This window comes from Phyllobates terribilis, unplaced genomic scaffold (assembly GCF_046119375.1).
Source record: "Phyllobates terribilis strain yellow unplaced genomic scaffold, ASM4611937v1 Scaffold_126__1_contigs__length_5098115, whole genome shotgun sequence".
Lineage (NCBI taxonomy): Eukaryota > Metazoa > Chordata > Amphibia > Anura > Dendrobatidae > Phyllobates > Phyllobates terribilis.
In genome coordinates this window covers 3,540,119-3,612,207 of record NW_027362886.1, presented here as the reverse complement: position 1 = coordinate 3,612,207, position 72,089 = coordinate 3,540,119, and positions in this window count along the sequence as shown.

The following is a 72,089-nucleotide window of genomic DNA, read 5'->3' as shown; positions in this document are numbered from 1 at the left end:
TCACACACACACACTCGCGCACACACTCATGCACACTAGCACACACTCGCAAGCACACAATCACACTCACACTCACACTCACTCACATGCACACACTCGCGCACACTCGCACACACTCACACACACTCGCACACACTCGCACGCACTCGCACACACACACTCGCACACACTCGCACACACTCACACAGACTCGCACACACTCATACACAATCGCACACACACACTCGCACACACGAACTCGCACACATTCACACACACTCGCACACACTCGAACACACATTCACACACACTCGCACAAACTTGCACACACTCGCACCCACACACTCGCACACACTTGCACACACTCGCACACACACTCATACAACCTCGCACACACTTGCACACAATCGCACACACACTCATACACACTCGCACACACACGCACAAACACTCGCACACGCATACACTCGCACACACTCGCACGCACACACTTGCATGCACACACTCGCACACACTCGCACACACTCGCACACACTCACTCGCACACACTTGCACACACTCGCACACACACACTCGCACACACTGGCACACACTCACACATACACTCATACACACTCGCTCACACTCACACGCACACACATTCGCACACACACTCACACACTCGCACAAACTCGCGTGCACACACACACTCGCACGCACACACTCGCACACACTCGCACACACACACTGGCGCACACACTCGCACACACACTCGCACACACACACTCACTCAAACACACTTGCACACACACTCGCACACACTCGCACACACTCGCACACACTCACTCATACACAATCACACACACTCGCACACACACACTCGCACGCACACACTTGCACACACTCACACATGGTCACACACTCGCACACACACACTCGAACACAGTCGCACACACTCGCACATACAGTCCTACACACTCACACACACAATCGCACACACACCTACACACACTCGCACACACTCACACACACTCGCACACACTTGCACATACAGTCCTAAACACTCACACACACAATCGCACACACTCGCACACACTCCTACACACACGCATACACACTCACAGACACTCGCACACACACTCGCACACACTCGCACACACACTCACTCACTCACACGCACACTAGCGCACACTCGCACACACTCACACACTCATGCACACTAGCACACACTCACACTCACACACACACTCACTCACACGCACACACTCGCGCACACTCGCGCACACTCTCGCACACATTTGCACACACTCGCACTCACTCGCACGAACACACTCGCACACACTCGCACACACTCACACATACTCGCACACACTCATACACAATCGCACACACACACTCGCACACACTCACACTCACTCACACGCACTCGCATACACACACGCACACACTCACACAAACGCACACACAAACGCACACACTCATACACAATTACACACACACTCGCACACACTCATTCGCACACACTTGCACACACTCGCACACACACACTCGCACACACTCTCACACACTTGCACACACTTGCACATACACTCACACACACTCGCACACATTCACACACACACTCTCTCACTCACACACACACACTCGTGCACACACTCATGCACACTAGCACACACTCGCAAGCACACAATCACACTCACACACACACTCACTCACATGCACACACTCGCGCACACTCGCACACACTCACACACGCTCGCACACACTCGCACGCACTCGCACACACACACTCGCACACACTCGCACACACTCACACAGACTCGCACACAACCATACACAATAGCACACACACACTCGCACACACGAACTCGCACACATTCACACACACTCGCACACACTCGAACACACATTCACACACACTCGCACAAACTTGCACACACTCGCACCCACACACTCGCACACACTTGCACACACTCGCACACACACTCATACAACCTCGCACACACTTGCACACAATCGCACACACACTCATACACACTCGCACACACACGCACAAACACTCGCACACGCATACACTCGCACACACTCGCACACACTCGCACGCACACACTTGCATGCACACACTCGCACACACTCGCACACACTCACTCGCACACACTTGCACACACTCGCACACACACACTCGCACACACTGGCACACACTCGCACATACACTCATACACACTCGCTCACACTCACACGCACACACATTCGCACACACACTCACACACTCGCACAAACTCGCGTGCACACACACACTCGCACGCACACACTCGCACACACTCGCACACACACACACTGGCGCACACACTCGCACACACACTCGCACACACTCGCACACACACACTCACTCAAACACACTTGCACACACACTCGCACACACTCGCACACACTCACTCATACACAATCACACACACTCGCACACACACACTCGCACGCACACACTTGCACACACTCACACATGCTCACACACTCGCACACACACACTCGAACACAGTCGCACACACTCGCACATACAGTCCTACACACTCACACACACAATCGCACACACACCTACACACACTCGCACACACTCACACACACTCGCACACACTTGCACATACAGTCCTAAACACTCACACACACAATCGCACACACTCGCACACACTCCTACACACACTCATACACACTCACACACACTCGCACACACACTCGCACACACACTCACTCACTCACACGCACACTCGCGCACACTCGCACACACTCACACACTCATGCACACTAGCACACACTCACACTCACACACACACTCACTCACACGCACACACTCGCGCACACTCGCGCACACTCTCGCACACATTTGCACACACTCGCACTCACTCGCACGAACACACTCGCACACACTCGCACACACTCACACATACTCGCACACACTCATACACAATCGCACACACACACTCGCACACACTCACACTCACTCACACGCACTCGCATACACACACGCACACACTCACACAAACGCACACACACTCGCACACACTCATACACAATTACACACACACTCGCACACACTCACTAGCACACACTTGCACACACTCGCACACACACACTCGCACACACTCTCACACACTTGCACACACTTGCACATACACTCACACACACTCGCACGCATTCACACACACACTCTCTCACTCACACACACACACTTGCGCACACACTCATGCACACTAGCACACACTCGCAAGCACACAATCACACTCACACACACACTCACTCACATGCACACACTCGCGCACACTCGCACACACTCACACACGCTCGCACACACTCGCACGCACTCGCACACACACAATCGCACACACTCGCACACACTCACACAGACTCGCACACAACCATACACAATCGCACACACACACTCGCACACACGAACTCGCACACATTCACACACACTCGCACACACTCGAACACACATTCACACACACTCGCACAAACTTGCACACACTCGCACCCACACACTCGCACACACTTGCACACACTCGCACACACACTCATACAACCTCGCACACACTTGCACACAATCGCACACACACTCATACACACTCGCACACACACGCACAAACACTCGCACACGCATACACTCGCACACACTCGCACACACTCACACGCACACACTTGCATGCACACACTCGCACACACTCGCACACACTCGCACACACTCACTCGCACACACTTGCACACACTCGCACACACACACTCGCACACACTGGCACACACTCGCACATACACTCATACACACTCGCTCACACTCACACGCACACACATTCGCACACACACTCACACACTCGCACAAACTCGCGTGCACACACACACTCACACGCACACACTCGCACACACTCGCACACACACACTGGCGCACACACTCGCACACACACTCGCACACACTCGCACACACACACTCACTCAAACACACTTGCACACACACTCGCACACACTCGCACACACTCACTCATACACAATCACACACACTCGCACACACACACTCGCACACACACACTTGCACACACTCACACATGCTCAAACACTCGCACACACACACTCGAACACAGTCGCACACACTCGCACATACAGTCCTACACACTCACACACACAATCGCACACACACCTACACACACTCGCACACACTCACACACACTCGCACACACTTGCACATACAGTCCTAAACACTCACACACACAATCGCACACACTCGCACACACTCCTACACACACTCATACACACTCACACACACTCGCACACACACTCGCACACACTCGCACACACACTCACTCACTCACACGCACACTCGCGCACACTCGCACACACTCACACACTCATGCACACTAGCACACACTCACACTCACACACACACTCACTCACACGCACACACTCGCGCACACTCGCGCACACTCTCGCACACATTTGCACACACTCGCACTCACTCGCACGAACACACTCGCACACACTCGCACACACTCACACATACTCGCACACACTCATACACAATCGAACACACACACTCGCACACACTCACACTCACTCACACGCACTCGCATACACACACGCACACACTCAAACAAACGCACACACACTCGCACACACTCATACACAATTACACACACACTTGCACACACACACTCGCACACACTCACACTCACTCACACGCACTCGCATACACACACGCACACACTCACACAAACGCACACACACTCGCACACACTCATACACAATTACACACACACTCGCACACACACACTCGCACACACTCTCACACACTTGCACACACTTGCACATACACTCACACACACTCGCACACACTCACTCGCACACACACTCGCACACACTCAAACACACTCGCACACACTCGCACACACTCGCACACACTCGCACACAAACTCACACACACGCACACACTCACACACACTCACTGATACACACTCACACACACTCACTCGCACACACTCACACACACTCGCACACACTCACACCCATTCACTCGAGCACACTCGCACAAACTTGCACGCATACACTTACACGCACACACTCGTGCACACTCGTGCACACTCGCACGCACACACTCACACACATTCGCACACACTCGCACTCACACACTCGCACACACTCGCACACAGTCGCACACACTTGCTCACACTCGCACACACTCGCACGCACACACTCGCACGCACACACTCACATGCACACACTCGCACACACACTCACACACACTCACTCGCACACACTTGCACACACTCACACACACACACTCATACACACTCGTACACACTCGCACATACAGTCCTACACACTCTCACACAAAATCGCACACACTCGCACACACTCACACACACACTCGCACACACACTCACTCACACACACTTGCACACACTCACACACACACTCATACACACTCGCACACACTGGCACATACAGTCCTACACACTCACACACACAATCGCACACACTAGCACACACTCGCACACATTTGTACACACTCACTCACACTCACACACACACTCGCACACAATCGAACACACTCGCACACACACACTTGCACACACACTTGCACACACTCACACACACACTCGCACACACTTATAAACAATCGAACACACACTCATACACACACTCGCACACACTCGCACACACACACTCGCACACACTCACACACACTTGCACACACTCGCACACACTCACTCGTGCACACTCGTGCACACTCGGGCACATTTGCACACACTCGCACACACTCGCACACACACTTGCACACACTCACACACACTTGCACACACTCACACACACTCGCACGCACACACTCGCACACACACTCACAAACACACTTGCACACATTCGCACACACTCACTCGCACACAAACTCGCACACTCGCACACTCATACACACTCGCACACACACACTCGAACACACTTGCACCCACTCACACACACACTCACACACACTCGCACACACTCACACACACACTCGCACACACTTGCACATACAGTCCTACACACTCACACACACAATCGCACACACTCGCACATACTCGCACACACACTCGCATATACACTCATACACATTCGCACACACTCGCACACACACTCGCACACACAGTCCTACACACTCACACACACTCGCAAACACTCGCACATACTCACACACACACTCTCTCACTCACACACACACACTCGCGCACACAATCATGCACACTAGCACACACTCGCAAGTACACAATCACACTCACACACACACTCACTCACATGCACACACTCGCGCACACTCGCACACACTCACACACACTCGCACGCACTCGCACTCACTCGCACACACACACTCGCACACACTCGCACACACTCACATAGACTCGCACACACTCATACACAATCGCACACACACACTCGCACACACGAACTCGCACACATTCACACACACTCGCACACACTCGAACACACATTCACACACACTCGCACAAACTTGCACACACTTGCACCCACACACTCGCACACACTTGCACACACTCGCACACACACTCATACACACTCGCACACACTTGCACACAATCGCACACACACTCATACACACTCGCACCCACACGCACAAACACTCGCACATGCACACACTCGCACACACTCGCACACAGTCGCACGCACACACTTGCATGCACACACTCGCACACACTCGCACACATTCGCACACACTCACTCATACGCACTCGCACACACACACTCGCACACACTTGCACACACTCGAACACACTCGAACACACACACTTGCACACACAGTCCTACACACTCACACACACTCGCAAACACTCGCACACTCTCCCACACACTCACTCACACACACACTCGCGCACACTCGCACATACTCACACACTCGCGCACACTAGCACACACACGCACGCCCACACTCGCACACTCTCGCACACATTTGCACGCACTCGCACTCACTCGCACGCACACACTCACACACACTCACACACACACTCAAACACACTCGCACACACTCGCACATACAGTCCTACACACTCACACACACAATCGCACACACTAGCACACACTCGCACACATTTGTACACACTCACTCACACACACACTCACACACAATCGAACACACTCGCACACACACACTTGCACACACACTCGCACACACTCACACACACACTCACACACACTTATAAACAATCGAACACACACTCATACACACACTCGCACACACTCGCACACACACACTCGCACACACTCACACACACTTGCACACACTCGCACACACTCACTCGTGCACACTAGTGCACACTCGGGCACATTTGCACACACTCGCACACACTCGCACACACACTTGCACACACTCACACACACTTGCACACACTCACACACACTCGCACGCACACACTCGCACACACACTCACAAACACACTCGCACACATTCGCACACACTCACTCGCACACAAACTCGCACACACGCACACTCATACACACTCGCACACACACACTCGAACACACTTGCACCCACTCACACACACACTCACACACACTCGCACACACTCACACACACACTCACACACACTCGCACACACTTGCACATACAGTCCTACACACTCACACACACAATCGCACACACTCGCACATACTCGCACACACACTCGCATATACACTCATACACATTCGCACACACTCGCACACACACTCGCACACACAGTCCTACACACTCACACACACACTCGCAAACACTCGCACACACTCACACACACACTCTCTCACTCACACACACACACTCGCGCACACAATCATGCACACTAGCACACACTCGCAAGCACACAATCACACTCACACACACACTCACTCACATGCACACACTCGCGCACACTCACACACACTCGCACGCACTCGCACTCACTCGCACACACACACTCGCACACACTCGCACACACTCACACAGACTCGCACACACTCATACACAATCGCACACACACACTCGCACACACGAACTCGCACACATTCACACACACTCGCACACACTCGAACACACATTGACACACACTCGCACAAACTTGCACACACTCGCACCCACACACTCGCACACACTTGCACACACTCGCACACACACTCATACACACTCGCACACACTTGCACACAATCGCACACACACTCATACACACTCGCACCCACACGCACAAACACTCGCACACGCACACACTCGCACACACTCGCACACAGTCGCACGCACACACTTGCATGCACACACTCGCACACACTCGCACACATTCGCACACACTCACTCATACGCACTCGCACACACACACTCGCACACACTTGCACACACTCGAACACACTCGAACACACACACTTGCACACACAGTCCTACACACTCACACACACTCGCAAACACTCGCACACACTCCCACACACTCACTCACACACACACTCGCGCACACTCGCACATACTCACACACTCGCGCACACTAGCACACACACGCACGCCCACACTCGCACACTCTCGCACACATTTGCACGCACTCGCACTCACTCGCACGCACACACTCACACACACTCACACACACACTCGAACACACTTTCACACACACTCGTACACACTCACTCATACACAATCGCACACACACACGCACACACTCGCACACACTCATTTGCACACACTCGCACACACTCATACACACACTCGCACGCACTCGCACACACTTGCACACACACACACACTCATACACACCCGTACACACTCGCACGCACACACACTTGCACACACACTCGAACACACTCGCACGCACACACTCGCACACACACACTCGCACACACACTCGCACACACACACACTCTCACAGGCTCGCACACACTCACTCATGCACACACACACTCGCACACACACACTCAAACACACTCGCACACACACACTCAAACATGCTTGCACACACTCACACACACACTCGCACACACTCACTCATACACAATCACACACACTCGCACACACAAACTCGCACACACACACTTGCACACACTCACACACGCACACACTCACACACAAACACACACTCGAACACACTTGCACACACTCGCACATACAGTCCTACACACTCACACACACAATCGCACACACTCACACACACTCCTACACACACTCGCACACACTCCCACACACACTCGCACACACTCACACACACTCGCACACACACTCGCACATACACTCATACACATTCGCACACACTCGGACACACTCGCACACACAGTCCTAAACACTCACACACACTCGCAAACCCCACTTGCGCACACTCACACACACACTCGCACACACTCACACACTCATGCACACTAGCACACACTCGCGCACACTCGCACACACTGACACACACTCGCGCACACTAGCACACACTCACTCGCACACACTCACACACACTCGCACACACTCGCACCCACTCACTCGAGCACACTCGCACACACTCGCTCACACTCACACGCACACACATTCGCACACACACTCACACACTCGCACAAACTCGCGTGCACACACACACTCGCACGCACACACTCGCACACACACACTGGCGCACACACTCGCACACACACTCGCACACACTCGCACACACACACTCACTCAAACACACTTGCACACACACTCGCACACACTCGCACACACTCACTCATACACAATCACACACACTCGCACACACACACTCGCACGCACACACTTGCACACACTCACACATGCTCACACACTCGCACACACACACTCGAACACAGTCGCACACACTCGCACATACAGTCCTACACACTCACACACACAATCGCACACACACCTACACACACTCGCACACACTCACACACACTCGCACACACTTGCACATACAGTCCTAAACACTCACACACACAATCGCACACACTCGCACACACTCCTACACACACTCATACACACTCACACACACTCGCACACACACTCGCACACACTCGCACACACACTCACTCACTCACACGCACACTCGCGCACACTCGCACACACTCACACACTCATGCACACTAGCACACACTCACACACACACTCACTCACACGCACACACTCGCGCACACTCGCGCACACTCTCGCACACATTTGCACACACTCGCACTCACTCGCACGAACACACTCGCACACACTTGCACACACTCACACATACTCGCACACACTCATACACAATCGCACACACACACTCGCACACACTCACACACACTCGCACACACTCGCATACACACACGCACACACTCACACAAACGCACACACACTCGCACACACTCATACACAATTACACACACACTCGCACACACTCACTCGCACACACTTGCACACACTCGCACACACTCTCACACACTTGCACACACTTGCACATACACTCACACACACTCGCACACATTCACACACACACTCTCTCACTCACACACACACACTCGCGCACACACTCATGCACACTAGCACACACTCGCAAGCACACAATCACACTCACACACACACTCACTCACATGCACACACTCGCGCACACTCGCACACACTCACACACGCTCGCACACACTCGCACGCACTCGCACACACACACTCGCACACACTCGCACACACTCACACAGACTCGCACACAATCGCACACACACACTCGCACACACGAACTCGCACACATTCACACACACTCGCACACACTCGAACACACATTCACACACACTCGCACAAACTTGCACACACTCGCACCCACACACTCGCACACACTTGCACACACTCGCACACACACTCATACAACCTCGCACACACTTGCACACAATCGCACACACACTCATACACACTCGCACACACACGCACAAACACTCGCACACGCATACACTCGCACACACTCGCACACACTCACACGCACACACTTGCATGCACACACTCGCACACACTCGCACACACTCGCACACACTCACTCGCACACACTTGCACACACTCGCACAAACACACTCGCACACACTGGCACACACTCGCACATACACTCATACACACTCGCTCACACTCACACGCACACACATTCGCACACACACTCACACACTCGCACAAACTCGCGTGCACACACAGACTCACACGCACACACTCGCACACACTCGCACACACACACTGGCGCACACACTCACACACACACTCGCACACACTCGCACACACACACTCACTCAAGCACACTTGCACACACACTCGCACACACTCGCACACACTCACACATGCTCACACACTCGCACATACACTCGAACACAGTCGCACACACTCGCATATACAGTCCTACACACTCACACACACAATCGCAAACACACCTACACACACTCGCACACACTCACACACACTCGCACACACTTGCACATACAGTCCTAAACACTCACACACACAATCGCACACACTCGCACACACTCCTACACACACTCATACACACTCACACACACTCGCACACACACTCGCACACACTCGCACACACACTCACTCACTCACACGCACACTCGCGCACACTCGCACACACTCACACACTCATGCACACTAGCACACACTCACACTCACACACACACTCACTCACAAGCACACACTCGCGCACACTCGCGCACACTCTCGCACACATTTGCACACACTCGCACTCACTCGCACGAACACACTCGCACACACTCGCACACACTCACACATACTCGCACACACTCATACACAATCGCACACACACACTCGCACACACTCACACTCACTCACACGCACTCGCATACACACACGCACACACTCACACAAACGCACACACACTCGCACACACTCATACACAATTACACACACACACGCACACACTCCTGCACACTCGTGCACACTCGCACGCACACACTCGCACACATTCGCACATACTCGCACTCACACACTCGCACACACTCGCACACAGTCGCACACACTCGCACACACTCGCACGCACACACTCGCACGCACACACTCACATGCACACACTCGCACACACACTCACACACACTCACTCGCACACACTTGCACACACACACACACACACACTCATACACACTCGTACACACTCGCACATACAGTCCTACACACTCTCACACAAAATCGCACACACTCGCACACAGTCACACACACACTCGCACACACACTCACTCACACACACTTGCACACACTTAAACACACACTCATACACACTCGCACACACTCGCACATACAGTCCTACACACTCACACACACAATCGCACACACTAGCACACACTCGCACACATTTGTACACACTCACTCACACTCACACACACACTCACACACAATCGAACACACTCGCACACACACACTTGCACACACACTCGCACACACTCACACACACACTCGCACACACTTATAAACAATCGAACACACACTCATACACACACTCGCACACACTCGCACACACACACTCGCACACACTCACACACACTTGCACACACTCGCACACACTCACTCGTGCACACTCGTGCACACTCGGGCACATTTGCACACACTCGCACACACTCGCACACACACTTGCACACACTCACACACACTTGCACACACTCACACACACTCGCACGCACACACTCGCACACACACTCACAAACACACTCGCACACATTCGCACACACTCACTCACACACAAACTCGCACACACGCACACTCATACACACTCGCACACACACACTCGAACACACTTGCACCCACTCACACACACACTCACACACACTCGCACACACTCGCACACACTCACACAGACTCGCACACACTCATACACAATCGCACACACACACTCGCACACACGAACTCGCACACATTCACACACACTCGCACACACTCGAACACACATTCACACACACTCGCACAAACTTGCACACACTCGCACCCACACACTCGCACACACTTGCACACACTCGCACACACACTCATACAACCTCGCACACACTTGCACACAATCGCACACACACTCATACACACTCGCACACACACGCACAAACACTCGCACACGCATACACTCGCACACACTCGCACACACTCGCACGCACACACTTGCATGCACACACTCGCACACACTCGCACACACTCGCACACACTCACACACACTCACTCGCACACACTTGCACACACTCGCACACACACACTCGCACACACTGGCACACACTCGCACATACACTCATACACACTCGCTCACACTCACACGCACACAGATTCGCACACACACTCACACACTCGCACAAACTCGCTTGCACACACACACTCGCACGCACACACTCGCACACACACACTGGCGCACACACTCGCACACACACTCACACACACTCGCACACACACACTCACTCAAACACACTTGCACACACACTCGCACACATTCGCACACACTCACTCATACACAATCACACACACTCGCACACACACACTCGCTCGCACACACTTGCACACACTCACACATGCTCACACACTCGCACACACACACTCGAACACAGTCGCACACACTCGCACATACAGTCCTACACACTCACACACACAATCGCACACACACCTACACACACTCGCACACACTCACACACACTCGCACACACTTGCACATACAGTCCTAAACACTCACACACACAATCGCACACACTCGCACACACTCCTACACACACTCATACACACTCGCACACACACTCGCACACACTCGCACACACACTCACTCACTCACATGCACACTCGCGCAACACTCGCACACACTCACACACTCATGCACACTAGCACACACTCACACTCACACACACACTCACTCTCACGCACACACTCGCGCACACTCGCGCACACTCTCGCACACATTTGCACACACTCGCACTCACTCGCACGCACACACTCGCACACACTCGCACACACTCACACATACTCGCAAACACTCATACACAATCGCACACACACACTCGCACACACTCACACTCACTTACACGCACTCGCATACACACACGCACACACTCACACAAACGCACACACACTCGCACACACTCATACACAATTACACACACACTCGCACACACTCGCACACACTCACTCGCACACACTTGCACACACTCGCACACACACACTCGCACACACTCTCACACACTTGCACACACTTGCACATACACTCACACACACTCGCACACACACTCGCACACACTCAAACACACTCGCACACACTCGCACAAACTCGCACACACTCGCACACAAACTCACACACATGCACACACTCACACACACTCACTCATACACACTCACACACACTCACTCGCACACACTCACACACACTCGCACACACTCACACCCATTCACTCGAGCACACTCGCACACACTCGCACGCATACACTTACACGCACACACTCGTGCACACTCGTGCACACTCGCACGCAAACACTCGCACACATTTGCACACACTCGCACTCACACACTCGCACACACTCGCACACAGTCGCACACACTCGCACACACTCGCACGCACACACTCGCACGCACACACTCACATGCACACACTCGCACACATACTCACACACACTCACTCACACACACTTGCACACACTCACACACACACACTCATACACACTCGTACACACTCGCACATACAGTCCTACACACTCTCACACAAAATTGCACACACTCACACACACTCACACACACACTCGCACACACACTCACTCACACACACTTGCACACACTCACACACACACTCATACAAACTCGCACACACTCGCACATACAGTCCTACACACTCACACACACAATCGCACACACTAGCACACACTCACACACATTTGTACACACTCACTCACACTCACACACACACTCGCACACAATCGAACACACTCGCACACACACACTTGCACACACACTCGCACACACTCACACACACACTCGCACACACTTATAAACAATCGAACACACACTCATACACACACTCGCACACACTCGCACACACACACTCGCACACACTCACACACACTTGCACACACTCGCACACACTCACTCGTGCACACTCGTGCACACTCGGGCACATTTGCACACACTCGCACACACTCGCACACACACTTGCACACACTCACACACACTTGCACACACTCACACACACTCGCACGCACACACTCACACACACACTCACAAACACACTCACACACACTCACTCGCACACAAACTCACACACACACACTCATACACACTCGCACACACACACTCAAACACACTTGCACACACTCACACACACACTCACACACACTCGCACACACTCACACACACACTCGCACACACTCGCACACACTTGCACATACAGTCCTACACACTCACACACACAATCGCACACACTCGCACATACTCGCACACACACTCGCATATACACTCATACACATTCGCACACACTCGCACACACAGTCCTACACACTCACACACACACTCGCAAACACTCGCACACACTCACACACACACTCTCTCACTCACACACACACACTCGCGCACACACTCATGCACACTAGCACACACTCGCAAGCACACAATCACACTCACACACACACTCACTCACATGCACACACTCGCGCACACTCACACACACTCACACACACTCGCACGCACTCGCACTCACTCGCACACACACACTCGCACACACTCGCACACACTCACACAGACTCGCACACACTCATACACAATCGCACACACACACTCGCACACACGAACTCGCACACATTCACACACACTCGCACACACTCGAACACACATTCACACACACTCGCACAAACTTGCACACACTCGCACCCACACACTCGCACACACTTGCACACACTTGCACACACACTCATACACACTCGCACACACTTGCACACAATCGCACACACACTCATACACACTCGCACCCACACGCACAAACACTCGCACACGCACACACTCGCACACACTCGCACACATTCACACACACTCACTCATATGCACTCGCACACACACACTCGCACACACTTGCACACACTCGAACAAACTCGAACACACACACTTGCCCACACAGTCCTACACACTCACACACACTCGCAAACACTCGCACACACTCCCACACACTCACTCACACACACACTCGCGCACACTCGCACATACTCACACACTCGCGCACACTAGCACACACACGCACGCCCACACTCGCACACTCTCGCACACATTTGCACGCACTCGCACTCACTCGCACGCACACACTCACACACACTCACACACACACTCGAACACACTTTCACACACACTCGCACACACTCACTCATACACAATCGCACACACACGCACACACTCGCACACACTCATTTGCACACACTCGCACACACTCATACACACACTCGCACGCACTCGCACACACTTGCACACACACACACTCATACACACCCGTACACACTCGCACGCACACACACTTGCACACACACTCGAACACACTTGCACGCACACACTCGCACACACACACTCGCACACACACTCGCACACACTCACACACACACACTCTCACAGGCTCGCACACACTCACTCATGCACACACACACTCGCACACACACACTCAAACACACTCACACACACACACTCCAACATGCTTGCACAAACTCACACACACACTCGCACACACTCGCACACACTCACTCATACACAATCACACACACTCGCACACACACACTCGCACACACACACTTGCACACACTCACACATTCGCACACAAACACACACTCGAACACAATTGCACACACTCGCACATACAGTCCTACACACTCACACACACAATCGCACACACTCACACACACTCCTACACACACTCGCACACACTCCTACATACACTCGCACACACTCACACACACTCGCACACACACTCGCACATACACTCATACACATTCGCACACACTCGGACACACTCGCACACACAGTCCTACACACTCACACACACTCGCAAACCCCACTTGCGCACACTCACAAACACACTCGCACAAACTCACACACTCATGCACACTAGCACACACTCGCAAGCACACACTCACAATCACACACACACTCACTCACACGCACACACTCACGCACACTCGCACACACTGACACACACTCGCGCACACTAGCAAACACTCACTCGCACACACTCAGACACACTCGCACACACTCGCACCCACTCACTCGAGCACACTCGCACACACTCGCACACACGCACACACTCGTACGCACTCGTACACCCACTCGCACACACTCAAACACACACACTCGCACCCACACTTGCACACACTCGCACACACACTCGCACATACACTCATACACACTCGCACACACGCACACACACGTGCACACACAGTCGCACATACACTCATACACACTCGCACACACGCACACACACGTGCACACACAGTCGCACATACACTCACACACACTCGCACACACACACTTGCACACACTCACACACACTCACACACTCGCACACACACACACACTGGAACATACTCGCACACACTCGCACATACAGTCCTACACACTGACACACACAATCGCACACACTCACACACACTCCTACACACACTCGCACACACTCACACACACTCGCACACACACACTCGCACACACTGTCCTACACACTCACACTCGTACACACTTATGCACAATCGCACACACACACTCGCACACACTCGCACACACTCACTCGCACACACTCGCACACACTCACTCACTCACACGCACACACTCACGCACACTCGCACACATTCACTAATACACAATCGCACACACACACTTGAACACACACACTCGCACACACTGTCCTACACACTCACACTCGTACACACTTATGCACAATCGCACACACACACTCGCACACACTCACTCACACGCACTCGCACACACACACGCACACACTCGCACAAACGCACACACACTCGCACACACTCATACACAATTACACACACACTCGCACACACTCACTCGCACACACTTGCACACACTCGCACACACACACTCGCACACACTCTCACACACTTGCACACACTCGCACATACACTCACACACACTCGCACACACTCACTCGCACACACACTCGCACACACTCAAACACACTCGCACACACTCACACACACTCACTCATACACACTCACACACACTCACTCGCACACACTCACACACACTCGCACACACTCACACACACTCGCACACACTCACACCCATTCACTCGAGCACACTCGCACACACTCGCACGCACACACTTACACGCACACACTCGTGCACACTCGTGCACACTCGCACGCACACACTCGCACCCATTCGCACACACTCGCACTCACACACTCGCGCACACTCGCACACAGTCGCACACACTCGCACACACTCGCACTCACTCACACGCACAAACCCAAACACACTCGCACGCACACACTCACATGCACACACTCGCACACACACTCACACACACTCACTCGCACACACTTGCACATACTCACACACAAACTCATACACACTCGCACACACTCGCACATACAGTCCTACACACTCTCACACAAAATCGCACACACACACTCGCACACACTCACACACACTTGCACACACTCGCACACACTCACTCGTGCACACTCGTGCACACTCGGGCACATTTGCACACACTTGCACACACTCGCACACACACTTGCACACACTCACACACAATCGCACACACTCGCACATACTCGCACACACACTCGCATATACACTCATACACATTTGCACACACTCGCACACACAGTCCTACACACTCACACACACACTCGCAAACACTCGCACACACTCACACACACACTCTCTCACTCACACACACACACACTCGCGCACACACTCATGCACACTAGCACACATTCGCAAGCACACAATCACACACACACTCACTCACATGCACACACTCGTGCACACTTGCACACACTCGCACACACTCACTCGTGCACACTCGTGCACACTCGGGCACATTTGCACACACTTGCACACACTCGCACACACACTTGCACACACTCACACACACTCGCACACACTCACACACACTCGCATGCACACACTCGCATACACACTCACAAACACACTCGCACACATTCGCACACACTCACTCACACACAAACTCGCACACACGCACACTCATACACACTCGCACACACACTCGAACACACTTGCACACACTCACACACACACTCACACACACTCGCACACACTCACACACACACACTCGCACACACTTGCACACACTTGCACATACAGTCCTACACACTCACACACACAATCGCACACACTCGCACATACTCGCACACACACTCGCATATACACTCATACATATTCGCACACACTCGCACACACAGTCCTACACACTCACACACACACTCGCAAACACTCACACATACACTCTCTCACTCACACACACACACTCGCGCACACACTCATGCACACTAGCACACACTCGCAAGCACACAATCACACTCACACTCACACTCACTCACATGCACACACTCGCGCACACTCGCACACACTCACACACACTCGCACACACTCGCACGCACTCGCACACACACACTCGCACACACTCGCACACACTCACACAGACTCGCACACACTCATACACAATCGCACACACACACTCGCACACACGAACTCGCACACATTCACACACACTCGCACACACTCGAACACACATTCACACACACTCGCACAAACTTGCACACACTCGCACCCACACACTCGCACACACTTGCACACACTCGCACACACACTCATACAACCTCGCACACACTTGCACACAATCGCACACACACTCATACACACTCGCACACACACGCATAAACACTCGCACACGCATACACTCGCACACACTCGCACACACTCGCACGCACACACTTGCATGCACACACTCGCACACACTCGCACACACTCGCACACACTCACTCGCACACACTTGCACACACTCGCACACACACACTCGCACACACTGGCACACACTCACACATACACTCATACACACTCGCTCACACTCACACGCACACACATTCGCACACACACTCACACACTCGCACAAACTCGCGTGCACACACACACTCGCACGCACACACTCGCACACACTCGCACACACACACTGGCGCACACACTCGCACACACACTCGCACACACACACTCACTCAAACACACTTGCACACACACTCGCACACACTCGCACACACTCACTCATACACAATCACACACACTCGCACACACACACTCGCACGCACACACTTGCACACACTCACACATGGTCACACACTCGCACACACACACTCGAACACAGTCGCACACACTCGCACATACAGTCCTACACACTCACACACACAATCGCACACACACCTACACACACTCGCACACACTCACACACACTCGCACACACTTGCACATACAGTCCTAAACACTCACACACACAATCGCACACACTCGCACACACTCCTACACACACTCATACACACTCACAGACACTCGCACACACACTCGCACACACTCGCACACACTCACACACTCATGCACACTAGCACACACTCACACTCACACACACACTCACTCACACGCACACACTCGCGCACACTCTCGCACACATTTGCACACACTCGAACTCACTGGCACGAACACACTCGCACACACTCGCACACACTCACACATACTCGCACACACTCATACACAATCGCACACACACACTCGCACACACTCACACTCACTCACACGCACTCGCATACACACACGCACACACTCACACAAACGCACACACACTCGCACACACTCATACACAATTACACACACACTCGCACACACTCATTCGCACACACTTGCACACACTCGCACACACACACTCGCACACACTCTCACACACTTGCACACACTTGCACATACACTCACACACACTCGCACACATTCACACACACACTCTCTCACTCACACACACACACTCGCGCACACACTCATGCACACTAGCACACACTCGCAAGCACACAATCACACTCACACACACACTCACTCACATGCACACACTCGCGCACACTCGCACACACTCACACACGCTCGCACACACTCGCACGCACTCGCACACACACACTCGCACACACTCGCACACACTCACACAGACTCGCACACAACCATACACAATCGCACACACACACTCGCACACACGAACTCGCACACATTCACACACACTCGCACACACTCGAACACACATTCACACACACTCGCACAAACTTGCACACACTCGCACCCACACACTCGCACACACTTGCACACACTCGCACACACACTCATACAACCTCGCACACACTTGCACACAATCGCACACACACTCATACACACTCGCACACACACGCACAAACACTCGCACACGCATACACTCGCACACACTCGCACACACTCGCACGCACACACTTGCATGCACACACTCGCACACACTCGCACACACTCACTCGCACACACTTGCACACACTCGCACACACACACTCGCACACACTGGCACACACTCGCACATACACTCATACACACTCGCTCACACTCACACGCACACACATTCGCACACACACTCACACACTCGCACAAACTCGCGTGCACACACACACTCGCACGCACACACTCGCACACACTTGCACACACACACACTGGCGCACACACTCGCACACACACTCGCACACACTCGCACACACACACTCACTCAAACACACTTGCACACACACTCGCACACACTCGCACACACTCACTCATACACAATCACACACACTCGCACACACACACTCGCACGCACACACTTGCACACACTCACACATGCTCACACACTCGCACACACACACTCGAACACAGTCGCACACACTCGCACATACAGTCCTACACACTCACACACACAATCGCACACACACCTACACACACTCGCACACACTCACACACACTCGCACACACTTGCACATACAGTCCTAAACACTCACACACACAATCGCACACACTCGCACACACTCCTACACACACTCATACACACTCACACACACTCGCACACACACTCGCACACACACTCACTCACTCACACGCACACTCGCGCACACTCGCACACACTCACACACTCATGCACACTAGCACACACTCACACTCACACACACACTCACTCACACGCACACACTCGCGCACACTCGCGCACACTCTCGCACACATTTGCACACACTCGCACTCACTCGCACGAACACACTCGCACACACTCGCACACACTCACACATACTCGCACACACTCATACACAATCGCACACACACACTCGCACACACTCACACTCACTCACACGCACTCGCATACACACACGCACACACTCACACAAACGCACACACACTCGCACACACTCATACACAATTACACACACACTCGCACACACTCACTAGCACACACTTGCACACACTCGCACACACACACTCGCACACACTCTCACACACTTGCACACACTTGCACATACACTCACACACACTCGCACGCATTCACACACACACTCTCTCACTCACACACACACACTTGCGCACACACTCATGCACACTAGCACACACTCGCAAGCACACAATCACACTCACACACACACTCACTCACATGCACACACTCGCGCACACTCGCACACACTCACACACGCTCGCACACACTCGCACGCACTCGCACACACACACTCGCACATACTCGCACACACACTCGCATATACACTCATACATATTCGCACACACTCGCACACACAGTCCTACACACTCACACACACACTCGCAAACACTCACACATACACTCTCTCACTCACACACACACACTCGCGCACACACTCATGCACACTAGCACACACTCGCAAGCACACAATCACACTCACACTCACACTCACTCACATGCACACACTCGCGCACACTCGCACACACTCACACACACTCGCACACACTCGCACGCACTCGCACACACACACTCGCACACACTCGCACACACTCACACAGACTCGCACACAACCATACACAATCGCACACACACACTCGCACACACGAACTCGCACACATTCACACACACTCGCACACACTCGAACACACATTCACACACACTCGCACAAACTTGCACACACTCGCACCCACACACTCGCACACACTTGCACACACTCGCACACACACTCATACAACCTCGCACACACTTGCACACAATCGCACACACACTCATACACACTCGCACACACACGCACAAACACTCGCACACGCATACACTCGCACACACTCGCACACACTCACACGCACACACTTGCATGCACACACTCGCACACACTCGCACACACTCGCACACACTCACTCGCACACACTTGCACACACTCGCACACACACACTCGCACACACTGGCACACACTCGCACATACACTCATACACACTCGCTCACACTCACACGCACACACATTCGCACACACACTCACACACTCGCACAACCTCACGTGCACACACACACTCACACGCACACACTCGCACACACTCGCACACACACTCGCACACACTCGCACACACACACTCACTCAAACACACTTGCACACACACTCGCACACACTCGCACACACTCACTCATACAAAATCACACACACTCGCACACACACACTCGCACGCACACACTTGCACACACTCACACATGCTCAAACACTCGCACACACACACTCGAACACAGTCGCACACACTCGCACATACAGTCCTACACACTCACACACACAATCGCACACACACCTACACACACTCGCACACACTCACACACACTCGCACACACTTGCACATACAGTCCTAAACACTCACACACACAATCGCACACACTCGCACACACTCCTACACACACTCATACACACTCACACACACTCGCACACACACTCGCACACACTCGCACACACACTCACTTACTCACACGCACACTCGCGCACACTCGCACACACTCACACACTCATGCACACTAGCACACACTCACACTCACACACACACTCACTCACACGCACACACTCGCGCACACTCGCGCACACTCTCGCACACATTTGCACACACTCGCACTCACTCGCACGAACACACTCGCACACACTCACACATACTCGCACACACTCATACACAATCGAACACACACACTCGCACTCACTCACACGCACTCGCATACACACACGCACACACTCACACAAACGCACACACACTCGCACACACTCATACACAATTACACACACACTTGCACACACACACTCGCACACACTCACACTCACTCACACGCACTCGCATACACACACGCACACACTCACACAAACGCACACACACTCGCACACACTCATACACAATTACACACACACTCGCACACACACACTCGCACACACTCTCACACACTTGCACACACTTGCACATACACTCACACACACTCGCACACACTCACTCGCACACACACTCGCACACACTCAAACACACTCGCACACACTCGCACACACTCGCACACACTCGCACACAAACTCACACACACGCACACACTCACACACACTCACTGATACACACTCACACACACTCACTCGCACACACTCACACACACTCGCACACACTCACACCCATTCACTCGAGCACACTCGCACAAACTCGCACGCATACACTTACACGCACACACTCGTGCACACTCGTGCACACTCGCACGCACACACTAGCACACACTCGCACACATTTGTACACACTCACTCACACTCACACACACACTCGCACACAATCGAACACACTCGCACACACACACTTGCACACACACTTGCACACACTCACACACACACTCGCACACACTTATAAACAATCGAACACACACTCATACACACACTCGCACACACTCGCACACACACACTCGCACACACTCACACACGCTTGCACACACTCGCACACACTCACTCGTGCACACTCGTGCACACTCGGGCACATTTGCACACACTCGCACACACTCGCACACACACTTGCACACACTCACACACACTTGCACACACTCACACACACTCGCACGCACACACTCGCACACACACTCACAAACACACTTGCACACATTCGCACACACTCACTCGCACACAAACTCGCACACACGCACACTCATACACACTCGCACACACACACTCGAACACACTTGCACCCACTCACACACACACTCACACACACTCGCACACACTCACACACACACTCGCACACACTTGCACATACAGTCCTACACACTCACACACACAATCGCACACACTCGCACATACTCGCACACACACTCGCATATACACTCATACACATTCGCACACACTCGCACACACACTCGCACACACAGTCATACACACTCACACACACTCGCAAACACTCGCACATACTCACACACACACTCTCTCACTCACACACACACACTCGCGCACACAATCATGCACACTAGCACACACTCGCAAGTACACAATCACACTCACACACACACTCACTCACATGCACACACTCGCGCACACTCGCACACACTCACACACACTCGCACGCACTCGCACTCACTCGCACACACACACTCGCACACACTCGCACACACTCACATAGACTCGCACACACTCATACACAATCGCACACACACACTCGCACACACGAACTCGCACACATTCACACACACTCGCACACACTCGAACACACATTCACACACACTCGCACAAACTTGCACACACTTGCACCCACACACTCGCACACACTTGCACACACTCGCACACACACTCATACACACTCGCACACACTTGCACACAATCGCACACACACTCATACACACTCGCACCCACACGCACAAACACTCGCACACGCACACACTCGCACACACTCGCACACAGTCGCACGCACACACTTGCATGCACACACTCGCACACACTCGCACACATTCGCACACACTCACTCATACGCACTCGCACACACTTGCACACACTCGAACACACTCGAACACACACACTTGCACACACAGTCCTACACACTCACACACACTCGCAAACACTCGCACACTCTCCCACACACTCACTCACACACACACTCGCGCACACTCGCACATACTCACACACTCGCGCACACTAGCACACACACGCACGCCCACACTCGCACACTCTCGCACACATTTGCACGCACTCGCACTCACTCGCACGCACACACTCACACACACTCACACACACACTCAAACACACTCGCACACACTCGCACATACAGTCCTACACACTCACACACACAATCGCACACACTAGCACACACTCGCACACATTTGTACACACTCACTCACACACACACTCACACACAATCGAACACACTCGCACACACACACTTGCACACACACTCGCACACACTCACACACACACTCGCACACACTTATAAACAATCGAACACACACTCATACACACACTCGCACACACTCGCACACACACACTCGCACACACTCACACACACTTGCACACACTCACACACACTCACTCGTGCACACTAGTGCACACTCGGGCACATTTGCACACACTCGCACACACTCGCACACACACTTGCACACACTCACACACACTTGCACACACTCACACACACTCGCACGCACACACTCGCACACACACTCACAAACACACTCGCACACATTCGCACACACTCACTCGCACACAAACTCGCACACACGCACACTCATACACACTCGCACACACACACTCGAACACACTTGCACCCACTCACACACACACTCACACACACTCGCACCCACTCACACACACACTCACACACACTCGCACACACTCGCACATACAGTCCTACACACTCACACACACAATCACACACACTCGCACATACTCGCACACACACTCGCATATACACTCATACACATTCGCACACACTCGCACACACACTCGCACACACAGTCCTACACACTCACACACACACTCGCAAACACTCGCACACACTCACACACACACTCTCTCACTCACACACACACACTCGCGCACACAATCATGCACACTAGCACACACTCGCAAGCACACAATCACACTCACACACACACTCACTCACATGCACACACTCGCGCACACTCACACACACTCGCACGCACTCGCACTCACTCGCACACACACACTCGCACACACTCGCACACACTCACACAGACTCGCACACACTCATACACAATCGCACACACACACTCGCACACACGAACTCGCACACATTCACACACACTCGCACACACTCGAACACACATTCACACACACTCGCACAAACTTGCACACACTCGCACCCACACACTCGCACACACTTGCACACACTCGCACACACACTCATACACACTCGCACACACTTGCACACAATCGCACACACACTCATACACACTCGCACCCACACGCACAAACACTTGCACACGCACACACTCGCACACAGTCGCACGCACACACTTGCATGCACACACTCGCACACACTCGCACACATTCGCACACACTCACTCATACGCACTCGCACACACACACTCGCACACACTTGCACACACTCGAACACACTCGAACACACACACTTGCACACACAGTCCTACACACTCACACACACTCGCAAACACTCGCACACACTCCCACACACTCACTCACACACACACTCGCGCACACTCGCACATACTCACACACTCGCGCACACTAGCACACACACGCACGCCCACACTCGCACACTCTCGCACACATTTGCACGCACTCGCACTCACTCGCACGCACACACTCACACACACTCACACACACACTCGAACACACTTTCACACACACTCGTACACACTCACTCATACACAATCGCACACACACACGCACACACTCGCACACACTCATTTGCACACACTCGCACACACTCATACACACACTCGCACGCACTCGCACACACTTGCACACACACACACACTCATACACACCCGTACACACTCGCACGCACACACACTTGCACACACACTCGAACACACTCGCACGCACACACTCGCACACACACACTCGCACACACACTCACACACACACACACTCTCACAGGCTCGCACACACTCACTCATGCACACACACACTCGCACACACACACTCAAACACACTCGCACACACACACTCAAACATGCTTGCACACACTCACACACACACTCGCACACACTCACTCATACACAATCACACACACTCGCACACACAAACTCGCACACACACACTTGCACACACTCACACACGCACACACTCACACACAAACACACACTCGAACACACTTGCACACACTCGCACATACAGTCCTACACACTCACACACACAATCGCACACACTCACACACACTCCTACACACACTCGCACACACTCCCACACACACTCGCACACACTCACACACACTCGCACACACACTCGCACATACACTCATACACATTCGCACACACTCGGACACACTCGCACACACAGTCCTACACACTCACACACACTCGCAAACCCCACTTGCGCACACTCACACATACACTCGCACACACTCACACACTCATGCACACTAGCACACACTCGCAAGCACACACTCACAATCACACACACTCACTCACACGCACACACTCGCGCACACTCGCACACACTGACACACACTCGCGCACACTAGCACACACTCACTCGCACACACTCACACTCACTCGCACACACTCGCACCCACTCACTCGAGCACACTCGCACACACTCGCACGCACACACTCGCACACACGCACACACTCGTACGCACTCGTACACCCACTCGCACACACTCAAACACACCCACTCGCACCCACACTCGCACACACTCGCACACACTCGCACAAACACTCATACACACTCGCAGACACGCACACACACGTGCACACACAGTCGCACACACTCACACACACACTCGCACACACACACTTGCACACACTCACACACACTCACACACTCGCACACACACACACACTGGAACATACTCGCACACACTCGCACATACAGTCCTACACACTGACACACACAATCGCACACACTCACACACACTCCTACACACACTCGCACACACTCACACACACTCGCACACACACACTCGCACACACTCTCACACACTTGCACACACTCGCACATACACTCACACACACTCGCACACACTCACTCGCACACACACTCGCACACACTCAAACACACTCGCACACACTCACACATACTCGCACACACTCATACACAATCGCACACACACACTCGCACACACTCACACTCACTCACACGCACTCGCATACACACACGCACACACTCACACAAACGCACACACACTCGCACACACTCATACACAATTACACACACACTCGCACACACTCACTCGCACACACTTGCACACACTCGCACACACTCTCACACACTTGCACACACTTGCACATACACTCACACACACTCGCACACATTCACACACACACTCTCTCACTCACACACACACACTCGTGCACACACTCATGCACACTAGCACACACTCGCAAGCACACAATCACACTCACACACACACTCACTCACATGCACACACTCGCGCACACTCGCACACACTCACACACGCTCGCACACACTCGCACGCACTCGCACACACACACTCGCACACACTCGCACACACTCACACAGACTCGCACACACTCATACACAATCGCACACACACACTCGCACACACGAACTCGCACACATTCACACACACTCGCACACACTCGAACACACATTCACACACACTCGCACAAACTTGCACACACTCGCACCCACACACTCGCACACACTTGCACACACTCGCACACACACTCATACAACCTCGCACACACTTGCACACAATCGCACACACACTCATACACACTCGCACACACACGCACAAACACTCGCACACGCATACACTCGCACACACTCGCACACACTCACACGCACACACTTGCATGCACACACTCGCACACACTCGCACACACTCGCACACACTCACTCGCACACACTTGCACACACTCGCACACACTGGCACACACTCGCACATACACTCATACACACTCGCTCACACTCACACACACACACATTCGCACACACACTCACACACTCGCACAAACTCGCGTGCACACACACACTCACACGCACACACTCGCACACACTCGCACACACACACTGGCGCACACACTCACACACACACTCGCACACACTCGCACACACACACTCACTCAAGCACACTTGCACACACACTCGCACACACTCACACATGCTCACACACTCGCACATACACTCGAACACAGTCGCACACACTCGCATATACAGTCCTACACACTCACACACACAATCGCACACACACCTACACACACTCGCACACACTCACACACACTCGCACACACTTGCACATACAGTCCTAAACACTCACACACACAATCGCACACACTCGCACACACTCCTACACACACTCATACACACTCACACACACTCGCACACACACTCGCACACACTCGCACACACACTCACTCACTCACACGCACACTCGCGCACACTCGCACACTCATGCACACTAGCACACACTCACACACACACTCACTCACACGCACACACTCGCGCACACTCGCGCACACTCGCGCACACATTTGCACACACTCGCACGAACACACTCGCACACACTCGCACACACTCACACATACTCGCACACACTCATACACAATCGCACACACACACTCGCACACACTCACACTCACTCACACGCACTCGCATACACACACGTACACACTCACACAAACGCACACACACTCGCACACACTCATACACAATTACACACACACTCGCACACACTCACTCGCACACACTTGCACACACTCGCACACACACACTCGCACACACTCTCACACACTTGCACACACTTGCACATACACTCACACACACTCGCACACATTCACACACACACTCTCTCACTCACACACACACACTCGCGCACACACTCATGCACACTAGCACACACTCGCAAGCACACAATCACACTCACACACACACTCACTCACATGCACACACTCGCGCACACTCGCACACACTCACACACGCTCGCACACACTCGCACGCACTCGCACACACACACTCGCACACACTCGCACACACTCACACAGACTCGCACACAATCGCACACACACACTCGCACACACGAACTCGCACACATTCACACACACTCGCACACACTCGAACACACATTCACACACACTCGCACAAACTTGCACACACTCGCACCCACACACTCGCACACACTTGCACACAATCGCACACACACTCATACAACCTCGCACACACTTGCACACAATCGCACACACACTCATACACACTCGCACACACACGCACAAACACTCGCACACGCATACACTCGCACACACTCGCACACACTCACACGCACACACTTGCATGCACACACTCGCACACACTCGCACACACTCGCACACACTCACTCGCACACACTTGCACACACTCGCACAAACACACTCGCACACACTGGCACACACTCGCACATACACTCATACACACTCGCTCACACTCACACGCACACACATTCGCACACACACTCACACACTCGCACAAACTCGCGTGCACACACAGACTCACACGCACACACTCGCACACACTCGCACACACACACTGGCGCACACACTCACACACACACTCGCACACACTCGCACACACACACTCACTCAAGCACACTTGCACACACACTCGCACACACTCGCACACACTCACACATGCTCACACACTCGCACATACACTCGAACACAGTCGCACACACTCGCATATACAGTCCTACACACTCACACACACAATCGCACACACACCTACACACACTCGCACACACTCACACACACTCGCACACACTTGCACATACAGTCCTAAACACTCACACACACAATCGCACACACTCGCACACACTCCTACACACACTCATACACACTCACACACACTCGCACACACACTCGCACACACTCGCACACACACTCACTCACTCACACGCACACTCGCGCACACTCGCACACACTCACACACTCATGCACACTAGCACACACTCACACTCACACACACACTCACTCACAAGCACACACTCGCGCACACTCTCGCACACATTTGCACACACTCGCACTCACTCGCACGAACACACTCGCACACACTCGCACACACTCACACATACTCGCACACACTCATACACAATCGCACACACACACTCGCACACACTCACACTCACTCACACGCACTCGCATACACACACGCACACACTCACACAAACGCACACACACTCGCACACACTCATACACAATTACACACACACTCGCACACACTCACTCGCACACACTTGCACACACTCGCACACACACACTCGCACACACACACTCTCACACACTTGCACACACTTGCACATACACTCACACACACTCGCACACACTCACACACACTCGCACACACTCAAACACACTCGCACACACTCGCACACACTCGCACACACTCGCACACACTCGCACACAAACTCACACACACTCACTCATACACACTCACACACACTCACTCGCACACACTCACACACACTCGCACACACTCACACCCATTCACTCGAGCACACTCGCACACACTCGCACGCATACACTTACACGCACACACTCCTGCACACTCGTGCACACTCGCACGCACACACTCGCACACATTCGCACATACTCGCACTCACACACTCGCACACACTCGCACACAGTCGCACACACTCGCACACACTCGCACGCACACACTCGCACGCACACACTCACATGCACACACACTCACACACACTCACTCGCACACACTTGCACACACTCACACACACACACACTCATACACACTCGTACACACTCGCACATACAGTCCTACACACTCTCACACAAAATCGCACACACTCGCACACAGTCACACACACACTCGCACACACACTCACTCACACACACTTGCACACACTTAAACACACACTCATACACACTCGCACACACTCGCACATACAGTCCTACACACTCACACACACAATCGCACACACTAGCACACACTCGCACACATTTGTACACACTCACTCACACTCACACACACACTCACACACAATCGAACACACTCGCACACACACACTTGCACACACACTCGCACACACTCACACACACACTCGCACACACTTATAAACAATCGAACACACACTCATACACACACTCGCACACACTCGCACACACTCACACACACTTGCACACACTCGCACACACTCACTCGTGCACACTCGTGCACACTCGGGCACATTTGCACACACTCGCACACACTCGCACACACACTTGCACACACTCACACACACTTGCACACACTCACACACACTCGCACGCACACACTCGCACACACACTCACAAACACACTCGCACACATTCGCACACACTCACTCGCACACAAACTCGCACACACGCACACTCATACACACTCGCACACACACACTCGAACACACTTGCACCCACTCACACACACACTCACACACACTCGCACACACTCACACACACACTCGCACACACTTGCACATACAGTCCTACACACTCACACACACAATCGCACACACTCGCACATACTCGCACACACACTCGCATATACACTCATACACATTCGCACACACTCGCACACACACTCGCACACACAGTCCTACACACTCACACACACACTCGCAAACACTCGCACACACTCACACACACACTCTCTCACTCACACACACACACTCGCGCACACACTCATGCACACTAGCACACACTCGCAAGCACACAATCACACTCACACACACACTCACTCACATGCACACACTCGCGCACACTCGCACACACTCACACACACTCGCACGCACTCGCACGCACTCACACACACACTCGCACACACACACTCACACACATTCGCACACACTCATTCGCACACAAACTCGCACACACGCACACACTCACACACACTCGCACCCACTCACTTGAGCACACTCGCACACACTCGCACGCACACACTCGTGCACACTCACACACACTCGTACGCACTCGCACACACACTCGCACACACTTGCACACACGCGAACACACACACTCACACACACACTCTCACACGCACTCGCACATACACTTACACACACTCGTAAACACTCGCATGCACACACTCGCACACACTCGTACACACACTCGCACACACAAACTGGCACACACTCGCACACATTCACACACTCACTCAAACGGACTCGCACTCGCACACACACACTCGCACACAATTGCACACACTCGAACACACTCGCACACACACGCTCGCTCACACACTCGCAAAAACTCGCACACACAGTCCTACTCACTCACACACACACTCGGAAACACTCGCACACAATCACACACACAATTACTCAGGCACACTCGAACACACTCAAACACTCGTGCACACTAGCACACACTCGCACACACACACACGAACACACTCGCACAAACTCACACACACTCGCACACACTCATACACAATTGCACACACACTCGCACACACACACTCGCACACAAACACTCGCACACTCTCGCACACACTCGCACACACTCACTCGCACACACTTGCACACACTCGCACACACACACTCGTACACGCTGGCACACACTCGCACATACACTCATACACACTCGCTCACACTCACACGCACACACATTCGCACACACACTCACACACTCACACAAACTCGCGTGCACACACACACACACTCGCATGCACACACTCGCACACACTCGCACGCACACACTCGTGCACACACTCGCACACACACTCGCACACACTCGCACACACACACTCACTCAAACACACTTGCACACACACTCGCACACACTCACTCATACACAATCACACACACTCGCACACACACACTCGCACGCACACACTTGCACACACTCACACATGCTCACACACTCGCACACACACACTCGAACACAGTCGCACACACTCGCACATACAGTCCTACACACTCACACACACAATCGCACACACTCCTACACACACTCGCACACACTCACACACACTCGCACACACTCGCACACACAGTCCTACACACTCACACTCGCACACACTTATGCACAATCGCACACACACACTCGCACACACTCGCACACAATCGCACACACTCACTCACACTCACTCGCACACACTCGCACACACACACTCACTCACTCACTCACACGCACGCACACTCGCACACATTCACTAATACACAATCGCACACACACACTCGCACACACTCACACACACACACTCGAACACACTTGCACACACTCACACACACACTCGCACACACAAACTCGCACACACACACTTGCACACACTCACACACACTCGCACACACTTGCACATACAGTCCTAAACACTCACACACACAATCGCACACACTCGCACACACTCCTACACACACCCGTACACACTCACACACACTCGCACACACACTCACACACACTCGCACACACACTCACTCACTCACACGCACACTCGCGCACACTCGCACACACATGCACACTAGCACACACTCACACTCACACACACACTCACTCACACGCACACACTCGCGCACACTCGCGCACACTCTCGCACACATTTGCACACACTCGCACTCACTCGCACGCACACACTCGCACGCACACACTCACACATACTCTCACACACTCATACACAATCGCACACACACACTCGCACACACTCACACTCACTCACATGCACTCGCACACACACACGCACACACTCGCACAAACACACACACACTCGCACACACTCATACACAATTACACACACACTCGCACACACACACTCGCACACACTTGCACACTCTCGCACACACTCGCACACACTCACTCGCACACACTTGCACACACTCGCACACACACACTTGCACACACTCTCACACACTTGCACACACTCGCACATACACTCACACACACTCGCACACACTCACTCGCACACACACTCGCACACACTCAAACACACTCGCACACACTCGCACACACTCGCACACACTCGCACACAAACTCACACACACGCACACACTCACACACACTCACTCATACACACTCACACACACTCACTCGCACACACTCACACACACTCGCACACACTCACACCCATTAACTCGAGCACACTCGCACACACTCGCACGCATACACTTACACGCACACACTCGTGCACACTCGTGCACACTCGCACGCACACACTCACACACATTCGCACACACTCACACTCGCACACACTCGCACACAGTCGCACACACTCGCACACACTCGCACACACTCGCACACACTCGCACACATGCACACACTCGCACACACACTCACACACACTCGCACACACACTCACTCACTCACACGCACACTCGCGCACACTCGCACACACTCACACACTCATGCACACTAGCACACACTCACACTCACACACACACTCACTCACACGCACACACTCGCGCACACTCGCGCACACTCTTGCACACATTTGCACACACTCGCACTCACTCGCACGCACACACTCGCACGCACACACTCACACATACTCTCACACACTCATACACAATCACACACACACACTCGCACACACTCACACTCACTCACATGCACTCGCACACACACACGCACACACTCGCACAAACGCACACACACTCGCACACACTCATACACAATTACACACACACTCGCAAACACACACTCGCACACACTTGCACACTCTCGCACACACTCGCACACACTCACTCGCACACACTTGCACACACTCGCACACACACACTCGCACACACTCTCACACACTTGCACACACTCGCACATACACTCACACAGACTCGCACACACTCACTCGCACACACATTCGCACACACACTCACACACTCGCACACACTCGCACGCACACACTCGCATGCACACACTCGCACACACACACACTCGCACACACTCACTCGCACACACTCGCACACAAACTCACACACACGCACACACTCACACACACTCACTCATACACACTCACACACACTCACTCGCACACACTCACACACACTCGCACACACTCACACCCATTCACTCGAGCACACTCGCACACACTCACATGCACACACTCACACACACTCGCACACACTCGCACCCACTCACTCGTGCACACTCACACACACACTAGCACACACTCACACACACTCACACACACACTTGCACACACTCGTACACACTCACTCACACTCACACACACTCACACACAATCAAGCACACTCGCACACACACACTCGCACACACACTCGCACACACTTATACACAATCGCACACACACACTCGTACACACACACACACTCACACACACACTCACTTACTCACACGCACACACTCTCGCACACTCGCACACACTCACACACTCGCGCACACTAGCACACACTCGCAAGCACACACTCGCACAGACTCACACACACTCACTCACACGCACACACTCTTGCACACTCACACACACTCGCACACACTCGCGCACGCTCGCACACACTCGCACTCACTCGCACGCACTCGCACGCACACACCCGTGCACACTCACACAAACACTCGCACAAATTTTCACACACGCTCGCACACACTCACTCATACACAATCTCACACAAACACTCGCAAACACTTGCACACACACCCGCACGCACTCGCACACACTTGCACACACACGCACACACACTCATACACACTCGTACACACTCGCACACCCACGCACACACACACGCGCACACACTCGCACATACTCGCACGCACACACTCACACACACTCGCACACACTCACACACACACTCTCGCACACACTCGCACACACTCACTCATGCACACACTCGCACACACTCACACATACACTCGCACACACCATACACAATCGCACACACACACTCGCACACACTCGCACACACTCGTACTCACTCACAATCCCTCGCACACACTTGCACACACTCGCACATACACTCGCACACACTCGCACGCACACACTCTCATGCATACACTCGCACACACTCGCACACACACAGTCGCACACACTCGCACTCACTCACTCACACTCCCTTGCACACACTCGCACACATGCACACACACACTCACACGCATACACTCGCACACACTCGCACACATTTGCACACATTCGCACACACTCACTCGCACACACTCGTACACAAACTCGCACACACGCACACACTCACACACACTCACTCATACACACTCTCACACACTCGCACACACTCACACCCAGTCACTCGGGCACACTCGCACACACTCGCACACACTCACAGGCACAAACTCGCACACATTCGCACACACTCACACTCACTTGCACACACTCATACGCACACACTGGAACACACTCTCACTCACTCGCTCGCACACACTTGCACACACTCACACACACAGACTCGCGCACACTTGCACACACATTCGCACACACTCGTACACACACTCACACACACACACTGGCACACACTCGCACAAATTCACACACTCAATCATACGGACTCGCACTCGCACACACACACTCACACAAAATTGCACACAATCGAACACACACACGCTCGCACACACTCGCACACACAGTCCTACTCACTCATACACACACTCGGAAACACTCGCACACACTCACAAACACACTTACTCAGGCACACTCGCACACACTCAAACACTCGTGCACACTAGCACACACTCGCACACACTCATACACAATCGCACACACACTCGCACACACACATTCGCACACACTCGCACTCACTCACTCACACTCCCTTGCACACACTCGCACACACGCACACACACACTCGCACACACTCACACGCACACACTCGCACGCATACACTCGCACACACTCGCACACATTTGCACACATTCGCACACACTCACTCGCACACACTCGCACACAAACTCGCACACACGCACACACTCACACACACTCACTCATACACACTCGCACACACTCACACACACTCACACACACTCACACCCAGTCACTCGCACACACTCGCACACACTCACACACACACTCGCACACACTCTCACGCACACAATCGCACGCACATACTCGCACACACACACTCGCACACACTCACACACACAGTCCTAGACACTCACACACACACTTGTAAACACTCGCACACATTCACACACACACTTACTCACGCACACTCGCACACACTCACACACTCGCGCACACTAGCACACACTCACACGCCCACACTCGCACACTCTCGCACACATTTGCACGCACTCGCACTCACTCGCACGCACTCGCACACACACAGGCACACACTCACACAAACTCACACACACTCGCACACACTCATACACAATTGCACACACACTCGCACACACACACTCGCACACACTCGCACGCACACACTCGCACAAATTCACACACACTCGCACACACTCATACACAATTGCACACACACTCGCACACACTCGCACACTCTCGCACACACTCACTCGCACACACTTGCACACACTCGCACACACACACTCGCACACACTCTCACACACTTGCACACACTCGCACATACACTCATACACAATCGCACACACTCACACGCACACACATTCGCTCACACACTCTCGCACACACACTCACACACACTCGCACACACTCGCACACACTCACTCGCACACACTCGCACACAAACTCGCAGACACTCACACACACTCACTCATACACACTCACACACACTCACTTGCACATACTCACACACACTCGCACACACTCGCACCCATTCATTCGAGCACACTCGCTCACACACTCGCACGCACACACTTACATGCACACACTCGTGCACATTCGCACGCACACACTCGCACTCATTCGCACACACTCGCATTCACACACTCGCACACACTCTCACACAGTCGCACACACTCGCACACACTCACACGCACACAGCGCACACACTCGCACGCGCACACTCGCACACACTCACTCGCACACACTCGCACACACACTCGCACACACTCTCACTCACTTGCACACACTCACACACACTCATACACACTCGCACATACAGTCCTACACACTCACACACGCAATCGCACACACTCGCACACACACTCGCACACACTCACTCGCACACACTCGCACACACACTCGCACACACTCGCACTCACACACTCGCACACACTCTTGCACAGTCGCACACACTCGCACACACTCACACGCACACACTCGCACACACTCGCACGCACACGCTCGCACACACTCACTCGCACACACTCGCACACACACTCGCACACACTCTCACACACTTGCACACACTCACACACACTCGCACATACAGTCCTACACACTCACACACGCAATCACACACACTCACACACACTCACACACACTCACACACACACTCGCACACACACTCGCACACACTCGTACACATTCACTCACACTCACGCACGCACTTGCACACAATCGAACACACTCGCACACACACACTTGCACACACAATCACACACTCACACTCGCACACACTTATACACAATCGCACACACACTCGTACAGACACTCGCACACACTCGCACACACACACTTGCACACACTCACACACACTTGTACACACTTACACACACACTCATGCACACTCGCACACACTCGCACACACACACATGCACACACACTCGCACACACACTCACACACACTCGCACAAGCTCGCACACACTCACACGCACACACTCGCACATACAATCGCACAATCACACATTCGCTCAAACACTCTCACACACACACTCGCACACACTCGCACACAAACACGCAAACACTCACACACACTCACTCATACACACTCACACACACTCACTTGCACATACTCACACACACTCGCACACACTCGCACTTATTCACTCGAGCACACTCGCACACACTCGCACGCACACACTTACATGCACACACTCGTGCACACTCGCACGCACACACTCACACTCATTCGCACACACTCGCACTCACACACTCGCACACACTCTCACACAGTCGCACACACTCGCACACACTCACACGCACACACTCGCACACACTCGCACGCACACACTCGCACACACACTCGCACACACTCGCACCCATTCACTCGAGCACACTCGCACACACTCGCACGCAAAGACTTACATGCACACACTCGTGCACACTCGCACGCACACACTCACACTCATTTGCACACACTCGCACTCACACACTCGCACACACTCTCACACAGTCGCACACACTCGCACACACTCACACACACACACTCGCACACACTCGCACGCACACACTCGCACACACTCACTCGCACACACTCGCACACACACTCGCACACACTCGCACCCATTCACTCGAGCACACTCGCACACACTCACACGCAAACACTTACATGCACACACTCGTGCACACTCGCACGCACACACTCACACTCATTCGCACACACTCGCACTCACACACTCGCACACACTCTCACACAGTCGCACACACTCGCACACACTCACACAAACACACTCGCACACACTCGCACGCACACACTCGCACACACTCACTCGCACACACTCGCACACACTCTCACACACTTGCACACACTCACACACACTCATACACACTCGCACATACAGTCCTACACACTCACACACGCAATTGCACACACTTGCACACACACTCGCACACACTCACACACACTCGCACACACACTCGCACACACACTCACACACACTTGCACTCACACACTCGCACACACTCTCACACAGTCGCACACACTCGCACACACTCACACGCACACACTCGCACACACTCGCACGCACATACTCGCACACACACTCGCACACACTCACTCGCACACACTCACACACACACTCGCACACACTCTCACACACTTGCACACACTCACACACACTCATACACACTCGCACACACTCGCACATACAGTCCTACACACTCACACAGGCAATCACACACACTCGCACACACTCGTACACATTCACTCACACTCACGCACACACTTGCACACAATCGAACAAACTCACACACACACACTTGCACACACAATCACACACTCACACTCACACTCGCACACACTTATACACAATCGCACACACACTCGCACACACACACTTGCACACACTCACACACACTTGTACAAACTTACACACACACTCATGCACACTCGCACACACTCGCACACACACTCGCACACACTCGTACACATTCACTCACACTCACGCACACAATCGAACAAACTCACACACACACACTTGCACACACAATCACACACTCACACTCGCACACACTTATACACAATCGCACACACACTCATACACACACTCGCACACACTCGCACACACACACTTGCACACACTCACACACACTTGTACAAACTTACACACACACTCATGCACACTCGCACACACTCGCACACACACATGCACACACACTCGCACACACACTCACACACTCGCACAAGCTCGCACACACTCACACGCACACACTCGCACATACAATCGCTCAAACACTCTCGCACACACACTCACACACACTCGCACACACTCACTCGCACACACTCGCACACAAACACGCAGACACTCACACACACTCACTCATACACACTCACACACACTCACTTGCACATACTCACACACACTCGCACACACTCGCACCCATTCCCTCGAGCACACTCGCTCACACTCGCACGCACACACTTACATACACACACTCGTGCACACTCGCACGCACACACTCACACTCATTTGCACACACTCGCACTCACACACTCGCACACATTCTCACACAGTCGCACACACTCGCACACACTCACAGGCTCACACTCGCACACACTCACTCACACACACTCGCAGACACACTCGCACACACTCTCACACACTTGCACACACTCACACACACTCATACACACTCACACATACAGTCCTACACACTCACACACGCAATTGCACACACTCGCACACACACTCGCACACACTCACACACACTCGCACACACACTCGCACACACTCGCACTCACACACTCGCACACACTCTCACACACTTATACACAATCGCACACACACTCGTACACACACTCGCACACACTCGCACACACACACTCACTCAAACACACTTGCACACACACTCGCACACACTCACTCATACACAATCACACACACTCGCACACACACACTCGCACGCACACACTTGCACACACTCACACATGCTCACACACTCGCACACACACACTCGAACACAGTCGCACACACTCGCACATACAGTCCTACACACTCACACACACAATCGCACACACTCCTACACACACTCGCACACACTCACACACACTCGCACACACTCGCACACACAGTCCTACACACTCACACTCGCACACACTTATGCACAATCGCACACACACACTCGCACACACTCGCACACAATCGCACACACTCACTCACACTCACTCGCACACACTCGCACACACACACTCACTCACTCACACGCACGCACACTCGCACACATTCACTAATACACAATCGCACACACACACTCGCACACACTCACACACACACACTCGAACACACTTGCACACACTCACACACACACTCGCACACACAAACTCGCACACACACACTTGCACACACTCACACACACTCGCACACACTTGCACATACAGTCCTAAACACTCACACACACAATCGCACACACTCGCACACACTCCTACACACACTCGTACACACTCACACACACTCGCACACACACTCACACACACTCGCACACACACTCACTCACTCACACGCACACTCACACACACACTCACTTACTCACACGCACACACTCTCGCACACTCGCACACACTCACACACTCGCGCACACTAGCACACACTCGCAAGCACACACTCGCACAGACTCACACACACTCACTCACACGCACACACTCTTGCACACTCACACACACTCGCACACACTCGCGCACGCTCGCACACATTTGCACACACTCGCACTCACTCGCACGCACTCGCACGCACACACCCGTGCACACTCACACAAACACTCGCACAAATTTTCACACACGCTCGCACACACTCACTCATACACAATCTCACACAAACACTCGCAAACACTTGCACACACACCGGCACGCACTCGCACACACTTGCACACACACGCACACACACTCATACACACTCGTACACACTCGCACACCCACGCACACACACACGCGCACACACTCGCACATACTCGCACGCACACACTCACACACACTCGCACACACTCACACACACACTCTCGCACACACTCGCACACACTCACTCATGCACACACTCGCACACACTCACACATACACTCGCACACACCATACACAATCGCACACACACACTCGCACACATTCGCACACACTCGCACACACTCGTACTCACTCACAATCCCTCGCACACACTTGCACACACTCGCACATACACTCGCACACACTCGCACGCACACACTCTCATGCATACACTCGCACACACTCGCACACACACAGTCGCACACACTCGCACTCACTCACTCACACTCCCTTGCACACACTCGCACACACGCACACACACACTCACACGCATACACTCGCACACACTCGCACACATTTGCACACATTCGCACACACTCACTCGCACACACTCGTACACAAAATCGCACACACGCACACACTCACACACACTCACTCATACACACTCTCACACACTCGCACACACTCACACCCAGTCACTCGGGCACACTCGCACACACTCGCACACACTCGCGCACACTCACAGGCACAAACTCGCACACATTCGCACACACTCACACTCACTTGCACACACTCATACGCACACACTGGAACACACTCTCACTCACTCGCTCGCACACACTTGCACACACTCACACACACAGACTCGCGCACACTTGCACACACATTCGCACACACTCGTACACACACTCGCACACACACACTGGCACACACTCGCACAAATTCACACACTCAATCATACGGACTCGCACTCGCACACACACACTCACACAAAATTGCACACACTCGAACACACACACGCTCGCACACACTCGCACACACAGTCCAACTCACTCATACACACACTCGGAAACACTCGCACACACTCACAAACACACTTACTCAGGCACACTCGCACACACTCAAACACTCGTGCACACTAGCACACACTCGCACACACTCATACACAATCGCACACACACTCGCACACACACATTCGCACACACTCGCACTCACTCACTCACACTCCCTTGCACACACTCGCACACACGCACACACACACTCGCACACACTCACACGCACACACTCGCACGCATACACTCGCACACACTCGCACACATTTGCACACATTCGCACACACTCACTCGCACACACTCGCACACAAACTCGCACACACGCACACACTCACACACACTCACTCATACACACTCGCACACACTCACACACACTCACACACACTCACACCCAGTCACTCGCACACACTCGCACACACTCGCACACACTCGCGCACACTCACAGGCACAAAAACGCACACATTCGCACACACTCGCACTGACTTGCACACACTCATACGCACACACTGGAACACACTCGCACTCACTCGCTCGCACACACTTGCACACACTCACACACACAGACTCGCGCACACTTGCACACACTCCTACACACACACTCGCACACACTCGCACACACACTCGCACACACAGTCCTACACACTCACACTCGCACACACTTATGCACAACTGCACACACACACTCGCACACACTCGCACACACTCACTCACACTCACTCGCACACACTCGCACACACACACACTCACTCACTCACACGCACACACTCACGCACACTCGCACACATTCACTAATACACCATCGCACACACTCGCACATACTCACACACACACTCGCACACACTCTCACGCACACAATCGCACGCACATACTCGCACACACACACTCGCACACACTCACACACACAGTCCTAGACACTCACACACACACTTGTAAACACTCGCACACATTCACACACACACTTACTCACGCACACTCGCACACACTCACACACTCGCGCACACTAGCACACACTCACACGCCCACACTCGCACACTCTCGCACACATTTGCACGCACTCGCACTCACTCGCACGCACTCGCACACACACAGGCACACACTCACACAAACTCACACACACTCGCACACACTCATACACAATTGCACACACACTCGCACACACACACTCGCACACACTCGCACGCACACACTCGCACAAATTCACACACACTCGCACACACTCATACACAATTGCACACACACTCGCACACACACACTCACACACACTCGCACACTCTCGCACACACTCACTCGCACACACTTGCACACACTCGCACACACACACTCGCACACACTCTCACACACTTGCACACACTCGCACATACACTCATACACAATCGCACACACTCACACGCACACACATTCGCTCACACACTCTCGCACACACACTCACACACACTCGCACACACTCGCACACACTCACTCGCACACACTCGCACACAAACTCGCAGACACTCACACACACTCACTCATACACACTCACACACACTCACTTGCACATACTCACACACACTCGCACACACTCGCACCCATTCATTCGAGCACACTCGCTCACACACTCGCACGCACACACTTACATGCACACACTCGTGCACATTCGCACGCACACACTCGCACTCATTCGCACACACTCGCATTCACACACTCGCACACACTCTCACACAGTCGCACACACTCGCACACACTCACACGCACACACTCGCACGCGCACACTCGCACACACTCACTCGCACACACTCGCACACACACTCGCACACACTCTCACTCACTTGCACACACTCACACACACTCATACACACTCGCACATACAGTCCTACACACTCACACACGCAATCGCACACACTCACACACACATTCGCACACACTCACTCGCACACACTCGCACACACACTCGCACACACTCGCACTCACACACTCGCACACACTCTTGCACAGTCGCACACACTCGCACACACTCACACGCACACACTCGCACACACTCGCACGCACACACTCGCACACACTCACTCGCACACACTCGCACACACACTCGCACACACTCTCACACACTTGCACACACTCACACACACTCGCACATACAGTCCTACACACTCACACACGCAATCACACACACTCACACACACTCACACACACTCACACACACACTCGCACACACACTCGCACACACTCGTACACATTCACTCACACTCACGCACGCACTTGCACACAATCGAACACACTCGCACACACACACTTGCACACACAATCACACACTCACACTCGCACACACTTATACACAATCGCACACACACTCGTACAGACACTCGCACACACTCGCACACACACACTTGCACACACTCACACACACTTGTACACACTTACACACACACTCATGCACACTCGCACACACTCGCACACACACACATGCACACACACTCGCACACACACTCACACACACTCGCACAAGCTCGCACACACTCACACGCACACACTCGCACATACAATCGCACAATCACACATTCGCTCAAACACTCTCGCACACACACTCGCACACACTCGCACACACTCACTCGCACACACTCGCACACAAACACACAAACACTCACACACACTCACTCATACACACTCACACACACTCACTTGCACATACTCACACACACTCGCACACACTCGCACTTATTCACTCGAGCACACTCGCACACACTCGCACGCACACACTTACATGCACACACTCGTGCACACTCGCACGCACACACTCACACTCATTCGCACACACTCGCACTCACACACTCGCACACACTCTCACACAGTCGCACACACTCGCACACACTCACACGCACACACTCGCACACACTCGCACGCACACACTCGCACACACTCACTCGCACACACTCGCACACACACTCGCACACACTCGCACCCATTCACTCGCACACACTCGCACACACTCGCACGCAAAGACTTACATGCACACACTCGTGCACACTCGCACGCACACACTCACACTCATTTGCACACACTCGCACTCACACACTCGCACACACTCTCACACAGTCGCACACACTCGCACACACTCACACACACACACTCGCACACACTCGCACGCACACACTCGCACACACTCACTCGCACACACTCGCACACACACTCGCACACACTCGCACCCATTCACTCGAGCACACTCGCACACACTCACATGCAAACACTTACATGCACACACTCGTGCACACTCGCACGCACACACTCACACTCATTCGCACACACTCGCACTCACACACTCGCACACACTCTCACACAGTCGCACACACTCGCACACACTCACACAAACACACTCGCACACACTCGCACGCACACACTCGCACACACTCACTCGCACACACTCGCACACACTCTCACACACTTGCACACACTCACACACACTCATACACACTCGCACATACAGTCCTACACACTCACACACGCAATTGCACACACTTGCACACACACTCACACACACTCGCACTCACACACTCGCACACACTCTCACACAGTCGCACACACTCGCACACACTCACACGCACACACTCGCACACACTCGCACGCACATACTCGCACACACACTCGCACACACTCACTCGCACACACTCGCACACACACTCGCACACACTCTCACACACTTGCACACACTCACACACACTCATACACACTCGCACACACTCGCACATACAGTCCTACACACTCACACAGGCAATCACACACACTCGCACACACTCGCACACACACTCGCACACACACTCGCACACACTCGTACACATTCACTCACACTCACGCACACACTTGCACACAATCGAACAAACTCACACACACACACTTGCACACACAATCACACACTCACACTCACACTCGCACACACTTATACACAATCGCACACACACTCGCACACACACACTTGCACACACTCACACACACTTGTACAAACTTACACACACACTCATGCACACTCGCACACACTCGCACACACACTCGCACACACTCGTACACATTCACTCACACTCACGCACACAATCGAACAAACTCACACACACACACTTGCACACACAATCACACACTCACACTCGCACACACTTATACACAATCGCACACACACTCATACACACACTCGCACACACTCGCACACACACACTTGCACACACTCACACACACTTGTACAAACTTACACACACACTCATGCACACTCGCACACACTCGCACACACACATGCACACACACTCGCACACACACTCACACACTCGCACAAGCTCGCACACACTCACACGCACACACTCGCACATACAATCGCACAATCACACATTCGCTCAAACACTCTCGCACACACACTCACACACACTCGCACACAAACACGCAGACACTCACACACACTCACTCATACACACTCACACACACTCACTTGCACATACTCACACACACTCGCACACACTCGCACCCATTCCCTCGAGCACACTCGCTCACACTCGCACGCACACACTTACATACACACACTCGTGCACACTCGCACGCACACACTCACACTCATTTGCACACACTCGCACTCACACACTCGCACACATTCTCACACAGTCGCACACACTCGCACACACTCACAGGCTCACACTCGCACACACTCACTCACACACACTCGCAGACACACTCGCACACACTCTCACACACTTGCACACACTCACACACACTCATACACACTCACACATACAGTCCTACACACTCACACACGCAATTGCACACACTCGCACACACACTCGCACACACTCACACACACTCGCACACACACTCGCACACACTCGCACTCACACACTCGCACACACTCTCACACACTTATACACAATTGCACACACACTCGTACACACACTCGCACACACTCGCACACACACACTCACTCAAACACACTTGCACACACACTCGCACACACTCACTCATACACAATCACACACACTCGCACACACACACTCGCACGCACACACTTGCACACACTCACACATGCTCACACACTCGCACACACACACTCGAACACAGTCGCACACACTCGCACATACAGTCCTACACACTCACACACACAATCGCACACACTCCTACACACACTCGCACACACTCACACACACTCGCACACACTCGCACACACAGTCCTACACACTCACACTCGCACACACTTATGCACAATCGCACACACACACTCGCACACACTCGCACACAATCGCACACACTCACTCACACTCACTCGCACACACTCGCACACACACACTCACTCACTCACTCACACGCACGCACACTCGCACACATTCACTAATACACAATCGCACACACACACTCGCACACACTCACACACACACACTCGAACACACTTGCACACACTCACACACACACTCGCACACACAAACTCGCACACACACACTTGCACACACTCACACACACTCGCACACACTTGCACATACAGTCCTAAACACTCACACACACAATCGCACACACTCGCACACACTCCTACACACACTCGTACACACTCGCACACACACTCACACACACTCGCACACACACTCACTCACTCACACGCACACTCGCGCACACTCGCACACACTCACACACTCATGCACACTAGCACACACTCACACTCACACACACACTCACTCACACGCACACACTCGCGCACACTCGCGCACACTCTCGCACACATTTGCACACACTCGCACTCACTCGCACGCACACACTCGCACGCACACACTCACACATACTCTCACACACTCATACACAATCGCACACACACACTCGCACACACTCACACTCACTCACATGCACTCGCACACACACACGCACACACTCGCACAAACGCACACACACTCGCACACACTCATACACAATTACACACACACTCGCACACACCCACTCGCACACACTTGCACACTCTCGCACACACTCGCACACACTCACTCGCACACACTTGCACACACTTGCACACACTCGCACACACACACTCGCACACACTCTCACACACTTGCACACACTCGCACATACACTCACACAGACTCGCACACACTCACTCGCACACACATTCGCACACACACTCACACACTCGCACACACTCGCACGCACACACTCGCATGCACACACTCGCACACACACACACTCGCACACACTCACTCGCACACACTCGCACACAAACTCACACACACGCACACACTCACACACACTCACTCATACACACTCACACACACTCACTCGCACACACTCACACACACTCGCACACACTCGCACCCATTCACTCGAGCACACTCGCACACACTCACATGCACACACTCACACACACTCGCACACACTCGCACCCACTCGGGCACATTTGCACACACTCGCACACACTCGCACACATTCACACACACACTAGCACACACTCACACACACTCACACACACACTTGCACACACTCGTACACACTCACTCACACTCACACACAATCGAGCACACTCGCACACACACACTCGCACACACACTCGCACACACTTATACACAATCGCACACACACACTCGTACACACACACACTCACACACACACTCACTTACTCACACGCACACACTCTCGCACACTCGCACACACTCACACACTCGCGCACACTAGCACACACTCGCAAGCACACACTCACACAGACTCACACACACTCACTCACACGCACACACTTTTGCACACTCACACACACTCGCACACACTCGCGCACGCTCGCACACATTTGCACACACTCGCACTCACTCGCACGCACTCGCACGCACACACCCGTGCACACTCACACAAACACTCGCACAAATTTTCACACACGCTCGCACACACTCACTCATACACAATCTCACACAAACACTCGCAAACACTTGCACACACACCCGCACGCACTCGCACACACTTGCACACACACGCACACACACTCATACACACTCGTACACACTCGCACACCCACGCACACACACACGCGCACACACTCGCACATACTCGCACGCACACACTCACACACACTCGCACACACTCACACACACACTCTCGCACACACTCGCACACACTCACTCATGCACACACTCGCACACACTCACACATACACTCGCACACACCATACACAATCGCACACACACACTCGCACACATTCGCACACACTCGCACACACTCGTACTCACTCACAATCCCTCGCACACACTTGCACACACTCGCACATACACTCGCACACACTCGCACGCACACACTCTCATGCATACACTCGCACACACTCGCACACACACAGTCGCACACACTCGCACTCACTCACTCACACTCCCTTGCACACACTCGCACACACGCACACACACACTCACACGCATACACTCGCACACACTCGCACACATTTGCACACATTCGCACACACTCACTCGCACACACTCGTACACAAACTCGCACACACACACACACTCACACACACTCACTCATACACACTCTCACACACTCGCACACACTCACACCCAGTCACTCGGGCACACTCGCACACACTCGCACACACTCGCGCACACTCACAGGCACAAACTCGCACACATTCGCACACACTCACACTCACTTGCACACACTCATACGCACACACTGGAACACACTCTCACTCACTCGCTCGCACACACTTGCACACACTCACACACACAGACTCGCGCACACTTGCACACACATTCGCACACACTCGTACACACACTCGCACACACACACTGGCACACACTCGCACAAATTCACACACTCAATCATACGGACTCGCACTCGCACACACACACTCACACAAAATTGCACACACTCGAACACACACACGCTCGCACACACTCGCACACACAGTCCTACTCACTCATACACACACTCGGAAACACTCGCACACACTCACAAACACACTTACTCAGGCACACTCGCACACACTCAAACACTCGTGCACACTAGCACACACTCGCACACACTCATACACAATCGCACACACACTCGCACACACACATTCGCACACACTCGCACTCACTCACTCACACTCCCTTGCACACACTCGCACACACGCACACACACACTCGCACACACTCACACGCACACACTCGCACGCATACACTCGCACACACTCGCACACATTTGCACACATTCGCACACACTCACTCGCACACACTCGCACACAAACTCGCACACACGCACACACTCACACACACTCACTCATACACACTCGCACACACTCACACACACTCACACACACTCACACCCAGTCACTCGCACACACTCGCACACACTCGCACACACTCGCGCACACTCACAGGCACAAAAACGCACACATTCGCACACACTCGCACTGACTTGCACACACTCATACGCACACACTGGAACACACTCGCACTCACTCGCTCGCACACACTTGCACACACTCACACACACAGACTCGCGCACACTTGCACACACTCCTACACACACACTCGCACACACTCGCACACACACTCGCACACACAGTCCTACACACTCACACTCGCACACACTTATGCACAACTGCACACACACACTCGCACACACTCGCACACACTCACTCACACTCACTCGCACACACTCGCACACACACACACTCACTCACTCACACGCACACACTCACGCACACTCGCACACATTCACTAATACACCATCGCACACACTCGCACATACTCACACACACACAATCGCACGCACATACTCGCACACACACACTCGCACACACTCACACACACAGTCCTAGACACTCACACACACACTTGTAAACACTCGCACACATTCACACACACACTTACTCACGCACACTCGCACACACTCACACACTCGCGCACACTAGCACACACTCACACGCCCACACTCGCACACTCTCGCACACATTTGCACGCACTCGCACTCACTCGCACGCACTCGCACACACACAGGCACACACTCACACAAACTCACACACACTCGCACACACTCATACACAATTGCACACACACTCGCACACACACACTCGCACACACTCGCACGCACACACTCACACAAATTCACACACACTCGCACACACTCATACACAATTGCACACACACTCGCACACACACACTCACACACACTCGCACACTCTCGCACACACTCACTCGCACACACTTGCACACACTCGCACACACACACTCGCACACACTCTCACACACTTGCACACACTCGCACATACACTCATACACAATCGCACACACTCACACGCACACACATTCGCTCACACACTCTCGCACACACACTCACACACACTCGCACACACTCGCACACACTCACTCGCACACACTCACACACAAACTCGCAGACACTCACACACACTCACTCATACACACTCACACACACTCACTTGCACATACTCACACACACTCGCACACACTCGCACCCATTCATTCGAGCACACTCGCTCACACACTCGCACGCACACACTTACATGCACACACTCGTGCACATTCGCACGCACACACTCGCACTCATTCGCACACACTCGCATTCACACACTCGCACACACTCTCACACAGTCGCACACACTCGCACACACTCACACGCACACAGCGCACACACTCGCACGCGCACACTCGCACACACTCACTCGCACACACTCGCACACACACTCGCACACACTCTCACTCACTTGCACACACTCACACACACTCATACACACTCGCACATACAGTCCTACACACTCACACACGCAATCGCACACACTCGCACACACATTCGCACACACTCACTCGCACACACTCGCACACACACTCGCACACACTCGCACTCACACACTCGCACACACTCTTGCACAGTCGCACACACTCGCACACACTCACACGCACACACTCGCACACACTCGCACGCACACACTCGCACACACTCACTCGCACACACTCGCACACACACTCGCACATACAGTCCTACACACTCACACACGCAATCACACACACTCACACACACTCACACACACTCACACACACACTCGCACACACACTCGCACACACTCGTACACATTCACTCACACTCACGCACGCACTTGCACACAATCGAACACACTCGCACACACACACTTGCACACACAATCACACACTCACACTCGCACACACTTATACACAATCGCACACACACTCGTACAGACACTCGCACACACTCGCACACACACACTTGCACACACTCACACACACTTGTACACACTTACACACACACTCATGCACACTCGCACACACTCGCACACACACACATGCACACACACTCGCACACACACTCACACACACTCGCACAAGCTCGCACACACTGACACGCACACACTCGCACATACAATCGCACAATCACACATTCGCTCAAACACTCTCGCACACACACTCGCACACACTCGCACACACTCACTCGCACACACTCGCACACAAACACACAAACACTCACACACACTCACTCATACACACTCACTTGCACATACTCACACACACTCGCACACACTCGCACTTATTCACTCGAGCACACTCGCACACACTCGCACGCACACACTTACATGCACACACTCGTGCACACTCGCACGCACACACTCACACTCATTCGCACACACTCGCACTCACACACTCGCACACACTCTCACACAGTCGCACACACTCGCACACACTCACACGCACACACTCGCACACACTCGCACGCACACACTCGCACACACTCACTCGCACACACTCGCACACACACTCGCACACACTCGCACCCATTAACTCGAGCACACTCGCACACACTCGCACGCATACACTTACACGCACACACTCGTGCACACTCGTGCACACTCGCACGCACACACTCACACACATTCGCACACACTCACACTCGCACACACTCACACACACTCGCACACACTCGCACACACTCGCACACACTCGCACGCACACACTCACATGCACACACTCGCACACACACTCACACACACTCGCACACACACTCACTCACTCACACGCACACTCGCGCACACTCGCACACACTCACACACTCATGCACACTAGCACACACTCACACTCACACACACACTCACTCACACGCACACACTCGCGCACACTCTCGCACACATTTGCACACACTCGCACTCACTCGCACGCACACACTCGCACGCACACACTCACACATACTCTCACACACTCACATGCACTCGCACACACACACGCACACACTCGCACAAACGCACACACACTCGCACACACTCATACACAATTACACACACACTCGCACACACACACTCGCACACACTTGCACACACTCGCACACACTCACTCGCACACACTTGCACACACTCGCACACACACACTCGCACACACTCTCACACACTTGCACACACTCGCACATACACTCACACAGACTCGCACACACTCACTCGCACACACATTCGCACACACACTCACACACTCGCACACACTCGCACGCACACACTCGCATGCACACACTCGCACACACACACACTCGCACACACTCGCACACAAACTCACACACACGCACACACTCACACACACTCACTCATACACACTCACACACACTCACTCGCACACACTCACACACACTCGCACACACTCACACCCATTCACTCGAGCACACTCGCACACACTCACATGCACACACTCACACACACTCGCACACACTCGCCCCCACTCACTCGTGCACACTCACGCACACTCGGGCACATTTGCACACACTCGCACACACTCGCACACATTCACACACACACTAGCACACACTCACACACACTCACACACACACTTGCACACACTCGTACACACTCACTCACACTCACACACACTCACACACAATCGAGCACACTCGCACACACACACTCGCACACACACTCGCACACACTTATACACAATCGCACACACACACTCGTACACACACACACACTCACACACACACTCACTTACTCACACGCACACACTCTCGCACGCTCGCACACACTCACACACTCGCGCACACTAGCACACACTCGCAAGCACACACTCGCACAGACTCACACACACTCACTCACACGCACACACTCTTGCACACTCACACACACTCGCACACACTCGCGCACGCTCGCACACATTTGCACACACTCGCACTCACTCGCACGCACTCGCACGCACACACCCGTGCACACTCACACAAACACTCGCACAAATTTTCACACACGCTTGCACACACTCACTCATACACAATCTCACACAAACACTCGCAAACACTTGCACACACACCCGCACGCACTCACACACACTTGCACACACACGCACACACACTCATACACACTCGTACACACTCGCACACCCACGCACACACACGCGCACACACTCGCACATACTCGCACGCACACACTCACACACACTCGCACACACTCACACACACACTCTCGCACACACTCGCACACACTCACTCATGCACACACTCGCACACACTCACACATACACTCGCACACACCATACACAATCGCACACACACACTCGCACACATTCGCACACACTCGCACACATTCGTACTCACTCACACTCCCTCGCACACACTTGCACACACTCGCACATACACTCGCACACACTCGCACGCACACACTCTCATGCATACACTCGCACACACTCGCACACACACAGTCGCACACACTCGCACTCACTCACTCACACTCCCTTGCACACACTCGCACACACGCACACACACACTCACACGCATACACTCGAACACACTCGCACACATTTGCACACATTCGCACACACTCACTCACACACACTCGCACACAAACTCGCACACACGCACACACTCACACACACTCACTCATACACACTCTCACACACTCGCACACACTCACACCCAGTCACTCGGGCACACTCGCACACACTCGTACGCACACACTCACGCACACTCGCACTCACTCGCTCGCACACACTTGCACACACTCGCACTCACTTGCACACACTCATACGCACACACTGGAACACACTCTCACTCACTCGCTCGCACACACTTGCACACACTCACACTCACAGACTCACGCACACTTGCACACACATTCGCACACACTCGTACACACACTCGCACACACACACAGGCACACACTCGCACAAATTCACACACTCAATCATACAGACTCGCACTCGCACACACACACTCGCACAAAATTGCACACACTCGAACACACACACGCTCGCACACACTCGCACACACAGTCCTACTCACTCATACACACACTCGGAAACACTCGCACACACTCACAAACACACTTACTCAGGCACACTCGCACACACTCAAACACTCGTGCACACTAGCACACACTCGCACACACTCATACACAATCGCACACACACTCGCACACACACATTCGCACACACTCGCACTCACTCACTCACACTCCCTTGCACACACTCGCACACACGCACACACACACTCGCACACACTCACACGCACACACTCGCACGCATACACTCGCACACACTCGCACACATTTGCACACATTCGCACACACTCACTCGCACACACTCGCACACAAACTCGCACACACGCACACACTCACACACACTCACTCATACACACTCGCACACACTCACACACACTCACACACACTCACACCCAGTCACTCGCACACACTCGCACACACTCGCACACACTCGCGCACACTCACAGGCACAAAAACGCACACATTCGCACACACTCGCACTGACTTGCACACACTCATACGCACACACTGGAACACACTCGCACTCACTCGCTCGCACACACTTGCACACACTCACACACACAGACTCGCGCACACTTGCACACACATTCGCACACACTCGTACACACACTCACACACACACACTGGCACACACTCGCACACACTCAGTCGCACACACTCACACACACTCGCACACACTCACACCCAGTCACTCGAGCACACTTGCACACACTCGCATGCACACATTCGTGCACACTCACATGCACAAACTCGCACACACTCGCACTCACTTGCACACACTCGTACGCACACACTGGCACACACTCGCACTCACTCACTCGCACACACTTGCACACACTCACACACACAGACTCGCACACACTCGCACACACTCGCGCGCACACACTCGCATACACTCGCACACACACACACTCGCAAACACTCACTCACACACACTTGCAAGCAATCAAACACACACTCGCAGACACTCGCACACACTCACTCATGCACACACTCACACACACTCACACACAAACACTCGCATTCACACACTCGCACGCACACACTCGCACACACTCGCACACACACACTCGCACACTTTTGCACACACTCACTCGCACACAAGCTCGCACACACTCACTCACACACACTTGCACGCAATCAAACACACACTCGCAGACACTCGCACACACTCACTCATGCACACACTCACACACACTCACACACAAACACTCGCATTCACACACTCGCACGCACACACTCGCACACACTCGCACACACACACTCGAACACACTTGCACACACTCACACACACTCGCACACACACACTCGCACACACACACTTGCACACACTCACACACACTCGCACACACTCACACACTCTCGAACACACTCGCACACACTTGCACATACAGTCCTACACACTCACACACACAATCACACACACTCGCACACACTCCTACACACACTCGTACACACTCGCACACACTCGCACACACACCCGCACATACACTCATACACATTCGCACACACAGTCCTACACACTCAAACACACACTCGCAAACACTCGCACACACTCACACACACTCACTCACTAACACGCACACACTCGCGCACACTTGCCCACACTCACACACTCATGCACACTAGCACACACTCACAAGCACACACTCACACTCACTAAAACGTACACACTCGCGCACACTCGCACACACTCACACACACTTGCGCACACTCGCACACACTCGCACGCCCACGCTAGCACACTCGCACACCCACACTCGCACACTCTCGCAAACACTCGCACACACTCACTCGCACACACTCACTCTCACACACTCGCACACAAACTCGCACACACTCACACACACTCACTCATACACACTCGCACACACATTCTTGCACACACTCACACACACACACTCGAACACACTCGCACACACTTGCACATACAGTCCTACACACTCACACACACTATCGCACACACTCGCACACACTCCTACACACACTCGTACACACTCACACACTCGCACAGACACCCGCACACACTCCCGTACATACACTCATACACATTCGCAGACACTCGCACGCACACTCGCACACACAGTCCTACACACTCACACACACACTCGCAAACACTCGCACACACTCACACACACTCACTCACTAACACGCACAGACTCGCGCACACTCACACACAGTCACACACTCATGCACACTAGCACACACTCACAAGCACACACTCACACACACTCACTAACACACACACACTCGCACACACTCACACTCACACACACTTGCGCACACTCGCACATACTCACACGCCCACACTCGCACACTTGCACGCCCACACTCGCACACTCTCGCACACATTTGCACACACTCGCACACTCTCGCACACACTCGCACACACACTCGCACACACTCACACACTCACACACACTCGAACACACTCGCACACACTCGCAAACACTCGCACATACAGTCCTACACACTCACACACACACTCACACAAACTCACGCACACTCGCACACACACACACTCGCACACACTTGCACACACTCGAACACACTCGCACACACACACTCGCACACACTCACACACACTTGCACACACACTCATACACACTCGCACACACACTCGCACACACACGCACACACTCGCGCACACTCGCACTCGCACACACACTTGCACACACTCGCACACGCTCACACACATTTGCACACACTCGCACTCACTCGCACGCACTCGCACACACACACCTGTGCACACTCACACACACTGGCACACACGTCCACACACACTCGCACACACTCACTCATACACAATCGCACACACACACTCGCACACACTCGCACACACTCGCACACACTTTGACACACACTCGCACAAACTCGCACACACTCACTCATACACAATCGCTCACACACACACTCGCACACACTCACTCGCACACATTCGCACACACTCGCACACACTCGCACTCACTCACTCACACTTGCACAAACTCGCACATACACTCATACACACTCTCACACACGCACACACACACTCGCACACACTCGCATGCACACACTCGCACGCATACACTCGCACACACTCGCACACACACACTCGCACACATTTGCACACACTGACTCGCACACACTCGCACACAAACTCGCACACACACACACACACTCACTCATACACACTCGCACACACTCATTCGCACACACTCACACACACTCGCACACACTCACACCCAGTCACTCGAGCACACTCGCACACACTCGCACGCACACACTCGTGCACACTCGCACGCACAAACTCGCACACACTCGCACTCACTTGCACACACTCATACGCACACACTGGCACACACTCGCACTCACTCACTCGCACACTCTTGCACACACTCACACACACAGACTCGCACACACTCGCACACACTTGCGCGCACACACTCGCACACACTCGCACACACACACACTCGCACACAGTCGCACACACACACACTCGCACACACTTGCACGCAATCAAACACACACTCGCAGACACTCGCACACACTGACTCATGCACACACTCACACACACTCACACACACTCAAACACAAACACTCGCATTCACACACTCGCACACACACACTCGAACACACTCGCACACACACACTCGCACACACTCACACACACTTGCACACACACTCATACACACTCGCACACACTCGCACACACACGCACACACACTCGCACACACACGCACACACTCACACACACTTTGAGACACACTCGCACAAACTCGCACACACTCACTCATACACAATCGCTCACACACACTCGCAAACACAATCGCACACACACCCGCATGCACTCGCACACACTTGCACACACACGCACACACACTCATACACACTCGTACACACATGCACACACACGCACACACACTTGCACACGCACGCACACACTCGCACACACTCGCACGCACACACTCACACACACTTGCACACAATCACACACACACACTCACACACACTCGCACACACTCACTCATGCACACACTCACACACACTCGCACACACACACTCGCACACACACTCGAACACACTTGCACACACTCACACACACACTCGCACTCATACACAATCACACACACTCGCACACACACACTCGCACACACACTTGCACACACTCACACACACTCACACACACTTGCACACACACTCGCACATACACTCATACACATTCGCACACACTCGCACACGCTCACACACACTCGCACACACACACTCGAACAGACTCGCACACACTCGCACATACAGTCCTACGCACTCACACACACAATCGCACACACTCGCACACACTCGCACACACTCACACACACTCGCACACACTCGCACACACTCACACACACACTCGCACCCACACTCGCACATACACTCATACACATTCGTACACACACTCGCACACACAGTCCTACACACACACTCGCAAACACTCACACACACTCACACACACACTCACTCACTCACACGCACACACTCACACACACTCACACTCACACACACACTCACACGCACACCCTCGCGCATACTCGCACACACTCGCGCACACTCACATACACTCACACGCCCACACTTCCACACTTTCGCACACATTTGCACACACTCACACTCACTCGCACGCACTCGCACGCACACACTCGCACACACTCGCACACACTCACACACACACTCGCACACACACACTCGCACACATTCGCACACACTCGCACACACTTGCACTCACTCACTCACACTCACTGGCACACACTTGCACACACTCGCACATACACTCATACACACTCGCACACACGCACACACACACTCGCACACACTCGCACACACTCGCACACACAGACTCGCACACATTTGCACACACTGACTCGCACACACTCGCACACAAACTCGCACACATGCACACACACTCACTCATACACACTCACACACACTCACTCGCACACACTCACACACACTCGCACACACTCACACCCAGTCACTTGAGCACACTCGCACACACTCGTACGCACACACTTGCGCACACTCGCACTCACTCGCTCGCACACACTTTCACACACTCACACACACAGACTCGCACACGCTCACACACACTCACATGCACACACTCGCACACACTCACGCACACTCACACACACACACACTCGCACACACTTGCACACACTCGCACACACACACTCGCACACACTCACACACACTTGCACACACACTCATACATACTCGCACACACTCGCACACACACGCACACACACTCGCACACACACGCACACACTCGCGCACACTCGCACTCGCACACACACTCGCACACACTCGCACACGCTCGCACACATTTGCACACACTCGCACTCACTCGCACGCACTCGCACGCACACACCTGTGCACACTCACACACACTCGCACACACTTTCACTCACACTCGCACACACTCACTCATACACAATCGCACACACACACTCACACACACTTTGACACACACTCGCACACACTCACTCATACAAAATCGCTCACACACACACTCGCACACACTCGCACACACAATCGCACACACACCCGCACGCACTCGCACACACTTGCACACACACGCACACACACTCGTACACACTTGCACATACACGCACACACACTTGCACACACACGCACACACTCGCACGCACACACTCACACACACTCGCACACACTCACACACACACACTCGCACACACTCGCACACACTCACTCATGCACACACTCACACACACTCGCACACACACACTCGAACACACTTGCACACACTCACACACACTCGCACTCATACACAATCACACACACACTCGCACACACACACTCGCACACACACTTGCACACACTCACACACACTCACACACACACTCGAACAGACTCGCACACACTCGCACATACAGTCCTACGCACTCACACACACAATCGCACACACTCGCACACACTCCTACACACACTCGCACACACTCACACACACTCGCACACACTCGCACACACTCGCACACACACTCGCACATACACTCATACACATTCGCACACACACTCGCACACACAGTCCTACACACACACTCGCAAACACTCACACACACTCACACACACACTCACTCACTCACACGCACACACTCACACACACTCACACTCACACACACACTCACACGCACACCCTCACGAATACTCGCACACACTCGCACACACTCGCATACACTCACACGCCCACACTTGCACACTTTCGCACACATTTGCACAAACTCACACTCACTCGCACGCACTCGCACGCACACACTCGCACACACTCGCACACACTCACACACACACTCGCAAACACACACTCGCACACATTCGCACACACTCGCACACACTTGCACTCACTCGCACACACTTGCACACACTCGCACATACACTCATACACACTCGCACACACGCACACACACACTCGCACACACTCGCACGCACACACTCGCACGCATACACTCACACACACACACTCGCACACATTTGCACACACTGACTCGCACACACTCGCACACAAACTCGCACACATGCACACACACTCACTCATACACACTCGCACACACTCACTCGCACACACTCACACACACTCGCACACACTCACACCCAGTCACTTGAGCACACTCGCAGACACTCGTACGCACACACTCACGCACACTCGCACTCACTCGCTCACACACACTTGCACACACTCACACACACAGACTCGCACACACTCGCACACACTCACACGCACACACTCGCACACACTCACATACACACACTCGCATACACTCACACACTCGCACACACTCACTCGCACACACTTGCACACACTCACAAACACTCGCTCACACACACTCGCACACACTCGCACGCACACACTCACACACACTTGCACACACACACTCGCACACATTTGCACACACTCACTCGCACACAAACTCGCACACACGCACACACTCAAACACACTCACTCATACACACTCGAACACACTTGCACACACTCACACACACTCGCACACACACACTCGCACACACACACTTGCACACACTCACACACACTCACACACTCGCACACACTCCTACACACACTCGTACACACTCGCACACACACCCGCACATACACTCATACACATTCGCACACACTCGCACACACTAACTCACTCGCACGCACACACTCGTAAAAACTCACACACACTCATACACAATCGCACACACTCACACACACTCGCACACTCTCGCAAACACTCGCACACACTCATTCGCACACATTCGCACACACTCACTCTCACACAATCGCACACAAACTCGCACACACTTACACACACTCACTCATACACACTCGCACACACAGTCGTACACACTCACACACACACTTGAACATACTCGCACACACTTGCACATACAGTCCTACACACTCACACACAATCGCACACACTCGCACACACTCCTACACACACTCGTACACACTCACACACTCGCACAGACACCCGCACACACACCCGCACATACACTCATACACATTCGCAGACACTCGCACACACAGTCCTACACACTCACACACACACTCGCAAACACTCGCACACACTCACACACACTCACACACACTCACTCACTAACACGCACACACTCTTGCACACTCTCACACACTCACACACTCATGCACACTAGCACACACTCACAAGCACAAACTCACACGCACACACACTCAGTAACACGCACACAATCGCGCACACTCGCACACACTCACACACACTTGCGCATACACTCGCACACACTTGCACGCCCACACTCGCACACTCTCGCACACATTTGCACACACTCACACTCACTCGCTCACACTCACACGCACACACTCGCGCACACTTGCACACACTCACACACTTGAGCACACTAGCACACACTCGCACGACCACACTCGCACACTCTCGCACAAACTCATACACAATCGCACACACACTCGCACACACTCGCACACTCTCGCACACACTCACTCGCACACACTTGCACACACTCGCACACACACACTCGCACACACTTGCACACACTCGCACACACCCTCATACACACTCGCACACACTCAAACATACAGCCCTACACACAATCGCACACATTCACACACACACTCGCACACACTCACACACATTCACTCACTAACACGCACACACTCACACACACTCGCACACACTCACACACTCAAGCACACTAGCACACACTCGCAAGCATACACTCACACTCACACACACACTGACTCACACGCACACACTCGTGCACACTCGCACACACTCACACACACTTGCGCACACTCGCACACACTCGCACGCCCACACTCGCACACTCTCGCACACATTTGCACGCACTCGCACTCATTCGCACGCACTCGCACGCACACACTCGCACAAACTCACACACAATCGCACACACTCACGCACACTAGCACACACTCACACACACTCACTCATACACACTCGCACACACTCACTCGCACACACTCACACTCACTCGCACACACTCGCACCCATTCACTCGAGCACACTCGCACACACTCGCACGCACACACTCGCACACACTCAAACACACATTCACACACACTCGCACACACTCGCACCCACACACTCGCACACACTTGCACACACTCACACACACACTCGCACGCACTTTCACACACACTCGCACACACTCACACACTCACTCATACACAATCGCACACACACACTCGCACACACTCGCACACACTCAATCACACTCACTCGCACACACTCCCACACACTCACACACACACTCACACACACTCGCACACACTTGCACCCACGCACACACACTCATACACACTCGTACACACTCGCACACACACGCACACACACATTCGCACACACTCGCACGCACACACTCGCACGCACACACTTGCACACACTCACAAACACACTTGCACACACTTGCACACACTCACACACACACTCACTCACACCCACACACTCGTGCACACTCGCACAAACTCACACACTCGCGCACACTAGCACACACTCACTCGCACACACTCACACACACTCGCACCCACTCACTCGAGCACACTCGCACACACTCGCAAGCACACACTCGCACACACGCACACACTCGTACGCACTCGTACACCCACTCGCACACACTTGCACAAACTCAAACACACACACTCGCACACACACTCGCACATACACTCATACACACTCGCACGCACACACTCACACACACTCGTACACACACTCGCACACACACACTGGCACACACTCGCACACATTCACACACTCACTCTTACGGACTCGCACTAACACACACACTCGCACACAGTTGCACACACTCGAACACACTCGCACACACACGCTCGCACACACACTCGCACACACTCGCACACACAGTCCTACTCACTCACACACACACTCGGAAACACTCGCACACAATCACACACTTACTCAGGCACACTCGCACACACTCAAACACTCGTGCACACTAGCACACACTCGCACACACACGCACACACTCGCACAAACTCACTCACACTCGCACACACTCATACACAATCGCACACACACTCGCATACACACACTCGTACACACTCGCACTCACTCGCACGCACTCGCACGCACACACGCACACACTTGCACAAACTCACACACACTCGCACACACTCATACACAATTGCACACACACTCGCACACACACACTCGCACACACACACTCGCACACTCTCGCACACACTTGCACACACTCACACACACACACTTGAACACACTGGCACACACTCGCACATACACTCATACACACTCGCACACACTCACACACACACACATTCGCACACACACTCACACACTCGCACACACTCGCGCGCACACACACACTCGCACACACTCACAAGCACACACTCGTGCACACTCACACACACTCGTACGCACTCGCACACACACTCGCACACACTTGCACACACGCGAACACACACACTCGCACACACACTCGCACACACACTCGCACATACACACTCGCACAAACTCGCACGCACACACTCGCACACACTCGTACACACACTCGCACACACACACTGAAACACACTCGCACACATTCACACACTCACTCATATGGACTCGCACTCGCACACACACACTTGCACACAATTGCACACCCTCAAACACACTCGCACACACATGCTCGCACACACACTCGCAAACACTCGCACACACAGTCCTACTCACTCACACACACACTCGGAAACACTCGCACTCAATCACACACACACTTACTCAGGCACACTCGCACACACTCAAACACTCGTGCACACTAGCACACACTCGCACACACACACACAAACTCACACAAACTCACACACACTCGCACACACTCATACACAATCGCACACACACTCGCATACGCACACTCGCACACACTCGCACACACTCGCACTCACTCACACGCACTCGCACGCACACACGCACACACTTGCACAAACTCACACACACTCGCACACACTCATACACAATTGAACACACACTCGCACACACACACTCGCAAACACACACTCGCACACTCTCGCACACACTCGCACACACTCACTCGCACACACTTGCACACACTCGCGCACACACTCGCACACACTGGCACACACTCGCACATACACTCATACACACTCGCACACACTCACACGCACACACATTCGCACACACACTCACACACTCGCACACACTCGTGTGCACACACAGACTCGCACGCACACACTCGCACACACTCGCACGCACACACTCGCGCATACACTCGCACACACACTTGCACACACAATCACACACACTCGCACACACTCACTCATACACACACTCACACACAATCACACACACTCGTACACACACACTCATACACACTCGCACAAACACACTTGCACACACTCGCACACACACTCATACACACTCGCACAAACACACTCAAACACACTTGCACACACTCACACACACACTCGCACACACTCGCACACACTCACTCGAGCACACTCGCACATACTCGCACGCACACACTCGCACACACTCGAACACACATTCACACACACTCGCACACACTTGCACACACTCGCACCCACACACTCGCACACACTTGCACACACTCGCACTCACACTCACACACACTCGCACACACTCGAACACACATTCACACACACTGCACACACTTGCACACACTCACACCCACACACTCGCACACACTTGCACTCACTCGCACACACTCACACACACTCGCACCCATTCACTCGAGCACACTCGCACACAAACTCGCACACACGCACACACTCACATACACTCACTCATGCACACTCGCACACACTCACACCCACTCACTCGAGCACACTCGCACACACTCGCACGCACACACTCGCACACACTCGCACGCACACACTCGCGCATACACTCGCACACACACTCGCACACACTCCCACACACTCACTCATACACACACTCACACACAATCACACACACTTGCACACACTCGCACACACACACTCATACACACTCGCACAAACACACTTGCACACACTCGCACACACACTCATACACACTCGCACAAACACACTCAAACACACTTGCACACACTCACACACACACTCGCACACACTCGCACACACTCACTCATACACAATCACACACACTCGCACACACACACTCGCACGCACACACTTGCACACACTCACACATGCTCACACACTCGCACACACACTCGCACACAGTCGCACACACTCGCATATACAGTCCTACACACTCACACACAATCGCACACACTCCTACACACACTCGCACACACTCACACACACTCGCACACACTCGCACACACTCGCACACACACTCGCACACACAGTCCTACACACTCACACTCGCACACACTTATGCACAATCGCACACACACACTCGCACACACTCGCACACACTCACTCACACTCACTCGCACACACTCGCAGACACTCACTCACTCACTCACACGCACACACTCACGCACACTCGCACACATTCACTAATACACAATCGCACACACACTCGCACACACTCACACACACACACTCGCACACACTCGCACACACTCGCACGCACACACTCGCACACACACACTCGCACACACTCACACACACACACACTCACACACACTCGCACACACTCACTCATGCACACACTCACACACACTCACACACACGCGCACACAATTGCACACACTCATACACACACACTTGCACACACTCACACACACTCACACACACTCGCACACACTCGAACACACTCGCACACACTTGCACATACAGTCCTACACACTCACTCACACAATCGCACACACTCACACACTCTCCTACACACACTCATACACACTCACTCGCACACACATTTGCACACACACTCACACACCCTCGCACGCACACACTCGCACGCACACAGTCGCACACACTTACACACTCGCACACACTCGCACACAAACTCGCACACACGCACACACTCACACACACTCACTAATACACTCTCACACACACTCACTCGCACACACTCACACACACTCGCACACACTCGCACCCATTCACTCGAGCACACTCGCACACACTCGCACGCACACACTTACACGCACACACTCGTGCACACTCACACGCACACATTCGCACACACTCGCACTCACACACTCGAACACAGTCGCACACAGTCGCACACACTCGCACGCACACACTCGCACGCACACACTCGCATGCACACACTCGCACACACACTCACACACACTCACTCGCACACACTTATACACAATCGAACACACACACTCATACACACACTCGCACACACTCGCACACACACACTGGCACACACTCGCTCCCAATTGCACTCACTCGAACACACTCGCACACACATGCTCGCACACACACTCGCAAACACTCACACAAACAGTCCTACTCACTCACACACACACTCGGAAACACTCGCACACAATCACACACACACTTAGTCAGGCACACTCGCACACACTCAAACACTCGTGCACACTAGCACACACTCGCACACACACACACACAAACTCGCACAAACTCACACACACTCGGACACACTCATACACAATCGCACACACACTCACATACACACACTCGCACACACTCGCACACACTCGCACTCACTCACACGCACTCGCACGCACACACGCACACACGCACACACTTGCACAAACTCACACACACTCGCCCACACTCATACACAATTGCACACACACTCACACACACACACTCGCACACACACACTCGCACACTCTCGCACACACACGCACACACACACTCGCACACACTGGCACACACTCGCACATACACTCATACACACTCGCACACACTCACACGCACACACATTCGCACACACACTCACAAACTCGCACACACTCGTGTGCACACACAGACTCGCACGCACACACTCGCACACACTCGCACGCACACACTCGCGCATACACTCGCACACACACTCACACACACACTCACACACACTCGCACACACTCACTCATACACACACTCACACACAATCACACACACCTGCACACACTCGCACACACACACTCATACACACTCGCACAAACACACTTGCACACACTCGCACACACTCATACACACTCGCACAGACACACTCAAACACACTTGCACACACTCACACACACACACTCACACACACTCGCACACACTCGCACACACTCACTCATACACAATCACACACACACTCGCACACACACACTCGCACGCACACACTTGCACACACTCACACATGCTCACACACTCGCACACACACTCGAACACAGTCGCACACACTCGCATATACAGTCCTACACACTCACACACACAATCGCACACACTCCTACACACACTCGCACACACTCAC